Consider the following 72,089-nt stretch of genomic DNA (forward strand, 5'->3'; position numbering starts at 1 on the left):
AAGGAGAAGGTGAAGGTTGAACAAATGCGACACAAAGCAAAATGTTGATGATCATTCCAATAAAACAAAATCCCATCTGGCTACTCGAGTCAAAAACATAATTTTAGCATCTCAACGTCCAGACAGTTGGACTGGAGTCACGTGTTCGTGTGATCATTATGACCAGTTCTTCAAACATGATCGTACTTCGCTCCCTGTCCAGTTCCTGTGATTGAAATAATTACGTTTTGTTGGCGTCCCCTGCTCCTGGACATGTTCAAAGGAGTCCAGTTCCAAGTTAGAATACGACTCAATAAACCCAACAAACTGACCAGCACACAATTCAGTGATCTAGTTTGTAACATTTCTTTCTTGGAGTTATGTTAGCCTACATGTATTTTTCAAAGATTTACAATCAATAGAGAACGATATTTGTATCTATGAACGTAGTAATGGCGTGACAGATTCAAAAAGACATTTTTAAGAAAAGTACATTTGGTGTATTTTATTATATAGCTTCTATTAACTGTCTATGTCCGTTTGGTACAAATTGTGTACACGTTATTTCTAGGATCAAGTGGAAACTTTGTACTAAGTTTGTACAGTACTTAATTGCCCCAAACAAAACATGTATCAATAAAACATTGACCAGTTATTTTATCACTTAGTCGTAATTCATTAATCTAGTTGTATATAAAGACAGCACTACCCAAGCGGAAAAAAGTTTTGTGTAGAGAAATAGATCGTTGCCTTAAAATGTGAAACATACTATAGATAACTACTACTACATAACTACTACTACATAACTACTAATAGATAACTACTACTACATAACTACTACTACATAACTACTAATAGATAACTACTACTACATAACTACTACTACATAACTACTAATAGATAACTACTACTACATAACTACTACTAACTACATAACTACTAATAGATAACTACTACTACATAACTACAGAAACCTTCAATTTTCCAAACCACTTATCTCAGTTTCTAGCGTGTCGGCCCTACACTAAAGAGACTTGAGCCTTCAATTTCCCAAACCACTTATCTCAGTGTGTCGGCCCTACACTAAAGAGACTTGAGCCTTCAATTTCCCAAACCACTTATCTCAGTGTGTCGGCCCTACACTAAAGAGACTTGAGCCTTCAATTTCCCAAACCACTTATCTCAGTGTGTCGGCCCTACACTAAAGAGACTTGAGCCTTCAATTTCCCAAACCACTTATCTCAGTGTGTCGGCCCTACACTAAAGAGACTTGAGCCTTCAATTTCCCAAACCACTTATCTCAGTGTGTCGGCCCTACACTAAAGAGACTTGAGCCTTCAATTTCCCAAACCACTTATCTCAGTGTGTCGGCCCTACACTAAAGAGACTTGAGCCTTCAATTTCCCAAACCACTTATCTCAGTGTGTCGGCCCTACACTAAAGAGACTTGAGCCTTCAATTTCCCAAACCACTTATCTCAGTGTGTCGGCCCTACACTAAAGAGACTTGAGCCTTCAATTTCCCAAACCACTTATCTCAGTGTGTCGGCCCTACACTAAAGAGACTTGAGCCTTCAATTTCCCAAACCACTTATCTCAGTGTGTCGGCCCTACACTAAAGAGACTTGAGCCTTCAATTTCCCAAACCACTTATCTCAGTGTGTCGGCCCTACACTAAAGAGACTTGAGCCTTCAATTTCCCAAACCACTTATCTCAGTGTGTCGGCCCTACACTAAAGAGACTTGAGCCTTCAATTTCCCAAACCACTTATCTCAGTGTGTCGGCCCTACACTAAAGAGACTTGAGCCTTCAATTTCCCAAACCACTTATCTCAGTGTGTCGGCCCTACACTAAAGAGACTTGAGCCTTCAATTTCCCAAACCACTTATCTCAGTGTGTCGGCCCTACACTAAAGAGACTTGAGCCTTCAATTTCCCAAACCACTTATCTCAGTGTGTCGGCCCTACACTAAAGAGACTTGAGCCTTCAATTTCCCAAACCACTTATCTCAGTGTGTCGGCCCTACACTAAAGAGACTTGAGCCTTCAATTTCCCAAACCACTTATCTCAGTGTGTCGGCCCTACACTAAAGAGACTTGAGCCTTCAATTTCCCAAACCACTTATCTCAGTGTGTCGGCCTACACTAAAGAGACTTGAGCCTTCAATTTCCCAAACCACTTATCTCAGTGTGTCGGCCCTACACTAAAGAGACTTGAGCCTTCAATTTCCCAAACCACTTATCTCAGTGTGTCGGCCCTACACTAAATAGACTTGAGCCTTCAATTTCCCAAACCACTTATCTCAGTGTGTCGGCCCTACACTAAAGAGACTTGAGCCTTCAATTTCCCAAACCACTTATCTCAGTGTGTCGGCCCTACACTAAAGAGACTTGAGCCTTCAATTTCCCAAACCACTTATCTCAGTGTGTCGGCCCTACACTAAAGAGACTTGAGCCTTCAATTTCCCAAACCACTTATCTCAGTGTGTCGGCCCTACAGACTTGAGCCTTCAAGTTAGAATTCAAGTCGAGCCATCACATGGACACTCCCAGACTCTCACACTCCCAGACTCTCACACTCCCAGACTCTCAGATACCTCTCCTTGACCAACTGGTCCACACAAGTGATAGGACCAAAGTGTATTGACAATGCTAAAAGCATGAAATTGCGCTAAATAAAACAATAGGTATAAATACTTCCAATCGCACAGATTTGTTCTTGTTAGTCTAGATCTATTTCAAATAAATGGCAAGATTGATTTCAAGAAATTGAGACATTTTACTAAGCGTTTACATAAGCTTTGTTTTTGAAGCTATTTATATTCTATTTCCACTCTGTGAAGAACTGAACGATTTAACTTGGCTACTGTTTAATGCTCACCAATATCTAGCTCAGGGTATCTGCTTACAGTGAAACGTTACAATGACACTTTGTAAAAGGATTACCGTATTTTCGCGCTTATAACCCGCGGGTTCTACAAGTTCTACTCACGAAAGGCAGCTGTGTGGGGTCTACAAAGGTTCAGGGTTTACAAACTGTATTTAACTCATAAACATAACGGAAAGTATGGATATACCGGCGGGTCTTTATACTTTCTATAGTTGGCTTTGTGGTTGTGAAATGTACATTGGAGAGCGTTATGAGCATCTTGTTATAAGACTCATGAAAACAAATCGTAGACCTACCAGTGTGGCAGTGAATCTTGATGTACCAGTCATCAGTTCTGACTAGTGTATGGCCATGTCACGCTTTGCACTTGCGGGATATATAAGGGTATGCTTTGTGCCAGTTTGCTTTTACTTATCTTTTATACTGTGTGCGGGGTATACGCATGTGCGGGTTATATGTGTGCGGGATATACGTGTATGAGGGGTATACGCATGTGCGGGGTATACCCATATGCGGGGTATACGCGTGTGCGGGGTATACGCGTGTGCGGCTTGTGGGGAACAGTTATGGACACTTAAATGAATAACAATGATTTTACAAGACCATCTTTTATTGTTACTTTTATTATATGGACACCTAGATCTAAGACTAAATCTAGATTTTTGATTAAGAGTCTATATCTAGATCTACTTCTAGGTCTAGAATTTAGATGTAATCCATATTAGATTTACTTACAAATATAAGAGCACAGCTCCAGATAATCTTTCAGTAAACTTTCAATCACGTTTCTCCCTTAAAAGCTACGGTCTGCGGGCTTTTTCAGTGCACGGCCCACTCCCCATTGATCTTAGACAGACAACATGCTACACTACTTTCAAGAAGAGCATTAAGACCTACTTGTTTAGATTAGTTTGTCATTTTAGCTCTTGTGTTTGTGTTTGTAATGTTATTAAAGCGCCTTGAGCCTACATTTTGTTTGTTAACAGCACTTTATAAATAGATTATTATTATTATTAAAGCAACTATAAATAAACAGCTCAATTATCGGTACACTACGGCTGACTACGCCATGTTTTTTTTAATTGAATAACTCCATTGATAGGCATTTAACTCTAGACTTAGAAGACGATGCGCAAAATTCTCCTGAACATTCATTTATTAAAATTCTTGAATCAAAGAAGCATTACATTCGGAAAAGCCAGAAAGCGATAGTCTTTTCAAGAACGCGATGTCCTTTGAAATCCAATGTGGGGATCTAGATTAAGGTCTAGCTTTACAGCAAAATTTAAATTTATTTATTTTTTATTTGAAAAATTATATCTGTCAAACAAAGGTTTTCCCTATGTGGCTAACGAGCTAGTCATTCTTATCTCAGCGATTATACATCAACTGCAAAATTTCTAGTAAAATCGTTAAAACCGTTTTTGAGATCAGTGTCCATGCATTTTCCAGGTTCCTGGTTCCATGAAGTTGTGACTTGAATAGAAGCTTTGTAAAAAAAAATAAAAATTCGCGCTTTCGTGTGCGAATAAAAAGGACAGAGGATAAACAGGGGAATGACCCTTTTCTGATGGATTGAGAATTACTTGTGCGAATTAATATAGGCTATATCACAAAACAACTAGATCTAATAACTCCAGTAAGTAGACTGTACAACTTAATAAAGTCTGTTATAAAATAGTTTGAAATAAAATCATGAATAAATTAATACTCTGTCAAACTTCCGAATAGTGTAAGATCAGCAGAAGTGGCAGCCTCCATTAGAGCACTACTGTTTGATGTAGAGAGTTCCTAAACATCTACAAAAAAATGTGAAGGCAAAAAAAAAAAATGAGGACATTTCAGCGGTAGAGATCTGAGATCTATTTCTACTTGTGAAGACACATAATAAAAGTTTTAAATAAATAACGTCGGGTATCTTTGAGTTAATAGTGTAGAGGTTGTTCAATACGTCAGCGTAGAGCATTCTATCTCGCTCAGATCCTGTGCCCACTTCACAGATATGTTCCCACTCAATCAAATATTGACGACCGAGTCTTGCAAGATGTCCTCTCTAAAGAGAACGTCCATTTCGGACTTTGTCTACACTATACAATTAGTGCTCCAATTCAAAGACATGTGCAGCCCTGGACACAGCAGCACAATTTTGTTTTTTTTACTTTTCCATGGACTAGATATGTGGCTTTGCCTCTTAGGACTTTCTGCGATACTTAGGATTCTATTTCGTAAAGCTAAGTGGTTCCCAGTGGCGTCCATTAGAAGACATTCATATACTGTAGGCAACTAAGGAATTCATTAAGAGTGATATTTCAAACAGTGGCGTATCTCGAAGTTTTAGTTGTTTTGTTTTTTTTAAGAATTCGAAATTTTGTTGTAAGGAATTTCGCTTTGATTGGAGCTTTACATTGAGGACAGACAAACTATAAATAGCAAGTCTTTAGGTGTCTCCGCTGTACAAGTGTTCACAAGCTGGGTTTTTAAAAGCTAGACGAGAGTTTTAGAAAATTTGTTTGCACTACAGAGTCCAATTTTCTTAGCTCTTCAGTTTATAGTAGAAAGATAAATTCATAATAAAGAATTACACATTAACTCTATGACAAAGACAGAACTGAAATTTAAAAAATAAATAAATTGGCAACTGAATAGCGGTGTAATGTACTAGTTTAGAGAGTAGGTTAGTTTTGTTAGATAAATATATTGTGTATAGTTTTAGCGACGGTAAAAGTAATGACGTAGTAAGACAGACTAATGACGTGGTAGACTTAGGCGAACGAGAGACCAACATGGCGTTTTTAGAAGTAGGCTGTGTTTTGAATAGTAGTTGAGTAGTAGTTAGATATAGCGACGTTTTAGAAAGACTGGACGGATTTCCCAGTGGTTAAAAAAGTCTCATTTTATGGAACTGAATGTTGTTATCAAGTCTATCTATTTTGTAATGTTCTGTGGCTAATGTTAAAGTAATAATTGATACATAGTCGAAGTCAGATTAGATTAGCCCACAACATTATTTTGGCGACCCCGAGGCGGTACTACAGAAGAGTGTGTACGAAGTCAGATTAGATTAGCCCACAACATTATTTTGGTGACCCCGAGGCGGTAATACAGAAGAGTGTGTACGAAGTCAGATTAGATTAGCCCACAACATTATTTTGGCGACCCCGAGGCGGTACTACAGAAGAGTGTGTACGAAGTCAGATTAGATTAGCCCACATTATTTTGGTGACCCCGAGGCGGTAATACAGAAGAGTGTGTACGAAGTCAGATTAGATTAGCCCACAACATTATTTTGGTGACCCCGAGGCGGTAATACAGAAGAGTGTGTACGAAGTCAGATTAGATTAGCCCACAACATTATTTTGGCGACCCCGAGGCGGTAATACAGAAGAGTGTGTACGAAGTCAGATTAGATTAGCCCACAACATTATTTTGGTGACCCCGAGGCGGTAATATAGAAGAGTGTGTACGAAGTCAGATTAGATTAGCCCACAACATTATTTTGGTGACCCCGAGGCGGTAATACAGAAGAGTGTGTACGAAGTCAGATTAGATTAGCCCACAACATTATTTTGGTGACCCCGAGGCGGTAATACAGAAGAGTGTGTACGAAGTCAGATTAGATTAGCCCACAACATTATTTTGGTGACCCCGAGGCGGTAATACAGAAGAGTGTGTACGAAGTCAGATTAGATTAGCCCACAACATTATTTTGGTGACCCCGAGGCGGTAATACAGAAGAGTGTATACGAAGTCAGATTAGATTAGCCCACAACATTATTTTGGTGACCCCGAGGCGCAGGGGCGTAACTAGGGATTTGGGGGCCCGGGGGGATTGACCTCTTTGGGGGCCCCTTGCATTTTGACATTCGACATATGTCATGAGATAATGTACGCAAAAATATATAAGCCCCAAATCAAATTGGTTCAGTATATCAGTAAACTTAACAAAAAGTAATCATCAAGACTCTTTTAATGAATAATACCGTTGTTTATTAGTTAAATAATGCACAAGTGACAAATCTAAATTGATATCGCTTCACGTCGTGCATTCTGTGCAGCAAAGACATCTATAACATCAACTACATCGATACTTTCTAGTATTTGTGACTTCACTGACATTAAAACCATGATAATCCTTTCTTGCGTCATTGTGCTCCTGAGATACTTTTTGATGAGCTTGAGCTTTGAGAATGATCTCTCACATGACGTAATGTCGTAATGGAAGTGGCCTGAGTTAGCGGTATTCGGAGGAGGTTGCAAAGTCTGAGCACACGTAATTCCCATATGAAGCCTGTTTCCTCAATATGTCTATTGGTGATTGTATTACTGTTTGTTGATGAAAAGTGCTCGTGCATCAATGACATCATTGAAAAAGCTATTTTCCATTTATTTCATCATACAAACAGGAAAAGTAGCACAGTTTGTCACAAGCGTGTCTTCAAACAGGTGTCTTGGTTCAAGAAGAAACCCAGAGGTATCCATTTTCTTTCCAGCCTTTGGAATCTGCCCTTCATCTCCATATGAAATCTGTCCAGCACTTCTGTCACAACACGTTTGAATTGCAGTTGTGTTGACAGTCCTACATTAGAACTCAACTTCCCATCAAGTCTTTTCTTTCATATGGTTGTTTTGATTACAGGGAATCCATAGTATTCACTACCTTCTTTTGCTTTTTCGATGGATTGGGTTTTTGTCAGTTTCTCATCATTTTGCAGAAAGCATGGAAGGGTACTAATTTCTTTAGCAGATTCCCGTATATGCAGTCCAGACTTTTGTAGTTTCTTCCGAACTATATTAATTGGGCACAGGAGCTTTGACCAGAATTCCAGATAGGCAAAAAATTCTTAATCTTCCACTGCATGAAGAAGATTCTGTGCTAATATTATATGGCATTACGTCATTGTTGATTGTTTATGTTTTGTGCGAAAGCAAAAGGATTCAGGGTATACAAAAGTGGAAAAGATCCATATCTCGTTATGCTCGAGTATAGAAATACTCCGATAAGTGGACTGCCGGATTCACCATCACAACTGCTGACGAGTAGAAGAGTCAGGGAATCATTCCAACTGATCACAAACTATTGAAACCATTGGTAGCTGAAAATGCAGAGACATTACTCAACGAACGACAGATGAAAAGCTAAGTGAAATACGATGCAAAAGCAAGACTACCTAAAGATTATTCTGTCGGAGAGTTCGTCTAGATCAAACATGGCAGAAAGCAGTTGTCATAAAAACATTCAGCACCCAGATCTTACATCATAAAGACAAACAATGGAAAAACATACAGAAGAAATCAACGCTTTTTAAATAAGAGTTTCGATGAAGACATCTCTGGGTACTATGATACCGATGAGGACAATGAACTGCAAACTGTTGCAACAAACGAAACAGACAGTTATAGACCAACGTCTAGAGAACTTGTTCAGTCAAGACAACCAGAAGTGGACGAATTGTTAAAGTTCCTAGTAGACAGTGCCGGTCGCAGTGGGCGCCGCGCTTTCATAGGACCCGCGCTAATTCCAAGTGTACATTATTAAATTAAACAATTATAACGTATATAAAATAACAGGGTTTTCGCGACCTCCTGATTTTTCAGGGCCTCCAGGAAATCTCATAAAAAGGCAAAATATACGATAAAGTCCTGAACTTTTTTTGAATTTATTCAAATCTCCTAAAGAATAGACGAAATAGACGTTTTGGGGTGCCAATAAATAAAAAGTGGCATTGCGAGCTTTCATTTGATAAAAATTTATTGCAAAGACGAAAGTAGGCCTATTTTCTAATTTAAAAAAAATAATTTTGACATTATGCTTATCCCTACCCAGACTAGGCCCCGCGCGATCCGTTTCGCATAGGGCCCCGCAAATGCTAGGGCCGGCCCTGCTAGTAGATATCACTATTAAGAACTTTAAAAGGAAGGGTGTGATAATAACTTCAATAGGAAGGATGTATTAATATTATATGATATTACGTCATTATTTTTTGTTTATGTTTTGTGCGAAAGCAAAAGGACTAGATCATAAGATGTAAATAAAAAGAGAGAGTTTCCATTGGATTGAGGAAAGATGAATAAAGGGGTAATAACTCGAGTGTGAAGTTTAATTCTGAAATTATTGACGCCAAACCCGAAAAATGGACAATTTTAGCATTGTTAAGAATAACTTTTAGTTATACTCGATTCTGTAAATTTTGCTTCAAGGTTAATTAGTGTAGCCATATAATACTCGCCATTTAGATCTATTATTAGTAAAGGTAACAAGATACCTGGAATTCGCTGTATATCATGCAGTTTTATTCGTGGCAACAAATTATAAAACGAAGGTCCGTACCTCTTCACAAAAACTGATCTCTGCGGCAAAAATATTTTTAAAATATCTAGGTTTAGTATTTGTGATAAATTTAATCCATAAATGTTGATTAAAAAAAGACACCCGTTGACACTATTTGTCAATCAAATATATTAATTTATGTATTTACAAATAAATTTCGGACACCCATTTGGGGGCCCCCCCTAGGTGGGGGCCCGGGGGGATTTTAAAATTCTCCCCCCCATCCCCCCCCCCTTAGTTACGCCACTGCCGAGGCGGTAATACAGAAGAGTGTGTACGAAGTCAGATTAGATTAGCCCACAACATTATTTTGGTGACCCCGAGGCGGTAATACAGAAGAGTGTGTACGAAGATCAACTGCTACGCTAGAGGTATTTTTTGTTCAAAAAAGAATTCCTTTCCAGGAGGTTTTCAAACGAAAACTTATCAGTGATCTAAAGTTTAGTTCAATGATGATGTCAATAAATGATGCACAATTAGATCTAGATCTATGTACATCTTGTCTATCAATAACACACAAAAAAATGACATCAACTGAAAAGAATAGCCTTGCATTTAAAATTTAGTTATAGAGCACAGAGCTATACATGTTATTTTGCTATTTTTTTATGCAGGTTGTGATCTAGAGATCTATTTATGTCGCCAGCACTGCAAATGTTCTTTGAAGAGGGTGCCATTTTAAAAACACCCGGATATTATTCTGTATTTTAGAATTATAAGCTGGTGCATTCGTTAAAAAAAAGTACACAAAGAATTTTAGAACTATTTGTTTTTTAGTTGGCAACATTGAGGGTCGAGTTAGCGACCTTGACATTGCTTAGTTGAACTTGAAAATCTCCAATTCTAATATCTGAGAGTTGTAGTTGTGTCTGCCCCTAATTAATATGTGTCAATAATGAAATTAAAAGTGAATCAACTAATCTATTTAAAAGCTAAACATAACAATATAATGTACTTATAGTTGTATACATTCATATGTTTACAGAATTATTATGTTGACCTTCTTAAATCGTAGAACGACTATGGTTCATCTCGTAGAACGACTGTGGTTCATCTCCTAGAACGACTATGGTTCATCTCGAAGAAAGACTATGGTTCATCTCGTAGAACGACTATGGTTCATCTCGTAGAAAGACTATGGTTCATCTCGTAGAACGACTATGGTTCATCTCGTAGAAAGACTATGGTTCATCTCGTAGAAAGACTATGGTTCATCTCGTAGAATGACTATGGTTCATCTCGTAGCACAACTGTGGTTCATATCGTAGAATGACTATGGTTCATCTCGTAGTATGACTATGGTTCATCTCGTAGAACAACTATGGTTCATCTCGTAGAAAGACTATGGTTCATCTCGTAGAATGACTATGGTTCATCTCGTAGAAAGACTATGGTTCATCTCGTAGAATGACTATGGTTCATCTCGTAGAAAGACTATGGTTCATCTCGTAGAATGACTATGGTTCATCTCGTAGAATGACTATGGTTCATCTCGTAGAATGACTATGGTTCATCTCGTAGAATGACTATGGTTCATCTCGTAGTACGACTGTGGTTCATCTCGTTTAATGTCTATGGTTCATCTCGTAGTACGACTATGGTTCATCTCGTAGAACGACTGTGGTTCATCTCGTAGAATAACTATGGTTCATCTCGTAGAACGACTGTGGTTCATCTCGTTTAAAGACTATGGCTCATCTCGTAGAACGACTATAGTTCATTTCGTAGAAAGACTATGGTTCATCTCGTAGAACGACTATGGCTCATCTCGTAGAACGACTATGGTTCATCTCGTAGAACGACTATGGCTCATCTCGTAGAACGACTATGGTTCATCTCGTAGAACGACTATGGTTCATTTCGTAGAAAGACTATGGTTCATCTCGTAGAATAACTATGGTTCAACTCGTAGAAAGACTATGGTTCATCTCGTTTAATGACTATTGTTTATCTCGTAGTACGACTATAGTTCATCTCGTAGAACGACTATGGTTCATTTCGTAGAAAGACTATGGTTCATCTCGTAGAACGACTATAGTTCATCTCGTAGTAAGACTATGGTTCATCTCGTTTAACGACTATGGTTCATCTCGTTGAAAGACAATGGTTCATCTCGTAGAATGACTATGGTTCATCTCGTAGACTGACTATGGCTCATCTCGTAGAATGACTATGGTTCATCTCGTAGAATGACTATGGTTCATCTCGTAGCACAACTGTGGTTCATATCGTAGAATGACTATGGTTCATCTCGTAGTATGACTATGGTTCATCTCGTAGAACAACTATGGTTCATCTCGTAGAAAGACTATGGTTCATCTCGTAGAATGACTATGGTTCATCTCGTAGAAAGACTATGGTTCATCTCGTAGAATGACTATGGTTCATCTCGTAGAAAGACTATGGTTCATCTCGTAGAATGACTATGGTTCATCTCGTAGAATGACTATGGTTCATCTCGTAGAATGACTATGGTTCATCTCGTAGAATGACTATGGTTCATCTCGTAGTACGACTGTGGTTCATCTCGTTTAATGTCTATGGTTCATCTCGTAGTACGACTATGGTTCATCTCGTAGAACGACTGTGGTTCATCTCGTAGAATAACTATGGTTCATCTCGTAGAACGACTGTGGTTCATCTCGTTTAAAGACTATGGCTCATCTCGTAGAACGACTATAGTTCATTTCGTAGAAAGACTATGGTTCATCTCGTAGAACGACTATGGCTCATCTCGTAGAACGACTATGGTTCATCTCGTAGAACGACTATGGCTCATCTCGTAGAACGACTATGGTTCATCTCGTAGAACGACTATGGTTCATTTCGTAGAAAGACTATGGTTCATCTCGTAGAATAACTATGGTTCAACTCGTAGAAAGACTATGGTTCATCTCGTTTAATGACTATTGTTTATCTCGTAGTACGACTATAGTTCATCTCGTAGAACGACTATGGTTCATTTCGTAGAAAGACTATGGTTCATCTCGTAGAACGACTATAGTTCATCTCGTAGTAAGACTATGGTTCATCTCGTTTAACGACTATGGTTCATCTCGTTGAAAGACAATGGTTCATCTCGTAGAATGACTATGGTTCATCTCGTAGACTGACTATGGCTCATCTCGTAGAATGACTATGGTTCATCTCGTAGAATGACTATGGTTCGTCTTGTAGAAAGACTATGGTTCATCTCGTAGAACGACTATGGTTCATCTCGTAGAATGACTATTGTTCGTCTCGTAGAAAGACTCTGGTTCATCTCGTTTAACGAATATGGTTCATCTCGTAGAATGACTATGGTTCATCTCGTAGAATGACTATGGCTCATCTCGTAGAATGACTATGGTTCATCTCGTAGAACGACTATGGTTCATCTCGTAGAATGACTTTGGTTCGTCTCGTAGAAAGACTATGGTTCATCTCGTTTAACAAATATGGTTCATCTCGTTTAACGAATATGGTTCATCTCGTAGAATGACTATGGTTCATCTCGTAGAATGAATATGGTTCATCTCGTAGAATGACTATGGTTCATATCGTAGAACAACTATGGTTCATCTTGTAGAACGACTATGGTTCATCTTGTAGAACGACTATGGTTCATCTCGTAGAAAGACTATGGTTCATCTCGTAGAATGACTATGGTTCATCTCGTAGAATGACTATGGTTCATCTCGTAGAATGACTATGGGTCATATAGTAGAAAGACTATGGTTCATCTCGTAGAATGACTATGGTTCATCTCGTTTAACGACTATGGTTCATCTCGTAGAATGACTATGGTTCATCTCGTAGAATGACTATGGTGCATCTCGTAGAAAGACTATGGTTCATCTCGTAGAACGACTGTGGTTCATCTCGTAGAAAGACTATGGTTCATCTCGTTTAACGACTATGGTTCATCTCGTTTAACGACTATGGTTCATCTCGTAGAATGACTATGGTTCATCTCGTAGAATAACTATGGTTCATCTCGTAGAATGACTATGGTTCATCTCGTAGAATAACTATGGTTCATCTCGTAGAACGACTATGGTTCATCTCGTAGAAAGACTATGGTTCATCTCGTAGAAAGACTATGGTTCATCTCATAGAAAGACTATGGTTCATCTCGTTTAACGACTATGGTTCTTCTCGTAGAAAGACTGTGGTTCATCTCGTAGAAAGACTGTGGTTCATCTCGTAGAAAGACTATGGTTCATCTCTTTTAACGACTATGGTTCATCTCGTAGAACACTTTTTAATTTGACCGTGAAGCCGAATTCTTGAGAGACATTCCCTTCCGTTAGTTAGCAGGTTAAGTTTGCATTCGGTTTAGTGATAGACTAGCCAGACATTTTTAGTTTGGCACCCTTCTCTTAAGTGCATGAAATGTTTATAATATTTGTATAAATCTATCTACGTCCATAGAAATAAATGTATCAGTTACTGGCCTCTAGATCTCCTCTTTCAATCTTGATAAATGCAATGACCACAATTCTTTGTTCTAAATTTTAAATTCATCTACCCAATATGAAGAACCAGAATAAAGTAAGGATGTCTGTTACTCAACTTTGAGTCTTATGAAAAATATATTACACTCTGGATATAAAATTATTATTTTTCCCCACATCTACATTTCCTTAGCAGTAAATGCATTTTACGAGACTATACATAAGTAAGACAGAAAGAGCTCTCCAGTTCAGAGAAACACATCTAGTCAGACTAATGTATTAGTCCATTCCGAAATGACTTTTCCCATCAGCCGTCCCATCTAAGTAGAAATTTCTGGAGAGGCCCAACCAAGCTTAAAGTTTAGGTAGAAACGTCTCTTGGAGGGAGGCAATATAATTTGATTAGACCATGGGCTTAGATAAACAAGTCCCTATAGATTGCGCTGGTGCCAGGCCAATAGACAAAAATACTACATAAAGTCTGTATATCGGAATATCTTGGTTTTTTTTTTTTATAACGTTCCAGCAGGAGTAAAAAAAATATAACATGGTCAGATTTCCCTGAAGAGTCTGTAAGAGTCTCTTTGTGGCCACTGATGGGTGCCGCTGATCACTGAACTAGAGCCGCCGAGAAAAGGTTCTCAAATTGCTCCTATATTGTGCTTTTCTTGTGGCGTTTATGAGTAGGAGTTGGGGGGGGGCAGGGAGGAAAAGCGAAAGACGTTTCAGATTGACTGTCAGAAGTTTCAGATTGACTGTCAGAAGTTTCACATTGTACGACCAGTCACGTTTCCAAAATTCAATCACAGCGTCGGAGAAAATGAGTCCACAAAAAAAGAGAGAAGGGTGGTGGGGGATGGTGAAAAAAACTCCCAGGGGTCTATATTGGACATTAAGAGTGATTGAAAGTTTGGACAAAACTGGACAGCCAATCGATAGTACGGACTGGGCAGTTAACAGAAACCGAGTAATAGAAAAGCCGCGCAAACCGGATGTTTGTAGAGCTGAGATGTGTGGGAAATATTTTTTTTTAAGAAGATTGTTCTGTCGCGCTAGTTGGTTACCTTTCAATGAAATACTTGTGGTACAGCAACATAAACAACAACAGCAACAGATAAGCACAGAGGGGAACAATGTCACGTGACTATATCTACAAAGTCTGGACACATAATATACATCTTGACTCGCAGTGGACTAATCATTAAAACAATAATTTAAATAAGTTGTTATTGTAGAATTGATTCAAACATTCCGTGAAATAAAAAGAAAATAGCAATAGAAAAATTATGCGTTGAATCTTGTATGTCTCTTAATTTTGTTTTCGAGACATTATTAACGTTAATTACTTGCAATGTTCATGTTGTAAAAAAATTTTTTTTAATTCTTACTGTTTAAATTTTGATTGAATATTTATTTTCAAAAAAATAATTTCAAAAGTCAAATGTCAATACTACACTGAGGTGTGTCTACTGGCTTAAAGTAAGTTGTCGAGGAACACAACTAATGAACAAATAAAATAATAAGATCAATATCAAGATGTTTTTTTTTTACAAAAATACAAAGCTTAACTAAGGGAAAGAACTACGCATTTACAACTATCTCTCCATAATACCATGATCATAGATATAAATAAATATAAACTGGCCGATTAAAGAGATTTATGAAACGAAAATTTGTAACTTACAATTTTGTGTACTTTATTATACAGCATTTATGAGCAGTATAAAAGTTAAGTATTCATATCTATTTCAGCGCAACCTATATAAGTATTACAATATTTTCACTAGTGTTTTTTTTATTAATCTCTCAGCGTGAAGATCAAGCAGTTTTTCATAATTCGGAAATCCGAATACAATAGATATACATGTTTTCAAGTTACATGAAGTTACTTCCTTTTTCCAGTCTATATTTATTTATGTCTATGACCATGATATAAAGGTTACTTCCCGTATTCGAAATCAAACAAAATAATTAATTACTAATAATTAATAGGGTTTGTTGGACTAGTCCGTTTCGTTTCTTTGATTAAAAAGTATTGGGCCGGAAGTGGCTTTTTTCCTTATATATCTTTGCATTTTTCAGTTCTCTCTTTAAATTAAACTGACATTATTATGCTATAATTTTAAGTGTGCCTGATAGAGAAAAAAATTCTGCTCAAAAATACGGGTAGTTGGGATATAACCCGATAGAGGCTATAAAAAGAAAAGACCTGAAACTAGCGCTTAAAACTACACATTTACAGTACTTTATTTGATGAGTATTTTACCCAAGATCTGTGGGTGTTTTTTTAGGCCTAGCTTATTTCATGTACCCGGCATTTTCCGATACACAATTTCATACACAAAATAATTGTTGAAAAAAATTGTAGTGATTTTAAACTTTAAATGATTACTTTAAAAGGTGTTACTCTAATCAATTTTGAATATTATTTTGTTATGAATGTCACTGTCTATTTTGTGTCTGTTCTAGTTTCTTAAATTTTTCTTGTGTAAAGGGGTCGTTTTTCTCCTAATGGGTATACCTGGATTGTCCAAGCAGCCTTTGTAAAATATAGGTCCTAAATAATGCTTTGTTCATAAGCGAAAAATCACATGGCTGCATTATGATGAATGAACGTGTTAGTTCAATATATTTTATATTACTAGGTAACTAGAAATAACTGTATAAATAGACGTAAGTTTCATTTTTTTTCTGTTAGACAAAGTCATATGGCAAGTTTTCTAAAAAGGAATAATAATAGAATCATACAGTAAAAATAATCACTAAGTTTTTTTAAAAATAGTTTTGAAAGTCTAACTGATAAGATTACAAAGAGAGTTTGTGTTTTTGCAGATGTACACAAGCTACACTATGAGTCAGTCCATCTCTTCTAATTGTTTAGAAATGAGTGTAAAAATGTAGGCTTCGATATTTTTGCCTGAAGTTAAGAAATTACAAACTTCAAACAAATAATATATTGCCTCTTCCATAAAACTTTGCATTTAAAAAATAAATTTATCCAATGCTCGAAATCCTGCTTGTATACTTAGGCCCTATTTAAATCGATCCGGTATCAATGTATTAAGTAGCAATAACCCCGTAAAAAAATTAAATGAAAGAAGATTGAGATATACATATATTTTTGTGACGGTACGCACCGGTACTGGGTACCGGCACCTTTTTTCAATGTCGGGAAAAATGATTACTTTTCTTGTAATTCAACGTTAATTTATTATTAGTTGAAATTTAGGCAATCTATCACTGAGTACCGGGGCCTCTTTTTTATTTTTACAAAAAAAAGCACTTTATATACTTTCAGCCGACATGCCGTATTATTAACAACACCTATAAGTGAACTTCTCAATCATCTAGAGTCTTAGACAGTCATAATTTTAGACTAGATTTAAGTAGAGTTTAGACCTAGATCTAGTAGGACTATTACTATAAAAAAAAATTAAAATAATCAGTCATTATAGACATCTTTCGCAATTTTATTATTAGGTCTAGGCATTGAAAAGTAAATCTATTAATAAACTATAATAGATCTAAGTCTAAGTACTAACTTATTAAATAATAAATATTGTATAGATCTAGATTGACTAGATTATAGTCTAGTAGATTTAGTATAGAGTATAGTAAACGTATTTCAGTATTATTAAATCTATATCATATGTCTATATCTAATAATTAAAAAACTTTAGTCTTTATTAATATCTAGACATTTTTCTAATAAAAACTGACTATACGCTAGTATAGGCATAGCATAGGCTAAACTAGGCAATCTAGTCTCAAGATAGAATCTATACTATTACTAGATCTATTCGATTTTTATATATAGATCTAGATTAGAATTAGATTATAGATCTAAATATACTAATGGAGAGATGATATGCGGTGTTAGCCGTGACCCGTGTATGTCGAAGGCGCCGTGTTAGCTAATAGCGTTGCGCAAGAAACAAACCTGGGTTTTTCTAAACTGTAATACTTGGTATGTAATAGTAAAACAGCACCTACCTAAATAAATCGTAACTAGAAATCAAAAACCTATATTTATTGTAGTATATATAGGTCTGTGGTTGCATTTTATATAGCCTTCGTAACTTCTTCTATAGAGAAATGACTTTTGTAATTTCTTTTACTGAAAATTGGGCTATTCGCGTCTGACACATATATAATTTTTATGTTCAGCAACAAACCTTATTGACTAATTGGTTAATTTTTATTAATTCATGTTAAGTACAATAAATAATTGTTTAAAATTTAAACTTACATACAGAGAAGGAACGCGGGAGAATTAACGTGTTTAATTATCTAAGCGGACGAAACCCTACATATTTAGACTAATATGTGAATACTGAAGGATTACCTCTCCTTGTTAGTATCAAAAAAAATAATTAATTACCTGCATATTAACTAATTTGTTTATTTTTACCAAGCTTATATCAACTCACTCTGCCTGACTGCATGGTAAAAGCTTTTTTTCATGATATTCCTTCCACACTCAGTCTTGGATCAAGCTGAAACAGGTCCTTCTCCCAAATACCACTATCCTTCCACTGGTCCATCTCCCAAATACCACTATCCTTTCACTGGTCCTTCTCCCAAATACTACCATACCTCCACTGGTCCTTCTCCCTAAATACCACTATCCTTCCACTGGTCCATCTCCCAAATACCACTATCCTTTCACTGGTCCTTCTCCCAAATACTACCATACCTCCACTGGTCCTTCTCCCAAATACCACTATCCTTCCACTGGTCCATCTCCCAAATACCACTATCCTTTCACTGGTCCTTCTCCCAAATACTACCATACCTCCACTGGTCCTTCTCCCTAAATACCACTATCCTTTCACTGGTCCTTCTCCCAAATACTACTATCCTTCCATTCGTCCATCTCCCAAATACCACTACCCTTCCACTGGTCCTTCTCCCTAAATACCACTATCCTTCCACTGGTCCATCTCCCAAATACCACTATCCTTCCACTGGTCCTTCTCCCAAGTACTACCATACCTCCACTGGTCCTTCTCCACAACTACTACCATACCTCCACTGGTCCTTCTCCCCAAGTACTACCATACCTCCACTGGTCCTTCTCCCCAAGTACTACCATACCTCCACTGGTCCTTCTCCCCAAGTACTACCATACCTCCACTGGTCCTTCTCCCCAAGTACTACCATACCTCCACTGGTCCTTCTCCCCAAGTACTATCATACCTCCACTGGTCCTTCTCCCCAAGTACTACCATACCTCCACTGGTCCTTCTCCCAAGTACTACCATACCTCCACTGGTCCTTCTCCCCAAGTACTACCATACCTCCACTGGTCCTTCTCCCCAAGTACTACCATACCTCCACTGGTCCTTCTCCCCAAGTACTACCATACCTCCACTGGTCCTTCTCCCAAATACTACCATACCTCCACTGGTCCTTCTCCCCAAGTACTACCATACCTCCACTGGTCCTTCTCCCCAAGTACTACCATACCTCCACTGGTCCTTCTCCCCAAGTACTACCATACCTCCACTGGTCCTTCTCCCCAAGTACTACCATACCTCCACTGGTCCTTCTCCCCAAGTACTACCATACCTCCACTGGTCCTTCTCCCCAAGTACTACCATACCTCCACTGGTCCTTCTCCCCAAGTACTACCATACCTCCACTGGTCGACAAAAGTGATCGGACCACAACGCACTGAGCATGCTGAAAGTTACTCTGAACAAATACAATTCATAACAAAGTTACAAAGAGTGGAAACACACACTCAAAATCAGCCGCCGAAGTGGTCCACCTGGAGTCTTCGCCAGGATTCGAACACGGGACTTCCGGTTCCAAGTGCTTTACACCTAGCCACAGCATCTCCATATATTCATTTAGCGTACACTTATATTTTTAAAAATAATAATTATTAACCTTATCCATACATTCAAAATTAATAACATGTGACATGTAATAAAGAGAAACTAAAAAAGATTTATTCTTCTTACAAAATTAGATACATTGGCAACACGAAAAAAAATATTTCTTGACCTACTTCAGGTAGTGAGCTAGCTAGAAATGACATGACAGACTTGGACAAGACTGTCCCCTCGCAAAAAAAAAATTAATTAATATCTCCATTGCCAATTTACTTTCGGAAAAGAAAAAAAGTAGCCGTTGCATCGGAACTTTGAATGATCTAAAATATCACGATGTCCCATTTTTATTTTCTAGTTTCTAAGATCTAAACGGGACGGACTCACAGACAAACCACACAAAACTAATAGCGACTTTTCCCCTTTGCGGGTGCCGCTAAAAATTATTTCCACTAGCACAAATGTACCCATGTAAGTCTTGATCTAGTAGAAGCGGAGATATTTGGGCAGTGGGGTGCCTACAATCTACACAGTGGACTTGGTAGTTCTTAAAAAAAAACTCTCAAATAATCTGTTTTTATTTCTTTGTTTCGTCCCGTGTCCTGGTAACATGAAAATCCGCTATTAGTTTTGTCTGTCAAGTTTTGATTTAAAAAGTAACACATATTCCTCTTTTTGGGCAAAAAAATAATTTATCTTCCCTAATATTTTCTGATCATGTGTAAATATCCTTGATTGTGCGCGCTTGGTTTGTAGGTTTGTTCAAGACATTATCTACAATATGTTTCTTTTAGATATTCTAATAAAAAAAAATTAAATGTTTTCCATTTTACATCTTTTCTCATTCTGCTACGAACATTAATTGTAAAGTTAATAGCAGCTCTGAGGAAAGAGTTAATTGAATTTTATATACATTACAATCTCGTGATTGTCGTGTGAGAGAGTTAAGTTCAATTAGAGACATAGAGTTCAATAAGAGATACAGAGTTCAATTAGAGACATAGGTTTTATCGAAAGACAAAACAAAATAAATGATTTGAAATTGCTACATTCTATTCTCCAAAAGCCCCCCCCCCCCCCATGCTTTTACATTTATGTCAGAGTTACGCTCGTCTCTCGGCTGGTGGTGGTAGTGTAGTGTGGGGTGGGGTTCCAGAAGAAAGTGTCCCCCCAGGAGAGGGGGCTGGGCGTGCATCTCTTTTGTCCTTATTGAGACAGGCTAATCCGAGTTGGAGTTTTTCAAAATGGCGCCTTGCCAATTTCCTGCAGCAGCTGAAACATCGTCTGAAATCTTCCAATAATTGAAAGAAAGCCTTACACGCCACATCCCTGGAGGATAATGCGAGGGCGCCATTTTCCCGGCCTGCTCTGGCCAACTGTTTAGTTATGCAGTGGTTTTATGAACTGTTTCCGGTGCATACTAATGGCCTCTTATTTATCACGTCATCTCCTCTTCATTTTAGAGGTGAAGAGTGGGCAGTCCTGGGCTCGGAAAGTCTGGTGAAGGTTAATGGGCTGACCTCGAAATGTCCTTCCGACAAGATGATCAGGATTTTGTTTTTAAAGATTTTTGTTTCTATTTCGTTTTTTTTTAAATTTGTTTACGATCAGCAGCCATTAATTCTACAAGATGTGTGATAGAAAGTTAGATTGTTGTTTTGTTTGTTAATTGATAACAATGTACACAACGTAGGGTGAGAAACAAAAATATTTGGAAAGGTTTCTAAATGTACGTAATATGTCATTATCTTCTTCGAAGGAACGTCCGTAATTTATAAGATAAGGGGCTCACACTGCTCTATACATCATCATACGGTTTGATGACAATTACTTTTTAAAAGTGGGCGTTGACCAATAAGAAATGATCTATCATTGTGTGAGCTGTCATTAATGGATTTCAATGGAAAACCAAGTAAATAGGCTGAAATATTCAAGGCCTCAAAACACTAAGGTCCACAACTGGATATTTGTCCAGAAGTACCTATTTGCTTTTTTTTTTTTTTAGAGAACAAATATTCAAGAAAATAAACAATGCTCAAAGTGTTAAGAATTTTTCATTCTTCAAAATCGACACTAGCAGCTGGGAAAAAAAGTAGCCATGGATAGATCCACATGGAGAGAGAACATAAACGAAGGGTCTCGGATTGCAGATGCCATACACAACGGAAGCAGAAAGAAGGGTGAAAATGCGCCTGGAAATTACATATGCCCAACCTGCGACCGCAGCTGTGTGTATCAAGGATTGGCCCCTTTAGTCACACAAGAAGTTGCAAAGGGAAAAGATCGTCTCTCGAGACGTAAAATGCCACAGAAGTAGGCCTACTTAAAAGCAGACACATTAGTTACATTGTTACAAAACTATATGCAATCGTTACAATATTTTCATAGCAAAACATTTCTACTTGAACGTTGTATCTCTATCCATGAACAGTGTTATATTTCAGAGAGATTCATCTTTAGTCGGCTTGACCTAGACATACTTTGCTCATTTATAAATATGCAAATTCGTGTATTTGCCAACTCATTTATTGGCTAGTTTTGTTCACGTCTGCATTGGTTCGAATCCCTTCATCGATTGCGTTCAATAAAATCTATTCAAAGAAGAAAGTTTATTAATGCAGCGTTCGAAATATGTTTGAATAATATACTACCATTTAGTTTAGAACTGAAACACACACACACACACACACACATATAAATAGATAAGGAGAAAGAGAGAAAGTGATAGGGGGGAGGAGACGTTTGTGCGCATGATCAAACGGTCTTACAATTTGTGTTAGAGCTATGTGTTCATTGTAGCATCTTCAAAAGTTGTTTGTTTATCTGTACCATGTGACATCTCAGTGAGTTTCTGGGCAGTGCATGTGTTGTACTTAGCGCTCCCACAGTCCGTGTTTTTCAGCCTTCCTAATGGTGCAGACTTTCTGGACACAGCTCCACAGACAGCATCAGAACAAGTAGTCCTACAATTGAGACACCTATAGCACATGTAGCATTACCTTGTATTTTGAGCTGTGCTTGAAATCTATGCAGCTGCATTGAACTATTTCCAATGGTATTTTTAAATTAACTTTATTTAAATCCTCGACTGTTTCCAATCTTTCAGCGAGTTCATGACCTTCTGAGACTTATTATTTCAACAACTCTTTAGAGCACCACTGCTGACTAAGTTTAGTCTAATTTACCCCACTCCTCTTTTTGTAAAGAAATCATTTAGAAGTTAGAGAAAGCTATTGATAGATTTAAAGAGGAGACAATACAATCATTCAAAACGATATGATGTTAAAATAAGCCCCAATATTAAGAAAAGACATTTGATCGGTATACAATTTTCTTTAAGAATTCTAAAAGTCCTTTTAACCCCTTATGGTTTATAAATCGAAATATAACATTCGAAATCATTTCGTCCTTTCCCCTTCTGTAATAAACTATTTAAAACAAAAAAGCATAACACTCTTTAGGCTCAGAATGTCAATGCTCTTTCGTTATCAGTATTGACTTGTCCAAATTTTACTGAAATTCGTGTAATTTTCGGTTTTGTCTAGCAATTGAACTTTAAATATCTCTGACACATACAAAAAAAAACGTAATAAACCTTTGATGATCTCATGCACTCTAAGATCCTCATTATCTTCTAGCCCTGACTTCCTCTAGAATTAAACTAAAGTGTTCTCTAAGGCATATGTCATCTTCCTCACCCACGGCAGGACACCAGGCCAGCCAAAGTCGAAGGGAGGTAATCAAAGATTCGAAATGCGCACAAGATTGTCAAAATGGAAAGTGCATGCTCTTGCTTTAAGCAGTTTTGCTGAATATTAAATTACGCTATTGGAGTAATTTCAGAAGATAAGATAAGATACTCGTGGAAGGAATTATCAGGAGTTTGTACACAGATAAATAAGAGTGTCATTGATATTGTTGTAACTCCAGTGGCGGACTGATAAGGTTAATGTGTGTGGGACCTGCTGACACACACGACTCAGGCCAATCACACAGGTCAACGGCTGTCGATGGACAATGACAATACTGCTAGTACACGCAAAATATGACCCGTGTTATGGTGATGTGATCGAAAGCCCTCACGGACGAGGGACAGTGTGTAAAAAAGGAAAGTTGAGTCTAGAAACGAAAGGCATAAGGACTGTGCAGTACCTTGAGAGTCCTCGAGCTAGAGAGACCTGTAGTGGATAGTTAGCTGTACGAGCTAGAGAGACCTGTAGTGGATAGTTAGCTGTACGAGCTAGAGAGACCTGTAGTGGATAGTTAGCTGTACGAGCTAGAGAGACCTGTAGTGGATAGTTAGGCAGTTCTGTTGTGTACAAGAAAGCATTTGAAGTTAATGTACCCAATTGTGCTGTATTGGCTGTTGATGTAGACCTATTTGTCATTAAACCGCCACATTGTTTATTGAAACTCTTGTTGTCAAGTTCCTGTGTTAGATGTGCTGTGTGTTTAGCAGTGTTTACAGAAGGCCTGGTAGAGAAGAGCGTAACAATATCCCAACGTATGCGACTGTCTGACAGCTTACTAGAACAAGTGTTTCAATTATTTGAGAGAGATTCTCGAAAACGGTTTTAATGAACGGGGCTTTAAATTGAACATTCATTAGTTATTAAGAGCAAAATAATCGATTAATAAGTTGAAGAAAGGAGGTATTAGATATTTTTTTTAGCAAAGACCATAATTTACTTTTTTTTTCTTTTTTACATTAGATCATGCTTACATTATGGTGGCGCGGTGGCTGAACGGTAAAGCGGTTGGCTTCCGAAACGGGGTCCCGGGTTCAAAACCAGGGTGAAGACTGGGATATTTTATTTCGCGATCTTTGGGCACCTCCCTCACTAATGGGTACCTGTCATTAGTTGGGGAAAAGTAAAGGCGGTTAGCCATTGCGCTGGCCATATGACACCCTCGTTATTCGTGGGCCACTGAAACAGATGAACTTTAAATCATCTACCCTAGTCTGAAAAGCGAATTTTTTTTTTAATACTTATTCTATACAATTCTATTATATAGCTTTAAAATATATAGCACAACAGTGTACTTATAAATGATACGATTGACATAAAGATAACTGAAAAGATGTTTCGGCGTCAATAGTTTATTACACACGCTATAAATGTAAGTGGAATATTATCAAGGATGATACAAATAGAAGCAAAGTAGTGCTACATTTATGGCACAGCTACGTAGCACTGTAGCACTTCTAAGTTATATATATATATATAGTTAGAGGAGCAATATTATTACATAAATACATAAAATGCACACAGACACACACTAGAAATTTATATAAAGGAACATTGTACTAAACGAATCTATTTGCACGGATACAAGATACTACACCGTAGCTGACATGGATCAACTCAATTATACTCATCGACTGGTGTCCATGGAAATGACCAGTGAATGAGCACCCAGCACGTTCTAAAACGCTTTCCCAAAGTGTCAAGTGGTCATCAACAGTGGGTCAACTCACGACCAATTGGCCCGGTCAGAAATATCCCTTCTTGACCACAATTGAAACGACTGAGCTAAAAGCCGTGACTAAAGACACTGACAGTTTTCTGCCAGAGACCAAAGATTGTGACCTGAGTTAGAACTACATGGTCTTGTAGTCACAGTTGTGGAACAAACTATAGATTTAGAACAGAAATGTTGGTACGCTATAAACTATAATAAGAGATTATTGGGGATTAGGGGACATTTGCATCTGAATTGAATATATACCCAATAATGCAGACACTCACACAAAGATTATAAACTAATAAAGATCTATATGTGGTAACTGTAAAGAACTTTGTTTTATATATATATATATATATATATATATATATATATATATATATATATATATATATATATATATATCATATATAAAGGATTACACATTTTCCCTAATTAGCTAGTTATATAATTGTAAATTGTATAATTGTAAATATATATAATAATTAAATAATTCATTTATTTTCACAATCATGGGAATGATTAAACACATAAATAAACAATGTAGTAGTCATTTTTGAAAAGGATCAAATGCCCCAGTGTAGCACGTGATTGTTTTCAAATTAAAACTAACTTTAGTGAATCATTTTTTTTTTTCCACCAGTTAACCTTTGAAACGAATTCAATAAAAAGGTAAACATTTTGAAAGTATGAAGTCCCTTTATAAATGTTCAAGAGGCTTGAGAGGCGGTACACCTTTGATTAAGTCTGAGGCTTTTTCCCCGATCATAATAGTAGGTGCATTTGTGTTGGCGGACACAAGCCACGGCATAATGGAAGCATCTACCACACGAAGTCCAGTTATACCTTTGACCCTGCAACATACAAACATATACAAATAGTGATGTGAAACAAACATCGTGACAAAAATAAAATCTAGTTCTTCAACTAGGCTTTTAAAAGTCAGGAAGTAACAGGACTGACAGAAATACATTCAGATATTCGAAGCCCCTTAGATAGACTTCAGTACATACTGTACACAGTTTTTACCAATATTTTTGAGCATACTCATTAGTATGTGTTGTCATTTCAACTGACGGAGAACTCAATGGAGAGAGGAGAATAGCCCAGAGAATAGAGGAGAATAACTCTGAGGAGTCAGGAGAATAACCCAGAGATGAGAGGAGAATAACCCAGAGGAGAGAGGAGAATGACTCAGAGGAGAGAGGAGAATGACTCAGAGGAGAGAGGAGAATGACTCAGAGAGAAAGAAGAATGATTCATATACCCAGAGAATAGAGGAGAATAACTCTGAGGAGTCAGGAGAATAACCCAGAGGAGAAAGGAGAATGACTCAGAGGAGAGAGGAGAATGACTCAGAGAGAAAGGAGAATGATTCATATACCCAGAGAATAGAGGAGAATAACTCTGAGGAGTCAGGAGAATAACCCAGAGATGAGAGGAGAATAACCTAGAGGAGAGAGGAGAATGACTCAGAGGAGAGAGGAGAATGACTCAGAGGAGAGAGGAGAATGACTCAGAGGAGAATGACTCAGAGGAGAGAGGAAAATGACTCAGAGGAGAGAGGAGAATGACTCAGAGGAGAGAGGAGAATGACTCAGAGGAGAAAGGAGAATGATTCATATACCCAGAGAATAGAGGAGACTAACTCTGAGGAGTCAGGAGAATAACCCAGAGATGAGAGGAGAGTAGCCCAGAGGAGAGAGGAGAATGACTCAGAGGAGAGAGGAGAATAACTCTGAGGAGTCAGGAGAATAACCCAGAGATGAGAGGAGAATGACTCAGAAGAGAGAGGAGAATAACACAGATTATTTTATGTCTCTGGTGCATAAGTGGTTCCTGTCCACATATTTTTTAAATTGATTTTTCGTCACATTCGGTTGTATATTTGGTAATCATAAATGGAAATGAGAACAGTTTAAAACAGTGATACTCAAAATACATCCAGCGGGCCCGATCCGGCCGGCGACGTAGTTTCATCCGGCCAGCCGAAACGTCGGTACAAGGCGTAGAAAATCCCCCCCCCCCTTTTTTTTTTCTTCGTGAAAAAAAAAGGTTGAAAAATGTAACTTTACCTACGTTAGGGCCCTGACATTTTCTCCGATGGATTGGTTCCAAGACATTATGCCGTATGAAATGGGAGAGCCGAAGCAGCATGGTGGAACATGGTAATAAGCCAACATATAGGTTTTGTTTTAAAACAACAACACCATATAAACGGATTATAAAAGCAAGGTGACGACATTTTTGGATTGAGCCGCGAATACAAGATTGTGAAACTACGCCTAGAGGTTGGAGGATCGTTGGCCATATTTAGCAAAAAGAAACAAGAAAATGAGTCATTGGTAAAGCTATCTATAAATGAAGCCAGTGTTAAAAAAGATAAACTTCCAATATCCCATTAATTAATCTAAGTACTAAATCCACAAGTTTCTAATAAAATTGTTTCAGGCCAATTTCATTTCGTTGTTGTACATTTTCGGTCATATGGCCGCGACACGAATGTCGGAAATTAAAATGGCCCACAGATGGAATTAAGTCACTGGTTGAAAGCTTCAAATATTCTTCATGAGGTTCAGAGAAGAGCTAACAAGTTATTGTGACTAGCTCTAGATCTAGACTAGAGTATTCTACATTGGTGTGCAGTCTAGGTCATCTCAAGTATAGCACAGTATTCTCAAGTGTTTCATATTAGCATCCAGTGTTCCTTGTCTTAACAATTATGTTCGTCATCTATTAGCCTCACCAATGATTATTATTATTTCTATTGTGAAGGAAATCAATAATCATTGCAGACAAATGCAATCACCTTAGTTCTGGGTCAACTACAGCTGTCGGATCTTTAGCTGGCCCCATCTTGCAAGTACCAACAGGATGGTAGATGGTCAATGCCCTGAATCTCAGCATGCAGGCCCAATATTCATCCGAGCCGTACTGGTGCTGCTTGCAGGAAGGCGGTGACGTTTTCTCGGTCAGTTCAGCCCCAATGTCTTTCATCGTCTTGGTCTCCACCAGTTTCCTGCAGTCTTTAATTCCTAGGAAATAACAAGAGGAAGCAACTCATGTAGACTCAGAATGTAAGAACAAGGGGAGGTAATTAAGTCAAGTAGGCTCAGAATGTAAGAATAAGGGGAGGCAATTAAGTTCTGTAGGCTCAGAATGTAGGAACAAGGGGAGGTAATTAAGTCCAGTAGGCTCAGAATGTAAGAATAAGGGGAGGCATATAAGTTCTGTAGGCTCAGAATGTAAGAATAAGGGGAGGCATATAAGTTCTGTAGGCTCAGAATGTAAGAATAAGGGGAGGCATATAAGTTCTGTAGGCTCAGAATGTAGGAACAAGGGGAGGCGATTAAGTCAAGTAGGCTCAGAATGTAAGAATAATGGGAGGCAATTAAGTTCTGTAGGCTCAGAATGTAAGAATAAGGGGAGGCGATTAAGTCAAGTAGGCTCAGAATGTAAGAATAATGGGAGGCAATTAAGTTCTGTAAGCTCAGAATGTAAGAATAAGGGGAGGCAATTAAGTCCTGTAGGCTCAGAATCGAACTTATCTTTTAAAGTTCTGGTTCGGGTTCGGTTCGGTCAGATCTAAAGTTCGGGTTCGGTTCGATGTTTTAAAATTAGGCAACAGCAAAACATGTGCACGCAATAATGCTCAGTTAATTTTATTTGGTAAAAAAGTGATGCCAAACCTAACTCAGCCAACGGGCCATTTTAATTTCCGACACTCGAGTCGCGGGCCACATAACAGAAATGATACGAAAATATTAGATAACAATAAAACACGTTTATTAGAAACACGTGAACATAGTACTTAGACTAATTCATGAGATGTGGGAAGTTTATCGGAAACCAACTTCTGCTGCATAGTTGTGTCACCTTGTCGTAGCACTACATCTAGAAGTTTGTCTGGGAACTGTGAGGCGAAACATTTCGTTCATTTCCACCTTCTCAATGATGAGTGGCAATGTCGTTTAGAAGGCGCTATGTTCACTTAAACATGCCAAATCAACCTTTTCTTTTTCTTGTCGTGTCTTATTGATTTCATTTAGATATGATGTGATGTCACTTGATAAAATCTAATAACTCTTGCTGCCAGCCCGCTATGACATCCAGCCATACTTCTGGTGCTATCACTTGTCACTCCCACTAATTTTTCCCAAAGAAGAGAAACATTCTCCATGATGTCTGAAACTTCTATGGACTTGTCTTTGCCAGTGGTGGTCCCGTGCACCCTACTTATAGCAACTTCTGTGATTTTAAAATTGCTTTTCGTACCACAAATACGTTGCAAGTGTTGAGCGCTATCAGATATGTCAGCGGCTCCATTACAAAATCTCATAATTTTAAATTGAGATTTCTATTGGTCGTGGGTTAAAGAGTGGCAGATTCAACAGCATTTTTCTTTTCATGACACATTCCTATGATAGTAAATCTATTTTCTACGCATTCGCCGTCGAAAAATGGCTTTAAAGTGTGAGCAACTCCTAACCACCGACTCATTTCACTTGTCCCTTCTCGTCTATCCTCTTCAGAGGTAACTTTGAGATGATAATCCGAGTGCCTTTATATTCGTTTATGTTTTTGATTTCATAATTCTGTTTAACATTTCGCTCTATGGAAACAGCCACCAACAGCTCTAAACAAATCAAATAAATTGGCTTATTTACATTCTGAGCCTACTTTTAGTTTCTTCAAATCTCCCATTTCATTAACGCACAAATATTAAACGGTACTGCACCCATCATGTTGATACCAAAGGAAGACAACACCAATTGACGCAGGAAAGATGTACACACAAGATGTCAAGGACACAGCCAGCTCAAGAAGACAGAAAAATATTCCGAGCTTTAAAAATATATGTCATATCATGTCGCTGAAAACATTTTTTTTTCTAAATAGAATATTGCAAAATCTTGATTCAGTTCGGTTAAGGTAAAGACAGTTCGCACCGATCAGTTTTAAAGGTCGGGTTCGGTTCGGTCGTTCGGTTCGAGTTTGGTTCGTTTCCCATCTCTAGTTTTAACTGTATCTCTAAAAAGTTCCCTATTCAGACCATGCGATCTATAGAGCAGATGATGTAAAGTTTATCTGTTTCTGTGGCCCACGGTTAACGAGGGTGTCATGGAGCCAGCACAACTATTGTCAGTTATCCATGAGAGCTGGATCGACTCAGAGGTGCCCAAGGATCCCCAAAGAACCTTCACCAGGTTTCGAACCCGGAACCCTCCATCCAGAAGACAAACGCTTTATCGCTAAGCCACCGCGCCTCCTGTATCAGTAAAGCATTACTGGAATTACAATTATACTATGTGCCTCCCCCTTGCCAAACGCAAGAGATACTCAATTAAGATGTTATAGGTATATTCCTGTGTGCATATCATTTGGTTTCCTCATTCCAGCACACTGCAATTGTATTAACTCTTTCTAAGACCAGCCTAGGCCGTTATAATGGGTTCAAAGACTATAATTCCCACACTAAAGACAACAAATTAAATAAATGTCTGGCTCCGAACCTCGGATCATTAGGTCTACATCGCCTTGTTTATCCAAGTAGTTGGCCTGGATGATGGGATAGTCAAAGGGATCACGTGACCTGAGGGTCAATGTCCCTCTACTCTCTGGCCTACACAAGGAAGGTAGACACTTGAAACCGTACTTGGCTTTATTCCGTTCCGACATTTCGGCCAGTACCTGAAAGAAAAAGAAACATCCAGAGAGTAGATTTAGATCTAAGTCAAGCCACTTAGAAATGTGTTAGGAAAGACATTAACATAGATTTATAAATATACTTTGCATCTGTTTATAGACCTTGTAACACGGTTAAAGTAACATGTCGGTTAAAGTAACATGTCGGTTAAAGTAACATGTCGGTTAAAGTAACATGTCGGTTAAAGTAACATGTCGTTGAAGGGAATTATAATCTTGAGGGCCACACGAAAAGAAACATCCCATTGCGTCTTAAGAAACATAATTCTAGGAGGCTCTATAGCTGGGTCACCAGTTGCTCTGGTACACTCACATGCATGGGACGGGAACGGATAATTTACTGATTGAGACTTAAGCAGTTCTGCTACTGTGGTTTGATTCGAGTTATGGCCCCCAGCAACTCTTGGATCGTGCAGTCCACACAATCTTCTGTGCTGATATATTGGAGAGGGGTCGACAATATAAGACAGGGTGTTCAGATGAGGTCTGGTGTATCCGAATTCAAGGTACTGAACTATTTATCAGCTGATATTGAAAAAAAAAATGTCTTAATTTCTATGCACTTTTTACAATTGCAGCATCAACTATCTAAGGCTTGTGCTTATTGTTATTATAGAATTGATAAAATTTTTCTCTTACTTTCAAATTCTCTGCCAGTCTTCATCATTTATTAGTCTTTCATGGGATCTGTCATATTCAACCCGTTCATATTTGTCCACATCAATTAGTCTTCTTTTTCTCAACTTTATTTAATTAATTTCAATTGTAAAACAGGTCTTATTAGTTTAAATGTAAAAAAAGAGATGATTGTGTAATTAACACAAGTATTAAACCAAAGTCTTTTCATTATCTTGTTTTATTTAATTTGATGTCTGAACATTAAACAACCACGCTCTTTATATATCTTTGCATTACATGTAAGCGAATGTCTGTATTCTAAACTACATTTTGAGCTGATACAACTCTTCAACATAATAAACAGTCCAGAGATGTACTTGATAGATAAAATAAAAATAAAAATGTACACATTACTTCATCGGAGTAGCCATATCCATCCGCAGTTGTTGGCGGAAGGATACTGAAGAAATGGATCTGAAGGTCAGGCCAATCTTTCTCTTGGAATTCTTTGGTTGTACTTTTAAAAGCCAAAACTTCCAGTTGAAACGGGGAACCAAGAAATCCTGAAAATATCAGACGACATTAATTTATTGACTTTAATTAAAAGTTTTAACTCAACAGGAAAGTACGCTCTCGACATAAAGTGCTCACTATACATAGAAAGAGCTAAGCAATAGTCCCTTGTGACATTCTTCAGGGATCGTCAGAATACACTCTTTGCAAGCCTGAAAAAAAATATTACTAGACAAGTCCTGACCTTGAACCATCAGAAAGTTAAATTGAGGAAGGTCAAGAAGTACATGGCACGGAGACCTTGATGCCTATGTCACGGAGACCTTGATGCCAAGCAGATGTGCAAGAAGTGGAGAAGGATGACTCGCCCTGAACCGAGTCGCCTGGAGGAAGTTGGTTGGTGGCCTATGCCAGCAGACGGGTGTTGTCGAACTCTTACTTTTGTTTCTTCTGACACCAGTAGGTTGTTTACCTTCACTCTGACACCATATGTTGAAGACGGTCGTTGACTTGTAGCACCAAACTGCTGGTAGACAACTAAACCACTGTAGGCGTACTAGATCTAATTGTATAAACCTTGAAATAACTTGAATAACGTCTTTAGTGGACACTACTAACAATAAATTGTATTACAGTATAAACCTTGAAATAACTTGAATAACGTCTTTAGTGGACACTACTAACAATAAATTGTATTACAGTATAAACCTTGAAATAACTTGAATAACGTCTTTAGTGGACACTACTAACAATAAATTGTATTACAGTATAAACCTTGAAATAACTTGAATAACGTCTTTAGTGGACACTACTAACAATAAATTGTATTACAGTATAAACCTTGAAATAACTTGAATAACGTCTTTAGTGGACACTACTAACAATAAATTGTATTACAGTATAAACCTTGAAATAACTTGAATAACGTCTTTAGTGGACACTACTAACAATAAATTGTATTACAGTATAAACCTTGAAATAACTTGAATAACGTCTCTAGTGGACACTACTAACAATAAATTGTATTACAGTATAAACCTTGAAATAACTTGAATAACGTCTCTAGTGGACACTACTAACAATAAATTGTATTACAGTATAAACCTTGAAATAACTTGAATAACGTCTTTAGTGGACACTACTAACAATAAATTGTATTACAGTATAAACCTTGAAATAACTTGAATAACGTCTTTAGTGGACACTACTAACAATAAATTGTATTACAGTATAAACCTTGAAATAACTTGAATAACGTCTTTAGTGGACACTACTAACAATAAATTGTATTACAGTATAAACCTTGAAATAACTTGAATAACGTCTTTAGTGGACACTACTAACAATAAATTGTATTACAGTATAAACCTTGAAATAACTTGAATAACGTCTTTAGTGGACACTACTAACAATAAATTGTATTACAGTATAAACCTTGAAATAACTTGAATAACGTCTTTAGTGGACACTACTAACAATAAATTGTATTACAGTATAAACCTTGAAATAACTTGAATAACGTCTTTAGTGGACACTACTAACAATAAATTGTATTACAGTATAAACCTTGAAATAACTTGAATAACGTCTCTAGTGGACACTACTAACAATAAATTGTATTACAGTATAAACCTTGAAATAACTTGAATAACGTCTCTAGTGGACACTACTAACAATAAATTGTATTACAGTATAAACCTTGAAATAACTTGAATAACGTCTTTAGTGGACACTACTAACAATAAATTGTATTACAGTATAAACCTTGAAATAACTTGAATAACGTCTTTAGTGGACACTACTAACAATAAATTGTATTACAGTATAAACCTTGAAATAACTTGAATAACGTCTTTAGTGGACACTACTAACAATAAATTGTATTACAGTATAAACCTTGAAATAACTTGAATAACGTCTTTAGTGGACACTACTAACAATAAATTGTATTACAGTATAAACCTTGAAATAACTTGAATAACGTCTTTAGTGGACACTACTAACAATAAATTGTATTACAGTATAAACCTTGAAATAACTTGAATAACGTCTTTAGTGGACACTACTAACAATAAATTGTATTACAGTATAAACCTTGAAATAACTTGAATAACGTCTTTAGTGGACACTACTAACAATAAATTGTATTACAGTATAAACCTTGAAATAACTTGAATAACGTCTTTAGTGGACACTACTAACAATAAATTGTATTACAGTATAAACCTTGAAATAACTTGAATAACGTCTTTAGTGGACACTACTAACAATAAATTGTATTACAGTATAAACCTTGAAATAACTTGAATAACGTCTTTAGTGGACACTACTAACAATAAATTGTATTACAGTATAAACCTTGAAATAACTTGAATAACGTCTTTAGTGGACACTACTAACAATAAATTGTATTACAGTATAAACCTTGAAATAACTTGAATAACGTCTTTAGTGGACACTACTAACAATAAATTGTATTACAGTATAAACCTTGAAATAACTTGAATAACGTCTTTAGTGGACACTACTAACAATAAATTGTATTACAGTATAAACCTTGAAATAACTTGAATAACGTCTTTAGTGGACACTACTAACAATAAATTGTATTACAGTATAAACCTTGAAATAACTTGAATAACGTCTTTAGTGGACACTACTAACAATAAATTGTATTACAGTATAAACCTTGAAATAACTTGAATAACGTCTTTAGTGGACACTACTAACAATAAATTGTATTACAGTATAAACCTTGAAATAACTTGAATAACGTCTTTAGTGGACACTACTAACAATAAATTGTATTACAGTATAAACCTTGAAATAACTTGAATAACGTCTTTAGTGGACACTACTAACAATAAATTGTATTACAGTATAAACCTTGAAATAACTTGAATAACGTCTTTAGTGGACACTACTAACAATAAATTGTATTACAGTATAAACCTTGAAATAACTTGAATAACGTCTTTAGTGGACACTACTAACAATAAATTGTATTACAGTATAAACCTTGAAATAACTTGAATAACGTCTTTAGTGGACACTACTAACAATAAATTGTATTACAGTATAAACCTTGAAATAACTTGAATAACGTCTTTAGTGGACACTACTAACAATAAATTGTATTACAGTATAAACCTTGAAATAACTTGAATAACGTCTTTAGTGGACACTACTAACAATAAATTGTATTACAGTATAAACCTTGAAATAACTTGAATAACGTCTTTAGTGGACACTACTAACAATAAATTGTATTACAGTATAAACCTTGAAATAACTTGAATAACGTCTTTAGTGGACACTACTAACAATAAATTGTATTACAGTATAAACCTTGAAATAACTTGAATAACGTCTTTAGTGGACACTACTAACAATAAATTGTATTACAGTATAAACCTTGAAATAACTTGAATAACGTCTTTAGTGGACACTACTAACAATAAATTGTATTACAGTATAAACCTTGAAATAACTTGAATAACGTCTTTAGTGGACACTACTAACAATAAATTGTATTACAGTATAAACCTTGAAATAACTTGAATAACGTCTTTAGTGGACACTACTAACAATAAATTGTATTACAGTATAAACCTTGAAATAACTTGAATAACGTCTTTAGTGGACACTACTAACAATAAATTGTATTACAGTATAAACCTTGAAATAACTTGAATAACGTCTTTAGTGGACACTACTAACAATAAATTGTATTACAGTATAAACCTTGAAATAACTTGAATAACGTCTTTAGTGGACACTACTAACAATAAATTGTATTACAGTATAAACCTTGAAATAACTTGAATAACGTCTTTAGTGGACACTACTAACAATAAATTGTATTACAGTATAAACCTTGAAATAACTTGAATAACGTCTTTAGTGGACACTACTAACAATAAATTGTATTACAGTATAAACCTTGAAATAACTTGAATAACGTCTTTAGTGGACACTACTAACAATAAATTGTATTACAGTATAAACCTTGAAATAACTTGAATAACGTCTTTAGTGGACACTACTAACAATAAATTGTATTACAGTATAAACCTTGAAATAACTTGAATAACGTCTTTAGTGGACACTACTAACAATAAATTGTATTACAGTATAAACCTTGAAATAACTTGAATAACGTCTTTAGTGGACACTACTAACAATAAATTGTATTACAGTATAAACCTTGAAATAACTTGAATAACGTCTTTAGTGGACACTACTAACAATAAATTGTATTACAGTATAAACCTTGAAATAACTTGAATAACGTCTTTAGTGGACACTACTAACAATAAATTGTATTACAGTATAAACCTTGAAATAACTTGAATAACGTCTTTAGTGGACACTACTAACAATAAATTGTATTACAGTATAAACCTTGAAATAACTTGAATAACGTCTTTAGTGGACACTACTAACAATAAATTGTATTACAGTATAAACCTTGAAATAACTTGAATAACGTCTTTAGTGGACACTACTAACAATAAATTGTATTACAGTATAAACCTTGAAATAACTTGAATAACGTCTTTAGTGGACACTACTAACAATAAATTGTATTACAGTATAAACCTTGAAATAACTTGAATAACGTCTTTAGTGGACACTACTAACAATAAATTGTATTACAGTATAAACCTTGAAATAACTTGAATAACGTCTTTAGTGGACACTACTAACAATAAATTGTATTACAGTATAAACCTTGAAATAACTTGAATAACGTCTTTAGTGGACACTACTAACAATAAATTGTATTACAGTATAAACCTTGAAATAACTTGAATAACGTCTTTAGTGGACACTACTAACAATAAATTGTATTACAGTATAAACCTTGAAATAACTTGAATAACGTCTTTAGTGGACACTACTAACAATAAATTGTATTACAGTATAAACCTTGAAATAACTTGAATAACGTCTTTAGTGGACACTACTAACAATAAATTGTATTACAGTATAAACCTTGAAATAACTTGAATAACGTCTTTAGTGGACACTACTAACAATAAATTGTATTACAGTATAAACCTTGAAATAACTTGAATAACGTCTTTAGTGGACACTACTAACAATAAATTGTATTACAGTATAAACCTTGAAATAACTTGAATAACGTCTTTAGTGGACACTACTAACAATAAATTGTATTACAGTATAAACCTTGAAATAACTTGAATAACGTCTTTAGTGGACACTACTAACAATAAATTGTATTACAGTATAAACCTTGAAATAACTTGAATAACGTCTTTAGTGGACACTACTAACAATAAATTGTATTACAGTATAAACCTTGAAATAACTTGAATAACGTCTTTAGTGGACACTACTAACAATAAATTGTATTACAGTATAAACCTTGAAATAACTTGAATAACGTCTTTAGTGGACACTACTAACAATAAATTGTATTACAGTATAAACCAATCAACTTGAGATCAAATGAAATCAATGTAGTAGACTTAAGTCATAATATCCAATGGTATTCTGAACAATATCTAATTTACTACAATGACACGTCTTTTTACTATGGCAACATGGAGTCGTCTGTTCTAAGACCGCTGACGACAATGCCGTTTATCTTGCAGTATTCCCAACCAATCGCTGACCTCTTCACAGCGTCACCATTTAAGTCACTCTGTAATATCTATGTGTGTCACGTGTCACGTATGACTCCAGGAAGCACGAACGCAGCCTTCTACCAGTCTCATGTGTAATATTATAATACTACGTCAACACACAGTTAACGTTGACAGTCATATATTTTGTACCGTAGAATAGACGTTCTACTTCGTCTCTGGGTATTCAAAGTTATTTCATACACTCCATTCTATGACTAAATCAAACTGTGTCAATATGGCTACTTATACCAGTTAGTGCAAACACAGAGAGCATTTTAAAAAGGATTAAACTCATTCTGGTAATTTAATAATGTTTGTTTGTTTGTTTGCTTTACACATTATGGACGTCGCTTCAGATTTGAAGATAGTAACATTTATAGTTATTATTTTTTGTTATATATTATATTTATTAATACATAATTTCGCATATTGCATAAAATTAAAGAATCATCTTTTAATATTTTTTTTTAGAATTTATATTTACTTTGTAAATGATTTTTCAAACAATAAAATGTATTCACTTATAAAAATAGCAAGAAATGTTTCATCTTTTGGATAAATGGAATACTTTGCACACACAAAAAAAAAAGCCATTAAGTGTTATGTTAGGTAATCAGGTAAAATAAAGTCCCAATAATTTTCTCAATGCGTTTAAAATTCTTTTTTGATGAACTAAATGAATGTAGCAGTACATAAGTGCCTGCTATAATAATCTCATTGGATCGTGTAATAGCGCAGGATTGATTGGATGAGGAAATGTTGCATGTTTTAAATTATACAACAGATACAAACCTGAACCAAAGAAATAATATCTCAGATAAGACCACCAAGAACTAGACTCTTCCAGTGTTGCTGTGATAGGTTCCTTGACCTTGATGCCGATATCAAACCACAAATGATCCTGAAGATTCTCTCCAACAGGCAGATCGGCAGCAACTGGAATCTGAAACAATGCAGAAGTCAAAGCGAGATAACTGCTGACATCAATATGTATTTTTTCATCATTGAAAATTGTAGAGTTATGTCCCTTAACATTTCCATATTACATGTATTTATTAATGGGGATATTCAAGTAAGATCGAGGACATTTGAACATGTGTCGAGAATTCTATAACTAGTCTAACTCTTCCTCTACCTAATGTAGAGCATTCCATTTGTCTTGACCTAGTATAAAATGTGTTAGTGCTCCATTACCTTCAGTGATTCCAGATGTTTCCGGGGTCCCACGCCTGACAAAAGTAAAATTTGAGGAGACCCGATGGCCCCTGCAGACAAGATGACCTCTCGCTTGGCGCCCACAGTATATTTTTTCCCGTCTTTGATCACCTCGACACCCACGGCTCTCTTCTTGTCATTGATAATAACCTGCATAATAAGATTATTAGACATGTTTACAAGATAATAAGTTATGATAAGACAAGACTGATGATAACAAAATAGAAAAACATAAACAAATACTAACACAACCCCCCCCCCCAAAAAAAAAAAGGTTGGGGGGGGGGACAACCTGAATTCCAGCTCATGGCTCACGCCTCCTCAAGCCAACATAATAACCACTCAGCTAATGAAGTGCTTATGACTATAGAAGAGTGTATAGTTATGTATTGTTTATTTCAACTTTACTTTAAAGAGGCGACTTATAAAGGGGACTAATTAAGCTTATGCCACCACTTCAGTCAAATACAATTTCTTTCTCATACCAGACAAAATAATTAATTACTAAAACTTAATTAGCTAATGGGTTAATTTTTAAAAATTTATTCTTGTGTTTTCAGGTAAAAGAAATAATTGTGCAAATATTTAGCTTGTTCCGAGATTGGGTACAAGAGAAAGTGAATGATGATAAGACAAGCTAAACTGTTTTAACATTGCTGAATGCACATATTTTGTGGATATGACTTCATCGAATAGTGATTAGTTTTCAGGACTGAACATTTAGGATTCTGATTTTTAGATCAACAGTGGTACCCCAACAAGTTCTTTAGAAAGACACGTAAAGAAAAGACTCGTCAAAAACAAAAAGACAAATTTAATATAAAAAAAGAAAACCACTAGAACTTGACCAATCATATTTTTGATACAAGCTAACAAGTTGAAAGGTCAAGACACCGAGTGATTTTCACGAGGTCTCATCACAGTGATGGTCTAGTCTAAAAAGTCTATTCACACTTGATGTATTTAGATCACAACAGGCACTACTCTCACACCACAGCCGTTGATTTCAAACTTAAATACGAGATCCAACAATTAAATTGTACAGTTGAGAACCTCTCATTTGTGTGAGTGACAGTAGAATGTATGTACCGTAAGAAGGTGGGTTCAGCCGAACCCTATAGCTACAAGGGTAGGGATTAAACTGGGCCCATTTAGCAGTTACAATGGGGGCCTGCATTGCCAATTGACAACGGGTCCAAATATTCAAAAGGCAAGGTTTATTAAGTGTGTAAGGCCAATGTGGTCACGTGGTAACAGATGAGTGTTAGGGGGGAGGAAAGTATGACTACATTTAAATCTAAATTTTATTTTTAGAAACTGTTTATATCACACACACACTGATATGCACACATACCACAAATGTTAACAAATTTCAACAAGGTAATTAAATTAACACAAGGACTCACATACTTTTCAATAGACACACAGACATTTCAACGGAAATTTCAACAGACACACAGACATTTCAGCAGAAATTTCAACAGAAACATTGACATTTCAAAAGAAACACAGACATTTCAACAGATACACAGTCATTTTAACAGACAGACTTTTCAACAGATAGAGTCAGACAGACATTTCAACAGAAATGCAGACATTTCAAAAGACACACGAACACTTCAAAAGAAACACAGTCACTTCAACAGACATTCAACAAACACACACACAAATTTCAAAAGTCAAACAGATATTTCAACAGACACACAGACATTTCAACAGACATTTAAAATAAAACACGGACATTTCAAAGTTTATACAGACATTTCAACAGATAGATAGAAAGATAGTTAGATAGAAATAGAAAGAGAGAGAGAGAGAGAGAGAGAGATGAAGTCTGTAATTTAACACTGTTTGAAAGGTAGATTATAACACAGAAGATGTAACAGCTAACACTTGTATTAAACCAAAACATTATTTGAAAATATTTTTTTTTCGGGAAAAATTTCACTTGAACACAGTGTGTTGTCTAACTAACTACAATCTAAACCAAATGACTGACATACTTGTTGCAAGCCAAATGTGCACCACCCCTTCGCCTTGTATGCCACCAGTTGTTTAAGGCTTTGTTTATGTGTAGGTCGGCATGTTTACAGGCCCTAAGTAGGTCAAGGTTGATGTCAATACTCCACTGGCAGGCTCAGCTCGCTGAAGTAAAGCCTATCAGTTTGTAATCTAAATGGAAATGTTCGAGTTGCAGTGACTTTATGACTGTGCTAGCAATAAGTGACCACTTTATGAGGCCATTTCATGTATAGGGGAACTGCAACTCGATGTTTTAAACATGTTTACTTGTAACGACCCCTGTAACCAAAATGTGTGTCCCCCCCCCACCCCCCACACACACACCATTAGCTAGCTTGAGAGTACGAAGGGAGCACTAGTTCTATCAGCGGCGGCGCAAGACTTTTGCCTGCATCCTGAGCTTCAGAATGTCATGTTCCTAGCGTCTATAACACATCGTGTCTCCTACGAAGAAGAAGGCAGTTCAAATAGTAATAAAACTTGATCGTACACTGAAATCTAACATGGTTATAAAGACAGTCTGTGTGGAGACACAAACTCAAAATCGGCCCCCGAAGTGGTCCACCCAAGCAGGTAAAAAGCAGGTTTCAATATTTTCAGAAAAGAAAACAGAATAAAATTCTATCAAAGGCAAATGACAGAGAAGATGGACAAAGAGGGTTGACGGATCTTGTGCGATGCCCCAGTGGTTCACAGACCAAAGGATATGTGAAGTTAGATGTGAACCTGGCCTAACTAATGTCTTACTGTATTATTGCGAATAACGCAGAGCAAAGAAATGACAGGGTAGCGCAGAGTTTGATTCTATCAGCGGCTTTAGAAATACGAGATTTAGACAAACAAATCAGGCTGTTTCAGGGTTCGTTAACACCTATCGTATGGCTTGTAAAGGGGTCTCTGAACTAAAACAGTTTGAGGATCTCTGTCCTAATTGCACAGAAACTGATGACGCGACAGTTTTAGGGAAATGACCTTGGCGAATTATCTGTAAACAAGAGTTCTAAAAAGAGCTAAAGATTTGGCGCTTCCAAGAAGATGGCATTATGTCATATGAAGAATACGCCATGAATTCATGATAGAGTCTTGACTATTCTTGACATGTATTTATTAAGTCATATATAGCTGAGTGAATTGATTTCGTTAGTAGACATATATGGCAGGGTTAATGTGGTATTAATAGAGATTCAAGAGTGTTCACGACTTTGTTAAAAAGTTATTGAGTTCAAACCATTTTAAAACAGATCATGGGCGTAGCCAGGGGGGGGGGGTTCTTGGGGTTCAACCCCCCCCCCCCGAAATGAAATCCCCCCCTTGGGGGGGGGGGGGGTAGTCGGAATTTAGTGACTGATTTTTTGCTTTGATTTTGTTTATTTTAGGTGAGATTTTAATATTAAACCATCACTTGCCCTAGCACAACCAAAGGGGTTTTTAGTTTAAAACCCCCTACCAGGGGGGTTTGAGTTTAAAAACCCCTATCAGGGGGGTTCGAGTTTAAAAACCCCTACCAGGGGGTTCGAGTTTAAAACCCCTACCAGAGCGGTTCGAGTTTAAAAACCCCTACTAGGGGTTTTGAGTTTAAAACCCCCTACCAGGGGTTTTGAGTTTTAAACCCCCTACCTGGGGTTTTTGCAGTTAACTCCCCCTCTTCTATGAAACAAAACAAAAAAAAAAAACAAACGAAAATCACCTAATTCCAAGAGCACAGTTAAGGAAGATTTTGATTTTAAAACCCCGTCTAAAATTTACGATAAACCCCCTCTTTAATATAAAAAAAAAAGCTAATTACGCACTCAAAATGTTTTTAATAATAAAAAAAAGCAAATTATACACTAAAAATGTTATGAGTGTAGTCTATGGGGTTTTGAGTTTAAACTCCCCTCCAGTGGAGTTTGAAGCTAAAAAGTACCTCTTCAATATAAATAAAAGAAAATTACTCACTCTAAAATCTATGAGCGTAGTCAAAGGAGTTTTGAGTTTAACCCCCCCCCCCCCCCCGCCATCTTCAGTGTAAGAAAAAAAAGCAAATTACGCACTCAAAATGCTATGAGCGTTGCCGAAATGGGTTTTGAGTTTAAACCCCCATTCAGAGGGGTTTGGTGCTAAAAATACATCTTCAATATAAAAAAAAAAAGCAAATTACACACTAAAATTATTTGAGCGTAGCCAAGCCAATCGGGGGTTTTGAGTTTCTTCTACAGATGGCTTTTTTTTTTAAAGTTTAAAACTCCTCTAGATGGTTTTGAGTCTAAGATCCCCCTACAGAGCATTTTGAGGTGGAAAACCCCAACAGAAGATTTTGACGATAAAACTTCTCTTTTTGATATAAAATCTAAAGCAAACTACAGTCACTTAATTCCAAGAGCGTATTTAAGAGAGGTTACACATTTTTACCAGTGGCAGGGCTCCATTAATAAACTGCAGTGAATAGTCATCTACCGAAATCGAAAAACACTAAATATAGCTCAACAAAGATGGCTAAGACAGATTTCAGGAGTCAGTTATAGAGATCGGATCTAAATCAAGGAAATCCTATGCCGAAAGGGAGTCGACCCCTTAGTAAGATTGTGAGAGAACGACGCATGAGGTTTGCGGGACATGTTCTCCGACAAAATCAATTACGCATAAGAAGAGTTGCAATGATATCCTAGTACAACTTGACGCCACTCATTCATGGAGGTCCTCATGGTAGGTGGGAATTTAGGAAATTTAGGCACCGGATATTTAGGCACCGCGTATTTACGGATATTTAGGCACCGGAAATTTAGGCACCCGGAAATTTAGGCACCCGGATATTTAGGCACCAGGAAATTTAGGCACCGGATAATTAGGCACTTTTTGACAAGGAGGAAAATTAGGCACCGGATAATTAGGCACTCTTTAATTAGCGACCTTAATTTTGAAAGTAGTTTTTTAACGTATATGTTATCCTTAGGCTATGGGCTATTGGTGACGTTATCAAAAAATAGCAACTATAACGATTCTAACTGAATTTTAATGATATAAAAGAAAAACTGACAAAACGAGGAAAAAAATGACAATCGTGAGAATGTGTGGAAAAAATGACTGCGGATTAATAGTCATTATAAAATATAGACCTCACAGGATTCAGGGAAGGGGAGGTAGAGTTGATTCTCTTCTCATTGCTTCCTGACCTTAGCCCTTCCCCCTCTACGCACTCCCACTAAAGGAGAGGATTTGTGGCAGGTAGATGTTGAACTAGGTCGAGAAAATGACGCAATGAGTCTAAAGGCTACACACTGGAGTACAGGGCAGGGTACAGCATTGAACATAACTGCTAAAATGGAAGTCTGGAGAAAATTGTCTTCTTATAGTGGGAATGGAAATGAGCAGGGTGGATTTGCGCGCGTTACTTATAGGAATTAAATATGTTGATAAACTAAAGAAGTATTCATATTTTATAATAGCATTAATATCTATTATCAACACTCCTTCTTTTATATTGTTAATGGGTAACCCCTTTAAGAAGATCTATTGTGGGAGTGTATAGGTGTGTTACGTCCTTCAAATGTGGTCATTAACTTTTATTGAATTAATATGTATATTTATGTAATATAATATTTATATAAATAGCAATGGAAATCGCAAAACGGCTAGAAATTACGATAAAATATAATGTTTTGAAAATTAAAAAAAAAGTTTATGGAGAAGACAGATGAGTTAAAAATTTAAATATCATTTTTTTTTTTGGAATGTTGGTCTCTTATTAATACTTATTCTGCTTATAGAAGATTGTTGATGTTCCAATTTAACCCCGCCTTCTCTATCATAAACCAAATATATTTACTACAATTTTCGAGAAGGTATGATTCCTCCATTCCTTTTATGTTCAGTAGGCCTACCTTATACAATTATTTTTTTCTTCAGAATGAAAAAAAAACCGACAAAAAAGGTTTCATACACTCATTATTCAACACACACACACACACACATATTAAAAAAACAACAAAAAAAACACTCGTCTCCCTAACTTTCAAAACTGCCAATGAAATTTAACTATCTTTATTTCCCTTATATATATTATTATTTTTATTACTGTTCTTATTATTATGATGGTTTTAACAGAAATGTGTCTACTAAAGTTTTTGGAAGGCCTCTAAAATATAATCCCCATACTTCCATTTGAACACCTTTGTGTTTCCATACCCTTTAGTCCAGTGTGTAGCCTTCAGATTCACTACGTAACTTTTACGACTAAGTTTACATCTACCTGCGAGAAATCCTCTCATTTAAGTGAGAGTGTGTGCGCCCCCCCGCCCATCCCATTTTAAGAGTACGACCCCTCCCTTTTCCACAAGCAGAGGGCGATTGCGATTATATTTATCACCAACACTCCCCGACATAATAAAAATATTTTATAATACTTTTTAATCCTAAGTATTTACATTAGTAACAAAATATTTACACAATTTGCATAATCATCAATTAAAAAAACAACTCACCAGTCAACCTTAGGGGTTGGTGATGGACGGAAGCAATGAGCGGTGAATCCTCTCTACCTCCCCTCCCCTGAATGCTGTGATGTCTATATTATATAATGACTCAGGAGTCTTTTTTTTCCACACATTCTCATGATTGTCATTTTCCCCATTTTGTCAGCTTTTCTTTAGTTAGAATCGTTATGGTTGCTATTTTTTGATAACGTCACCGATAGCCCATAGCCTAAGGATAACATATACGTTAACATTTTAAAACTACTTTCAAAATTAAGGTCGCTAATTAAAGAGTGCCTAATTATCCGGTGCCTAATTTTCCGCCTTGTCAAAAAGTGCCTAATTATCCGGTGCCTAAATTTCCGGGTGCCTAATTATCCGGGTGCCTAAATTTCCGGGTGCCTAAATTTCCGGGTGCCTAAATTTCCGGTGCCTAAATATCCGGTGCCTAATTATCCGGTGCCTACATTTCCAGATACCGGTAGGTGGGAAGAGGCTTCAGACATTACCAGTGACAGATTTTTATTGAAACTGCTTGACGTCAAATGCTCCGAACGGCGTGGGAGGGTCTAAGTCAGTAAGAATAGCACATTAGGTTTTTGAAATAAAACTTTTTAATATCATTAAAATGGACTGTAGATACCTCAGAATATGCATTTTGTTGGTTTTCAATATCAAAAATAGTGCTTGGCGGCGGGGCTTCGCCCCGCGCTGGGGGAGCTCCTAGCGCTCCCCCAGACCCCTTTGCTATTAATGTCGTGGAATCTACAATTTTTTCACTAACTCATGGAAGAACCTATTCTAGGGCAAAATAAACGTCTTCCGAAAGAATGAAGGGTCAGAATGTAATAAAGATTATGTACACACACACACACACACACACACACATATAAATACATATAATTTTTTTTTCGCGGGGGGGGGAGAAAAAAATTCACCCCCCCAAACCCCCCCCCCCCCCCGAAAAAAAATCCTGGCTACGCCCATGAAACAGATATCTTACAACTTCTTTCATGTTAAGGGCGACAGATTTGTATATTTTATTTCTCAATCGTGGTTATCCGAAATACCGGATACAATTGTGTAGATACAAAGACTATTTAATCCAAGGGGAAACAACTCACACCTAACGCCAAACAAATGGTACAGGTCAGACTGAAGGCAACGTTTGCTTTGACATTGTGATCTGCGGTTTCCTGAAGCTTACTTTCATAGGAGATGCCAATAAGAGAAGTGTCCCTAGTACGGTGCTGTTGAGGAGAGATCAAGAGAGACTGCAAACACAAGGAGCACTAAGAAGCAATTCGCTGGTCTATACTATACAGATCTAGATAGAGTATCTACGCTGATAAGACACACCATACATTATGGATATCATACACATTTTTACGTTTCAGACATTCCTTCCATTATGTCGACCAAACCTAGTCTAGGTCTACTTGGACGGAAACGGGCAGGTTTCCAATTTGGGATCGTCGTTTGAGCACAAACCAAAATGACCAGGACGCCATCTGCAACAAGGGAGGCCAATCAACTTCTCTAGTTTTGTGACTGACTTTAGAAAGTTGCAAGTAGAAGAAATATACCGGGTCTCACTCCCGCTTGTAGAGTCGCTAAATACCACGTTTGAAATAAAAAGAAAATATTTAACACCATTCTATGAAGTGACCTTTATTTAAGAGTAGATTAAAAAAGAATGGTTCTTGCTAGACTTTAATGTCCCTGATGACTTTGTGGACAATCGACAATGCTCAGTATTATAGTCTACCGTTTACCATTGCCTGTGACCAGTGGTGTTTACCACTTACCATTGCCTGTGACCAGTGGTGTTTACCTTTTGGACATGTGAATGAACAGCGACGTGAAGGTTGGGACGGCGACCAATGTGGGGATGAAGAAATGCGCGGCTGGTGCTGTACCTCTGGTAGTTCTTGGCGTTCACCTGAGACGGAGATATACCTGTCAACATGTAAAGATGTTGATTAGCCGTAACCACTTAGCCACCGCACACCCTCCCCCCTCTCTCTCTCCTAGCCAACAAAAAAAGTAATACAGGAATCGACAGCAATCCAAGATAATTCAATGATTGCATGATGATTCAATGATTGCATGATGATTCAATGATTGCAAGATGATTCAATGATTGCAAGATGATTCAATGATTGCAAGATGATTCAATGATTGCAAGATGATTTGACTTGATACTAACAAGAACGTTATGTAGACCTCAAACTACAATCTAGACCCTAACCCCCAACATGAAGTGTCAGCCTACCATTCATTGTTTTCCCATTGTAGTCAATGTTCAACGGGTAACCAATCGCTTGTCCAGCTTCTAGGATCTTCTGGGCTATAGGATGGGACTTGATCCTATTAATAGGCCAAGGTCCGCCATGTCCGTGATACTCTAGAATAAAAAACAAATCAAATTACTTCCATCTAATTAATTTTGTAACTACCGATTTAACTTCCAAGTACTTTTATCTACCGATTTAACTTCCAAGTAGGCTACTTTTATCTACCGATTTAACTTCCAAGTACTTTTATCTACCGATTTAACTTCCAAGTACTTTTATCTACCGATTTAACTTCCAAGTACTTTTATCTACCGATTTAACTTCCAAGTACTTTTATCTACCGATTTAACTTCCAAGTACTTTTATCTACCGATTTAACTTCCAAGTACTTTAATCTACCGATTTATAAGCAATGCTTTTATATACTGAAATATTATTCTATTTTTATTGTCTTACCAAATAGTTTTTCTCTCTTATGTAGGTAAATATTGCAAGAATTAAAAAAAACGTACTACTATAATGAATTGATATAAAAAAAAAGGGTTTTACAGTACCCCTTTCCACCTTGCCATCCATGTCAAGCTCATTTGTTTCCATGGCCGAATGTTAACAAGGGTGTCATGTGGCCAGTACAACACCTAGCCGCCTTTACCTCACCATTAGAGTTGGTCGGACTCAAAGGTGTCTAAGGAATCCCAATGTTAAAAAATCCCAAAAATCCAGTCTTCATTTGGATTCGAACACTAAACAAATAGCGACACCCTCTCCCTTTGTTTCACTTACGTTGCTAGTTTATTTTTTTATTCTGTATTTTTTTTGTTGTCTATTTATGTAATATTAATGGCAAAGTCTTCGTTCCCGAAGATTACATATGAGTTCAGTGCTTCACATGACCATGCAAACCCAACAGCGACCGACATATATTGTCACAATTCATGCAGACAAAACCAGTGTTGGCCTGTTTGTATACTTCAATTTTCTTTAGACTTGTGTGCCAGTCTTTGGCAAGCGCTTTTCTTTTGGGCCTCAAATTCCCAATGTCTTTCAGAGTGTGCCATTGATTAAATAATAGAATATATTCTTGGATTCTTAATATGACTTGGGTGCCTGGTCATGAGGCATGCGCTCAGGACTGCCGTCACGATGGTCCAAGGATAAAACTCTACCCGACATCCCTTGCGGCTCTGCATTGGGTTGGGACTAGCGCTTACAAATGTTTCTGTTCAAGGAACGCCTGAAACAAAGTCCACAGGAAGTGATGACGTTTAGTTCTTTACCTGAATCTTGGAGTTCAGCAATTTGAATGTCTTCGGATTTCTTGAAGTATGGCAGGATATGTTGATAGTTCCACTCAGGTACACCTGTGTACTCGGCCCACCTGTCGTAGTCATGTCTGGAGGCACGGACGTACTGCATAGCGTTGATACTACTGGATCCCCCAAGAGCTCGACCTCGAGGCCAGAAAGAACGCTATGTACAAAAAGGACACAATAACAATGTCTTTGATTTTGTTTAGAGTTTAGAGTATAATTGTGTACGTACAGTATACATAAATGGAAGTAATAAGTGTACATATTATATTGGCACTCTATGCGTTAAGAGTTTAAAGTCAATTTGAGTGAGTGTTTTTATTTTTTAATTATATTATGGACATCAGGGCTGACCAAATAACTAACCCTCATATTTTGAAATCGCTCAAGAAATCAGATGCGAGATATTTATCTCTTAAAACGTTACATGACCCTGCTAAGGTAGAACTAGCTACATTAAAGATGACCCTGCTAAGGTAGACCTAGCTACATTAAAGATGACCCTGCTAAGGTAGAACTAGCTACAATAAAGATGACCCTGCTAAGATAGACCTAGCTACATTAAAGATGACCCTGCTAAGGTAGACCTAGCTACATTAAAGATGACCCTGCTAAGGTAGACCTAGCTACATTTAAGATTACCCTGCTAAGATAGACCTAGCTACATTAAAGATGACCCTGCTAAGGTAGACCTAGCTACAATATCGAAGAGCACATTGATACAACTGGTTAGCAGAGATAGCCTTGAGAAGTCATTAAGAAATCTGCCTTTTTTTTTCCCCCCCAAAGCTCAACATGACGTCAGTATTTATTAAAAAGTCTAACTACCAAATGTTACATCGATGACATGACGTGAATCAACGTGGACCAGGATAGAAATAATTGTTTTGGGCTGAACACTGAACCAGTTAAAATAAATAAAAATTCTTTTCTGCATTGCACGTGTTTTTTGAGGGGTGGGGTTGGCGGAGAGGAAAGTCTTTGTTTGAATACGTTATCTATCAATCCAATGGTGCTGGCTGAATGTATTCGAGAGACCAGATTACTTGAAGTGTTACTAGTAGAGTGGAGTGACCTTGTCAATCGAAGTCTCTAGGATTGAGTTAATCTGTGTTTAAATCTGTGTTTAAATGTTAGTACGCCATATTGAAAGAAACTGATGTATGATAGAAACTCTCAGCTTTGATCTTCAATTTCAAAAAGAGCATTGGAATTATCTTAATGCATTGTTGAATGTTTGACTATTTTAATGTTAGAAAAACTTTTCACTAAAATGACTAAACAGTATTTTATCTATTGCCTATACTTATATGAAGACTACGTACAAACTGGAACCTATTTGTCACACTTCAATTGATAGTTTTAGTGATTGTCCATTCCTATTTGAAGTACAAACCAAACAAGTGGCAAAATGTTCATCTAAGTTTTAAATTAAGAAATTAATTTGATACAGCCTGAGGTAAGTTTTCCATTCAAACATGCCATATACAAAATTATTTGTAGGCCTCATTCAGTTGTAGAGCGACTATGATCCATCTCGTACAGATTTTTTTTTCATGCGACTGTGAGAGCCTTTCCCATCCACAGATAACGCAGCTTTGGGTGGCATTCGCTTCTGTGGTAAAGAAAATCCAGCAATTTCTTATTTGGCACACTTTTTTTTCTAGAGCTTATTCCATTTCTTTTGGCTATTTTATTTAGCTTTATACTGAAATCTGTGAAACAGTCAATAAATGTTACATTTCAACTCGATAAGGAAGATTAAGCAAAAAAAATATACTAAAGATGAAACAGTAACCTGAACAGTCGAATGTATTCCTTGTTAACATTTTCATGGCAGGAAAAAAAAGCTAAATATCTCCACGTCCGATGCCTAAGGGGATCTTTAAAACAAGGATAAAATAACCATTGAAGAAGTGCTACGAAGAGCAGGGTGCCAGGACATTCGCAGCAGACGCCTTGGCTGGCTTGGCCACGTTCATAGAATACCACAAGTTCGACAACCACAAGACATTTTGTATGGTGATCTAACAGAAGGTAGGAGAGCCGTTGGTCGCCCACTTCTACGGTAAACGGATGAATGCAAATGCGACATGAAGCTCTTCAAAATCGACACAAAAGTGGCAATGGATAGATCCACATGGAGAGCGAGCATAAAGGAAGGATCTCGGTTTGCATATGCCAAACACAACAGTAGGGGAAAGAACTAGTCTTTGACTTCAAATTCGCTTAACTTAAGGAAAGTGTCATGTCCATCTCTAGTCCAAATAAATGTCCGTCACGTCTGTCACGGGCAGTATCGCTGGAAAAAAATGTCGAGTGAATTAAAACCAAGCCACTGCCACTTTATAAGCAGTTTTGTGAGGCTTGATAGCAACGCGTTACGGGCTGGATGTGGCCCTTAGGCCGAAGTTTGGTCACCACTGTTCTACTTTTTCTGTATTTATTTTTCAATTCACTTCTCCACTAGAACTAACAATGACTAAAAAGGCCCAATACCCCTGTCTTCATGCCCGTCAGCGTTCCATTCTGAGGCTCGGAGTAGTATTCCCAGTCGTTGACACTCCTCCAGTTAGCCGTGGCCAGCCCAGGGGTGTAGATGTTGTCTACCTCCCAGTCACTCTCACCAGCTTCTAACAGCAGGACCGTCTTGTCTGGGTCTTCAGATAGGCGGCTGGCCACCACACTCCCAGCGGAGCCTGACCCAACTGAGGAAGGAAACGAAAGACATCATTTATTTTCCGTCAAGCAAGTCTGATAAGAAATCATCCGTAGTCTCAACTTGTTCAACACATAAAACCGCGTCGTGTGGTCAGTTACAAAAATAGGTTACAATTGCGTTACGAAAGCAAAAATAATTTATGGTCATTGAGGATTCTGGTAAATGTACACTTGGATGTATAGAGTGTACACAATATCGAACAATGGATAAGTTTTATTTATGTCCAAATATTAGAATTGATCAATCTTTTAGCACTGCAGAATCAAAATTTGAAGCTCTATTGCTTGTAGCACACTGTAACGCTTTCTACCTCTTTGGCAACAATGATCTCTCTCGGTGCTGCCAACTAAGTACATCTCAGGAAAATATTTTGTTTCAAATCTTTCTCAAACTAGCTTTCTCATTCTTCTTTTGTTTTCTGTAGAGAAACTATTCTACCTGATACCATTTCTCCCTATCGCCTTGTCGTTTTGTCTTTCTGACTTTAGTGTTTGAAAGGTGTACAGTGATCTCTACAAGCCATAACAAAGAGCAGTTTACTCTAATATATAAGATAAGGTAAGAATGCCTGTATATTTATTTATCTATCGATAATCTACTCGACCTATAACTTACTGTAATTTTGTCATATAAAGGGTAATAATCTTACATTGTGACCCACAACACGATTAGTACGAGAACCATTATTGACTAACTACATTGAGTCAAGATATGGCTAAATGTAGGCTTTAGTCTTCTGTCATTTCGCTATAAGTCTAAATTAAGCGGACATTGTGACCCAACAAAGTTCTTAGAAAATAGGTTAAAGAACTGGAAGTAAAGGGAGAGAGTATGGTGGTAATAAACTGACAAGGACACACGGGACATATTGGATAAAGGTTTGGGCTAGCACACTGAAGGGTATAACATGGACAAAGGTTTGGGCTAGCACGCTGAAGGGTATAACATGGACAAAGGTTTGGGCGAGCACACTGAAGGGTATAACATGGACAAAGGTTTGGGCTAGCAGGCTGAAGGGTATAACATGGACAAAGGTTTGGGCTAGCAGGCTGAAGGGTATAACATGGACAAAGGTTTGGGCTAGCACGCTGAAGGGTATAACATGGACAAAGGTTTAGGCGAGCACGCTGAAGGGTATAACATGGACAAAGGTTTGGGCGAGCACACTGAAGGGTATAACATGGACAAAGGTTTGGGCTAGCAGGCTGAAGGGTATAACATGGACAAAGGTTTGGGCTAGCAGGCTGAAGGGTATAACATGGACAAAGGTTTGGGCTAGCACACTGAAGGGTATAACATGGACAAAGGTTTAGGCGAGCACGCTGAAGGGTATAACATGGACAAAGGTTTGGGCTAGCAGGCTGAAGGGTATAACATGGACAAAGGTTTGGGCGAGCAGGCTGAAGGGTTTAACATGGACAAAGGTTTGGGCGAGCAGGCTGAAGGGTTTAACATGGACAAAGGTTTGGGCGAGCAGGCTGAAGGGTTTAACATGGACAAAGGTTTGGGCGAGCAGGCTGAAGGGTTTAACATGGACAAATGTTTGGGCGAGCAGGCTGAAGGGTATAACATGGACAAAGGTTTGGGCGAGCACGCTGAAGGGTATAACATGGACAAAGGTTTGGGCGAGCAGGCTGAAGGGTTTAACATGGACAAATGTTTGGGCGAGCAGGCTGAAGGGTTTAACATGGACAAAGGTTTGGGCGAGCACGCTGAAGGGTATAACATGGACAAAGGTTTGGGCGAGCAGGCTGAAGGGTTTAACATGGACAAATGTTTGGGCGAGCAGGCTGAAGGGTATAACATGGACAAAGGTTTGGGCGAGCAGGCTGAAGGGTTTAACATGGACAAAGGTTTGGGCGAGCAGGCTGAAGGGTTTGTCCTTGTATAAGAGGCTGTGATCTTCTCCGGGAGAGGGTTCAAAAACATGTTTGTCGTTGTGTAAGAGGCTGTGATCTTGTCCGGGAGAGGGTTCAAAAAGATGTTTGTCGTTGTATAAGAGGCTGTGATCTTGTCCGGGAGAGGGTTCAAAAACATGTTTGTCGATGTGTATGAGGCTGTGATCTTGTCCGGGAGAGGTTTCAAAAAGATGTTTGTCGTTGTGTAAGAGGCTGTGATCTTGTCCGGGAGAGGGTTTAAAAACATGTTTGTCGTTGTGTAAGAGGCTGTGATCTTGTCCGGGAGAGGGTTCAAAAAGATGTTTGTCGATGTGTAAGAGGCTGTCATCTTGTCCGGGAGAGGGTTCAAAAAGATGTTTGTCGTTGTATAAGAGGCTGTGATCTTGTCCGGGAGAGGGTTTAAAAACATGTTTGTCATTGTATAAGAGGCTTTGATCTTGTCCGGGAGAGGGTTCAAAAACATGTTTGTCGATGTGTAAGAGGCTGTGATCTTGTCCGGGAGAGGGTTCAAAAAGATGTTTTGTCGTTGTGCTGATCACATCTACTCTCCTATGTGCCTGTTGATGATAGAATCCTGCAGGCCCAGTGGGTGTGTTTACGTTATAGAGCCTGGCATCAACGTCAAGAATGTTACGATACAGAATTAAGTTTTTAATGGGAGAAAGCCATGCAGACAACTGGCTCGAATTCCCGGCCCGAGAACAACAGGGTGTAAAGAGTTAACGGATCCTTGAGTTGTGTGATGTGTTAGTAGCAATGAACATAACAGCCGAATCTTGCATACAACGATTTCATTAAGAATCAAACAAAACAACATTAAAACTTGTACCGACCAATCCATTGACAGTGTACCGTCTAATTTACATCTTAATTCAACAACTAGTTTAGTCTTGTTTAAACTGTATATGTACGAAATGTACGTGGAAATAAATGAATTGAAGACAATGAAGTTGGAGTTGACACTTTAAGCCAAAAGCTATTACATTGAATGACCTTTCAAATCTTGTATTATTATATATTGGTATAACACGTTTTTATATAACGTAAGCTTTCTCGCTGTGTTCAAAGTTTTTTTATTAGACAAGTTGTTGGATGTGAAACCTGGCAGAAATTGTACTGGGGCTTTTAGCCGCTAAGAAAACAAAAACGTTTCTCATGTCTTTTTGGATCCTTTGAGATCCGAACTCAAGTCTCTCCTTAAAAAGGTATAAAAATAAAGATCTGTTTTTATGCCAGTTACCCCCATGTCCTTACAATAAAAATAAGCTGACAAAACAAAAAGAAGATGAAAAAAAAAAAAGGAAGAAGAACTATGCTGAGTTAATTCAACTATCTGCCTAAATTGAAAAAAAAAAGACTAAAATGTGGCTCAACAAAAATTGCAAAGACGAATTTCACAGGTTAGTTACACTGATTGGCTGTCAAACCACAGGTTAGTTACACTGATTGGCTGTCAAACAAGGAAATCCTATGCCGAACTGGGACTTCTCCACATAATGAGGTTGTAAGTTGTGACAGAGCGTCGCATGAGGTTTAAGGGACATGTTCTGCGACAAAATGAATTACGCATACCAATGAGTTGTGAGGACATGGAGGCCAATACGAGGAAAGCGCAAACCGGGACATCCTAGGACAACTTGGTGCCACACTTTATGTAGGACCTCAAAGCATTGGCCGCCTAATGCACCGAAAGGCTTGGCTAGGATCTAAGTTTATGTAAGTTTGACAAATCGATCTGTTATTATTTCATTCTAGGACTAAATGAATGATGCAACAGTTAGCAAATAAATGAATAAATAAATAAAAACATATACAAGCTCCATTAATTAGTTCGAAAACTCCAAAAAAAGTATATCGCGTGTCTCGTAGTCCCAGCTGCGACCTACATATTTTGCCTCATTCAGAGCGGACATAACTGTTGTCCGCCCGTGGTCGATTTAGGTTCTTCTTTCGCCGTCTAATAAGCCTTAGTTAATGTGCTGTAAATTAATGCACTTTATGTCTAATAATACATGAATATAAAGAAATTTAGCACCTTTGTAACAACATTTGTGTTTTTTAAATTTTGTTTTTTAAATAAATACTGAGCTTCTAGTTCTAAAATATTTCCAGAATTTGATATTATTGCTGAAATACTTGTAGGATACAAAGTTTCAAACCTTCACTTACCGACAATGTAATCATAACTTTCATTAAACCTGTTGGTCAGTGCCAAAGTTGACGGCCCATTAATGCGGTCAATAACTAGAAACTTGAACAACACAGCTGTAGCTGCCACTGCCAAAAAGGAAATCAATTTCTCGGTCATCTTGTAAGACGACCACTGTCTCCAGTATTCTACGTCTGGTTTAAAGTTCTTCCTATTTGTCTCCCTTATAAATGAATCAATCGACCCCAGAGATAAGGTGAATAGCTCTGTTGTTTTCAAACAAGTTTATGAAAAATAAAGACAAAGTCAACAGATTGATACCAATGCTAATCCCTGACTACGAGTGAAAGTATAAAGCCAAACAAGTGTCTGTGAAGGTACGATTAAAAGAGGTATGTTGCTCAACGCATTCTGAGACAGCAACACAATCAAATAACCAGTGGTTCTCAAAAACTAACGAGCTACCAAACAAGTGTCTAATCATGATCCGGGAATGTGTTTTTTCGCGTAACGTGGAACCGATGCATCAAAACATACAAAATTTAATTAGCTCATTTACAAGCAGGCTGAGAAGAACTACTTATAACTGCGGATATTCCTCCGATCACAGGATGAGAATCTCACTTACATGCTGTGAATTACCTTGACCTAAATAAGACCTGAAAGTACATGCAGTGCGTAAGAACTTGGGTGTATTGTTGGTCAGAGGTGTATCACTTGTTAATGTACACAAGGAGACTAGTAAGCGTGGTTCTCGGAGGTAATATTGCACACAATGGTAGGGTTGGGCCTGCCCAATGACCTTACCAACATTAAGTTTTAATGTTAGGTACCTATATAGAACTTGTTGGATTTATGGTTGGTGTCTTACAATGCAATTAAGAAAATCTGTTGTTTTGTTTTGTTTATTTTTTTTTGTGTGTGACTATATTCTCAAGTTAAGATGTAATACATTTCAAGATAGTTTGAGACCTGCCATGATGGTTTGAAACTCCTCTTGATAAGTTGCATAGAAGTCGCCGAGAAATGTTTTCTTCACCATCAGCCTCACAGTTCACTCCGTGGGAAAGAAATAATAAGGTCGCCCCCAAGCAGGCTGCTTCATTGACTGGACAGGTCTTTTAGGTCTGGCCTTAGAAAGACTAGGACAATATCCACGAGAGAGAGTACCCTACTCTGCCTCGACGTGGCTCTCGCGTGGAAGCAAATCGCTGGAGGAAGTGATGAGGGTAATAGCCACACAATACTCCTGTTAGAGTCCAAGGGAGTGCAAGAACTTTCCCATTGATCAGTGCAGAGTTGTAAGAGAGCTTCTACGAACCGTTACATCAATGGCGAGTCCTGCATGGTTAGCTTTGTAAATTATAGCAAAATGACGGGGTTCCCGGTGTTCTCAGCCTTCCGCCATGTACCCGACACATTGGAAATAGCAGTGTTTAATATAGACATTGACTTGAACCTCTTACTGACAAAGCGGTTTGTTCAACCAGGCTTGCCAGACTAGAGTTCGAAGAGGCTTCAGTTCAACTTTTTTAACAATCAAAAGGCTACTCCTATAACTAGGACAGGAGGTCAACCCATTGCCCCATTCCTTTCACGTGCTCCGAGGGAATTGTGTCAGCAGGTCGCCGTCACTTCTGGGGTTTCAGATCAGATCTTATAAGTAAGTCTGCTTAGAAATCTTCTAGTACACAAAAGATCAGAACATTATCTTTTTATGACCAATAATGGTGATACTACCTTGCGATAATTACATCTTGAAAACATCTACACATTATATAGTTTCAAGCAAAGATAGAAGCTGATGTAATGACCCGATTCAATTTTTTTTTAAATCCAATTAATCAAGATTTAATTTAGCCTCTTTTCTGCTGTCTGGAAGCGAAAAACAAAGAGAGAAAACGAAATGTCCCCTATATAAAGCTATTTTCATTATGTTGGGGTCCTACAGAATACAGCCATCACAGTTCCACTCAGGTCTATTCTTCAATGCTAGTTGTCGTCTGGGTCACACCATATTTAAAACCTGGCTTCGAAAACATTCTGATCCCTTGCGCTTCAAACTTTATCATTGGAGTTGACATCAGTGTACATCAGTGTACAGAATTCTTCTCTGTCTTCTGTTTTACATACAGACCTGTAAGGAGGCATGTTCATGCAAAAAACATTCAAAGAACTTTGTAACAAATCATATTTTTCTCAGAACGGGCACTTTTTGTTTGTTACAGAAATGAAAGCAGTGATAAAAGTACAAAGGGACATAACTCTTTACGATTATACATTTGAAAGAAACCAACTTTATTACCTTTCTTTGTGTATATTTTTGTTTTTTTGTTTTTGAAAAATAAAAGTTACAAAGTTTTTATATCAATTTCTGTAAGATAGACACTTACATCTTACATAACCCACTTATGTACTATTATGTGTTTATCTTTCTTTTTTTTTTTTTTAGAAATGATGCTTACAGTACCCTAAAAACTTGCAATATATGAAGCAGATGAATTTCCATTTGGTTAGTGGAATCAAAGCATCCTATCTCATCTTAACTTATCTTAAAGGTCATCTGTTATGTGGCTTACGGTTGCGTGGGTGTCATGTGGCCAGCACAACTCCAACCGCCTTTGCTTTTCCCCAACTAATATCAGGTCTCCATTAAAATTGGTTGGCTTTACCGCTCAGTCTTTCCACCACCAGACATTGTATAATATTAATAATAATAATAATATAATAATTTAAGGAAAACTGAAACAGAAAAACATAGAAAATATGGGCACCTAGTCTTGCAGCTAAAGCGTTTGTGGAGGTTATCCAAAATAACAATATACCCTATCGTTGTATCAACCGAAGAGATAATAACAACCGAATTTTGTTTCCCTTTAACGAGACTCAGGTATGGCATCGCATTGAATGACTACTCGTTTGTTTCTTACATAATAATAATAATAATAATAATAATATTTCAGCCTACCTAGGTCGCCAAGTTGCAAAGTTAATACACCAACACCTCGCTTTGACGTACAATTTCATTGGTAAGGACACTCCTCCTTATTATAAATACTCTCCACAAGATGTTCTCGAGTCTACTGAACATCTGCTGTACTGGGATAGGCCTATTTTGTCCGACAATACGGTAGATTTCAATCGCTAGTTCATCGATAAAAAAGAAAAAACCGCTACCGTTATCGATATCGCCGTACCACTGTCTCATAATTTAAGAAAAACTGAGATAGAAAAACAAAGAAAATATGGGAACCTAGGCTTGGAGATTAAGCGTCTATGGAAATTGTCCAAAATAACAACATACCCCATTGTTATATCAACCGAGGGGATAATAACAACTGACCTCACAGACACCTTCAAGGCCCTTAACATTCCTAGGAACATCCTCGTTGCCTGTCAGAGGGCGGTACTGCTGCAGACCTGACACATCACCAGAAAATTCCTCAGTGGAAACTGTTAGACTACGATGAATTTTGTTTCTCTTTAGCGAAACTCGACCCTGGCAGCGCCAGAGAATGACTACTCGTTCATTTCTAACATAATAATAATAATAATAATAATAATAAAAATAATAATAAAATGTAAAAACCTTGAAAAAGACATTCGACTTTAATGAAAATGTGAGTATGCTTGTGGAGAGACACGCGCGCAGAAGTGGCAGTAGAGAACCAAGGAAGGCGAGATAGAAAGAGAGTATGAGAAAGAAAGAGAGTATGAGAAAAAAAGGTGGAAATAAGAGAAAGTGAGAATTTTAAGGTGAGAATGTTTTCTTTAAAAAGGGGATAGAAAGAGAGAACTTTAAGGAAATATTGGGGAGTCAAGGACACAGAGTACTCCCTTTTGGAACGCATAAACTATGGTTAAAAGGAAGAAAGAGGGAGAGTCATAGAGAGAGACAAAGAGAAAAAGAGAGATAGAGAGTGAGACTTTCACTTTTGTTTAATTAGCTAAAACTTAAATATACATTCCAATTTTATTTTATGTTAGTTTGTTTATTATTCTTTTTTTTCCTTTGTCGGGTTCCAAAAATATCTCAGAAGGTTAACTTCTTGTTTTGCATTTGTTTTAACTGTCTTGACACCATCATTCTCTATGAGTCAGATGTGTTTCCATGACGTTTCAATAGCATTTGTTTCAAGAGACTTCTGTACTTTGTGTTCAGGGTATAGTAGACAAGAGTGTTGGTTGTGCAACAGATCGTGCCAAAGAGATAGGAGATCTCCCAGAAAAGTGTGTCCAGATTTTGGTAGGCCCCGAGATTCATTCCTGGGAGAATATGATGTACAGCGATGGTCACGAACCTTGGAATATTACAGGCCGAGAGGTTGATGGCCATGAAGAGGACCACCTTGACCAAGCGTCTTTCTTTGTTGGACAGCACCTCAGTCTTGCCTTCTTTTGACGCCTTCAAGGAGTCATTTCCGTGACCTGTTTCCGACTGCTGGCGAATTTTCGATGACGCTTTGAGGGAATAAATCATCCATACAGTACATATGATGAGAATCAACTGAGAAATGACGGACAAACTTATTCCCGCAATCATGTCTGAGAGAATCTCCCACATAGCCGAATCTTTGTTGAAGATAACAGTGAAGACACAACGACCGGACACCCAGGTGTCATTGCCCACAAACTGTGGTGGAGACTGTTCCACCCACTCGAGTTTAGCGTAGATGAAGACAGGCAGGTGAACTCCGACATGGGTCACGCAGATGGCCAGAAGGACAGCTACACACCTGGACCTAGTGAACATCTGACGCACAGTGAATGGGTAAACCACACAGAAGCACCTCTCAACAGAGATGACTGTAGTAATCCAGCAGGAAATCAAGTAAGCCACATATCTTGACCAGCTGAAGAAGTAGCCACCGAAAAGCCAAGGATCTAAAGGGCTGGACTCATAGATGAGCTTGACCATATAGGAGAGTGATGAGGCAAGCTGCAGTGCTGTTACTGCCAGGTCTGTTAAAGACAGAGTTAAAAGGCCAATACTCATGCTGTCTTTAAGTCCAAGCTTAACGAAAATCACAACATTGACTATGTTTGACATGACACCAGCCACAGAAAATATGCCGTGGACAGTTACAGTGAGTGACAAGTCCAGGTATTCCATCAGCTCATCAGAAATGTACCAAGACTTGGTCTCTTCTATCCACCGAGATTGTTGATCTAAGGTTAGTTCTTTCCCCTCACTGCTCATCTTCAGTAATTTTCAGAAAAACTTTTTTAGCCACTGCAGATCATTCCAGTCGTTCATTTCTTTCTATCTTGTGTTCGCTGGTCCTATAAGTCAAATAAAAGCAACATATTTAGGTCTACTTATTAAAACATGTTACAGTCACGACTCAAAGAGTTAGGGGCACAAGACGTGAGAGAGAAAGAGAGAGAGAGAAGGAGAGAGATATTAGGTAACACTAAGGGAATTAGAATATGCACCATGAGAGACATAGAAACATAGAGGAGAGTGAGAGAGAGAGAGAGAGAGAGAGAGAGAAGGAACAAAAGACATAAATTCTTCGCAACAAACTCAGCGATATATTGTCTTATTATAACTTGTCCTAATAAGTTAACAACTGATTACATTTTGCACCTTCAGCCTGCTATTTCTCTCATTCTTCGTTTCCACCCCCCCTCTCTCTCTCACACACAAACGTTTCTTTTTACATAGCTCATATCAGCTTACTCTGTCCGTATGTCTGTCTGGTAAAAAAGTTTGAACACGTTATTTCTCCCACACTAATTTTCGTATCAAGAGCAAATTTTGCAGTTATTTCTTCTACCTGACAAGAATCAATAAAAATATGTATTTAGTATTGAACAAGGGAAATAAATTGTACTTCACATATAGGGGATTAAGCCCTGAGTTTAAATTCAAGTCGAACATTTTTTGTGCATTTAAAATCGATCACGTTAATATTAGTACATTTACACCCCCCCCCCCCCAGGCCTCTTTTTTTTTCCCATCAGGTCCAAACATGTGACAGGATCAAAGCGTAGTGAGAAAGCTAAAATCATAAGATTGCGCTTAACAAAAACAAATGGTAAAAATATTCGTAATCGCAAAAATTTATTAGCGGCCCCCGAAAGGGGAAAAGACGCTATTAGTTTTGTGCGAAATGTCTGTCCGTCTGTCCGTCTGTCCGTCCGTCCCGTTTAGATCTCGTAAACTAGAAGAGATATTGAAAATCCGACTTCACAATATTTTAGACCATTCAAAGTTCTGATGCAACGGCTACTTTTTTTTTCCTGAAAGCGAAAATTCTAATTTTTTAAATCAATTATGCATGCAGTTTTTTTTTATTAGAAAAAGCTAATTAGTATGCATTATATGTTAGACCTAATTTAAGACGAATAGTAATCTTAAAAATATCATTTTCGTAAACCTTTTTTTTCTATATAGGGGATTTTTCTTTTTTTTTTTTTTTTTTTTGAAGATTCGAATATGAGTTTGAGCCTTTTCAAAACAATTAACTTATTTAGTTGGAACCGAGGGTCCCGGGTTCGAATCCTGGTGAAGACTGGGATTTTCAACTTCTGAGTCTACCCAGCTCTAATGGGTACCTGCCATTAGTTGGGGAAAAGCAAAGGCGGTTGGTTGTTGTGCTGGCTACATGACACCCTCGTTAACCGTATGCCACAAAAACAGATGAACTTTACATCATCTGCCCTATAGACCACAAACTAGTTAGGCCAGGTTCACATCTAACTTTACATTCACTTTCACGTATCCTTTTATCTGCGGGACGGTTGGGGCACTACACAAGATCTGTTAACCTTCTTTCTCCATTCTTATCTCTCATTTGTCTTTGATATAATTTCATTCGGATGTTCTTTCTGAAAATATTGAAGCCTACCTGGGTGGACCACTGGTCATGCGGTTTGCGCGCTTCACTGTCGTTTGGATTTATCGACGATCGAAGGTTCAAACCCTGCCTGCTCCCATCCCCCGTCGTCCAGTGGGAGGTTTGGACTAGGAAGGATTATCAGAATTATGTAAAACATTTTACTTTGGGGGCCGATTTTGAGTTTGTGTTTCCACACAAACTGTCTTTTGTAACCTTGTTATTGTTTGTCTTGTCTAGATCTGTTACAAATGTAATCCCATAACTGATCCAAACGAACTGATACAATTCCACTCCACATAAACTTTGTTGTTTTTTTTAAATTATTTTATGCGTTTTTTTTTTCTTTGCCACTGGATTTGGGAACTAACTTTGAATTAATATAGACGCACCCAAACCCCCATGTTGAATAAACATTAAATGTAGAGTTGTCAGATGTGGAAATCAAGACGCAGTTTATGCCAGATAAATTCCACTTTTGTGAACCCTCCAAAATATAAATGAGGAAGAAGGAGGTAGATGTCATTGCTAAAGCCCATGGAACAATGTATTTATTTTAATATGTGTTTATAAATTCATTAGATCTATTATCTTTTAAATACAAACACAAAGCATTACGTTAGTAAGTGTACATTATATCTAACGTCGGGACAAATATGTCAATACTTCCATCTCCATGTTCTTTCCTAGCGCAGTGTGTACTCAGAGTGTAAGTCTTGGTTCAAAACCTTATGATAGCTAAAATTTTCATGTAAATAGAAGAATAATTAACTCTTAATAAGAAAAAACTTTCGGAGTACATATTAATTAAACTGGGCTCGCTATTAAGAACGAATGAGATATGCAAATAAGAGTTGGTCTAACTAGGCTAATTAATCAATAGCTCTGTCTTCCTGTCACGTAGTTCTTCAAGTTTGTTTTATTTTACCAACAAGATGTACCGTAGGCAAAGTAAATAAATCATTAAAACTATTTTAGTTTCTTAGCATTGGCATCACGAGGCTCGAACTAATAAGCATTTTTTAAAATTTGTTTGTCTCTTTGTAATTAAAATAGTAATTTTGATTACGCTTGTATGTATCTAAGGTAGGTTGCTTTAAACAGACAGTCTACTGCCAGACACACTTCTACTTTAGTTAGCGCCTTAGGGGCGTGCCAAAAAGGTAAAAAACAAACTAACAAAAAAACAACTAAAATGTGTCGTCTTTACGTGCAGAGTCCAGGTCATCTCATTTCTGTATTGACTTAAGACTCAAGATCGAATGAAACAAATTCTCAAAGATTCTTAAAACTCGATTGAACAAATGTTTTTGTTTCCACATCTGTGTGTGTGTATGTGTGCGTGCGTGTATATGCGTAAATATCTGTATTTTGTAACCCGAAAGATTTTGTTCTCTTACCTAGAGCAATCTGTGTTTTATGTTTAAATGATACACACACACGCACACAGACATGAGGTACTGTAATGACAGCTTTTATTTTCACATCAAATGTTCACTCAGTACTAATCAGTGTCAGTACTGTATAAATATTTGTATATCTTTAGGTTTGAAGTGCGGACTATAACATAATTCGTATTTTTTTTTCATATTAATAAGTACAATTATTGAGTTTCCTGGGGACTTTCTTGAGTATGTTTTTATGAGTTTGAACATGATGAGTTCGTAAATAAAAATAACTAGATATCAAGTTTTAAAAATATCACATCTATATTTATTGGTTTAGTGAGTAATTAAATTATTTCAAACGCGATTTAAATCAGAATCTTTATAACTCTTTCACTCCTAGATGTGCTAATGAATATTAGACAGAATATTACTTAATGTAGGTTCTGAGATCACAGTACATAACTATTTAGGCTCACGGTACATAACTATTTAGGCTCACGGTACATAACTATTTAGGCTCACGGTACATAACTATTTAGGCTCACGGTACATAACTATTTAGGCTCACGGTACATAACTATTTAGGCTCACAGTACATAACTATTTAGGCTCAAGGTACATAACTATTTAGGCTCACGGGTACATAACTTTATATATCCATTTTTACCAAAAATGCATCTTTTTACTTCCCTTGTTTTAGCCTATTGATAGAACTGAAGTACACTTAGACATAAGAAAGTGTAGAGCGTGAATGTGAGAGGAATATATCTGTGCTGTTGTGTATATCTCTTACACTCATTGTAGCCGGCCCGAAAGGTGAAAAGCCGGTGTTAATTTTGTATAGTCTGTCTGTCCATGCGTCCGTCACGTTTGGATCTAAAAACGTAGAAAAAAATTACAAAAAAAACGTTTTCATGATATTTTGAAGCTTGCAAAGTTCTGGTGCAACTTCTTTTCTTTTGAGAACGAACCGTTTTTATTTTTTAAATAAAATTTTTATCGTATTTTTTTCAAAATTATATATTTAACCATTTTTTAGTTTTCATAAAAATAAACCATTTTACCTGCATTGCTTTCAATTGCATTAGAGAGGACAGAGAGCGAAGGAGAGAGAGAGGGAGAGAGAAAAAGAGAAGAGGAGAAGGAGAGAAGGAGAGAAAGAGTGAGAGAAAGATCTGGCTTTACAATTCAACGTAAGTTCCTAGAAATATCGAGCTAAAGTATATTACATGGGAGCTTAAAATGCTGGCCGTATTATTGGGAGTTAAAATAAAATAGGAAAGTTCCTGCTGAAATAAACAATATATAGTCTGGGAACAAATTAACCAGCGTAGCCGCTGAGCGATGCTACTTTTAGTTCTATACATCTGTACTTCCTCTATTTTTGAGCCTGATACTCATCTGAGAGTTGACAAGATTTGAACAGTTCTACACGTTTTATACAATATTTTTTACGTTTTTTTTCAGATATTCCACCAGAATTCAAGATTCTTACATCCTAGTCCAAAACTCCCCAAAAACGACCATGGATAGCAGCGGGCCTCAAACCCGGGACCAACAAGACGACAGTCCAAAGCGCACGACAATACGCATAATAAATAAATACCTACACATTATTGTAGCCATATTCCCTAAAATAAAGCGTCTGGAAGCAAAGTAAACTTGTCAACAACAATATAATCTAACAATAAAACTTGTGCTCTACCTGAGGTAGATTGACTGAAGTCCTGGGAGAGACCATCTATAGGCAAAGTTCACATCTTCAATTTTCTTTTCTCAAGGCAACACGTTTTGGTGCTTGTAATATTGTAGTGCTCGTACACTGGCCACAAAGCTACACACAGTACGTTTTTATCAACGAAACAATGGATAGTGGTTTGATTATAGAAACTAGAGTTCAGATTAGATGAAAAGGTTTTTATAGGAGGTAAAAGTCAATCACAGGTAAATAGTTTTAAAATGTGTATACATTGTTCTATTGTTGAATACTATCCTGCACACGGTGAAATGATTTTAAGCTTGACTGCATTTAATAAGAGAAACACACACACACACTTACATTCACTGACAGGCCAACGACTTCTGAATGCTGTTTATTCACTTATTTCCAGAATATAAAAAGAATTAGAGGATCAACTCCATCATTGATGAAAGACTCTCTAGCACATCATGATGTCAATAAAGATTTTTATCTTGTCATATTTTACACTACTTATTTTTAATAGTTTCTCAATTTTTCTTTCAATAAACAAGCCGACAGCAGCTTAGAGAAAAGTTTCTTAGATATGAATATAATTAACTATAATAGAGATAGACTATTTTGACAAGATACACCTATCTTATTCATACTACAAGAGAGATAGTGGGCGGGTCTGGGTTTTGGTAGGCTGCACATAAGCATAAAAATGTGAGATGACCCTCATGCGGGCGGGATCGTAGGAAGGAGAATGCTAAGTCTAAATTAAAAAAAAACATAACTTTCAAACTGGTCAAGTAGAATAGAGACCAAACATACCATACCATTAGGGAGCCACTGCGCTATGACCCAAGCCCATGACTGCCAAAATTTACAATTTCAGTATATGTAATTTATTTATGAAGACGCTCTTTTTATGTTAAGATCACAAAATAGACCGACACCATTTTTTTAAAAGCAGGACAGTTTGCCAACTCTAAAATTTAAGGGAAAGATTCTCCTCTATTTTATCAATGTTCCCATACAATTTTCCATTTTTCATATATGGTTTTAAAAGATAATTTATCAATTCTTCTACCTCTTTTCATTTTTGAAAAAAAATATATAAGATGTTTTAAAAATTCCGAGTAGCCAAACTCTAGACAATCTTGTGCATTATCAAATCAATGAACTTCTTAGTAGCCACTGAGCAATAAATAGTACGTCCAATGTAGTACAATCATAAGGATAAGTTAATGTTGGAGTTAACTAGCCTCCGGCTTATCAGGAATAGATGGCCGACTATATACGTGCACCCCTCTAGATTCTAGTAGCCAAATTTTAGCCAATTTAAAACAATAATAATTTCCTAGAGGTAGCAATTCAACAAGTTGTGCTTCCGCTGAAGTACAGCTGTAAGGATAAACTATTATTGTAACAAACTAGAATAAGAATAAGCTAATCAGGTGTTGATGGCTGACCACGTACGCTTTTCTTATAGGCTTGCAATTTGTTGTGCTATCAAAAGTGTGAACTATTCTGTGGCACGTAAGTCGTGACAATTTGTTTTCACTTGCACATAATTAGAGATAGTATTATATTTAGTGAAGGCCTAGAATAGGATACATTTTTTTTTCTGCCTTGGAGTTGAAATCCTTGCTGACTTTCTTTCGATAGGATCAATGTGAAAGTTTCTTTGAAGAAGAATAAAGAGTGCGGTCATATTGGTAAATGTATTTACGTCTTGCGGAGTTGAGGTCAGTTTTAGTGCTCGATAAAATAGCAGGTTAAACACGTCCACCAGTTTGCGATTGAAGAGTATATAAGAAAGCTTTAAATAATAATAATAATAATAGTTTAATTTATAGAGCGCTGTTAACAAGGTAGGTTCAAAGCGCTATGATAACATTACAAACATAAACACGAGAGCTAAAATGACAAACTAATCTAAAGAAGTTTTGAACAGATGTCTTAATGATCTTCTTGAATGTTGTGTAGCATGTTGTCTGTCTGAGATCACTGGGGAGTGAGTTCCACACCTTTGGTCCGTTTACTGAAAAAGCCCGCAAACCGTAACTTTGGAGAGAAAAACGTGGCATTACTAGAAGTTTTGAGTCCATGGAGCGCAGTGCTCTCTGAGAGACATATGGAGTGATCAGTTCACTAAGGGCATTTCTTTATTGTAGATGCACTGATGACAAAGTGTGCCCACCTTGTAGTCAAATCTTGCTTTCACAGGAAGCCAATGGAGTGTGCGCAAGTGAACAAAAGCAGAATCTAGTCTTGTTTTCCTATGAACTATTCGTGTGGTGTTGTTCTGAATTCGCTGCAGCTTGGCTACCTTGTCTTCGGGTCTACCTGCTAGCACGGCGTTGAATTAGTCAAGTCGGGAGAGTATGGATGCTACAGCTAGCTTTTTTGTTGGCTCCGTCGTCAAATTCGGTCGGATATGACCTACTCTTTGCAGCTGAAGATAAAGGCCCTTGCAGAGATGACATGTGTGGTTAGAACGGTATACCATCATATGCCATCGTCCTAGTCAAAACGTTGATTTGAATGAACGGAAAATAAAAATACAAGCAGCAGCATCGTGAATGACTGCAGTTGCTGGGTATGTTGGTGATGATACTGAGACACGTATCGGTATGTTGGTGATGATACTCAGACACGTATCGGTATGTTGGTGATGATACTCAGACACGTATCGGTATGTTGGTGATGATACTCAGACACGTATCGGTATGTTGGTGATGATACTCAGACACGTATCGGTATGTTGATGATGATACTCAGACACGTATCGGTATGTTGGTGATGATACTCAGACACGTATCGGTATGTTGATGATGATACTCAGACACGTATCGGTATGTTGGTGATGATACTCAGACACGTATCGGTATGTTGATGATGATACTCAGACACGTATCGGTATGTTGATGATGATACTCAGACACGTATCGGTATGTTGGTGATGATACTCAGACACGTATCGGTATGTTGATGATGATACTCAGACACGTATCGGTATGTTGATGATGATACTGAGACACGTATCGGTATGTTGGTGATGATACTCAGACACGTATCGGTATGTTGATGATGATACTGAGACACGTATCGGTATGTTGGTGATGATACTCAGACACGTATCGGTATGTTGGTGATGATACTCAGACACGTATCGGTATGTTGGTGATGATACTGAGACACGTATCGGTATGTTGATGATGATACTCAGACACGTATCGGTATGTTGGTGATGATACTCAGACACGTATCGGTATGTTGGTGATGATACTCAGACACGTATCCGTATGTTGGTGATGATACTCAGACACGTATCGGTATGTTGGTGATGATACTGAGACACGTATCGGTATGTTGATGATGATACTCAGACACGTATCGGTATGTTGATGATGATACTCAGACACGTATCGGTATGTTGGTGATGATACTCAGACACGTATCGGTATGTTGATGATGATACTCAGACACGTATCGGTATGTTGGTGATGATACTCAGACACGTATCGGTATGTTGGTGATGATACTCAGACACGTATCGGTATGTTGATGATGATACTCAGACACGTATCGGTATGTTGATGATGATACTCAGACACGTATCGGTATGTTGGTGATGATACTCAGACACGTATCGGTATGTTGATGATGATACTCAGACACGTATCGGTATGTTGATGATGATACTGAGACACGTATCGGTATGTTGGTGATGATACTCAGACACGTATCGGTATGTTGATGATGATACTGAGACACGTATCGGTATGTTGGTGATGATACTCAGACACGTATCGGTATGTTGGTGATGATACTCAGACACGTATCGGTATGTTGGTGATGATACTGAGACACGTATCGGTATGTTGATGATGATACTCAGACACGTATCGGTATGTTGGTGATGATACTGAGACACGTATCGGTATGTTGGTGATGATACTCAGACACGTATCGGTATGTTGGTGATGATACTGAGACACGTATCGGTATGTTAGTGATGATACTGAGACACGTATCGGTATGTTGGTGATGATACTCAGACACGTATCGGTTTGTTGATGGCGCTTGTATTGGAACAAAAATTTACTGGTTTCGTTCCTGTCGTTCAGAGAAACACACTGTCAGTGTCTAACGTCATTGTCAGCGAATACACGGTCTAGACATGGTCAAATTACTTGGCCAAGGCTATTAAAGCTGCACCGTGATGGCTAGAAATCAGAACTGTGTTCAGGTAAGGATTTGTGAAAAATATCTTAAAGCAGCATTTGTCCGTATGCGTCTCACAGATTTAACCTTGTTTTCAATAACCCTATTTAACGTTTCAGATGTTTGTAATGCTGTTGATGTCATGAAGAAGACTTTCTATTTTCCGCAACAGTTTTATTTTTACCTGTTAGTGTGAGACACGAGGGAGTGAGAAATAAGCACCCAGTCAAATTTTTATCTTATCTTATATAATACAGACGTTACTTCAAAAAAAGAAGATGATTACGTCCTACGCGTCATGCATTTAGTCATGCATATTAACCAATGACTTAAATTCTGCCAAGTCACTGGTTTTCCCGGCTAGCTCAGGCAACCCATTCCATGCTCTAATAGCACTAGGGAAGAAGGAGTATTTGTACAAATTTGTCCTAGCATATGGGATGAGGAATGTGCCTTTATCTTTGTGTCTTTCAGAGTATTTTATTAAATTTTGTTTTTGTATTTGAAGATTATGGTTCAGTGTTTTGTGTATGATTGCTACTTTACTTTTGAGCCTTCTGTCCTGAAGGCTTTCTAAATTTAGTGATTTTACTAAAGGTGTTACTCTAGTCAAGTGATAATATTCATTTGTTATGAATCTCACTGCTCTATTTTGTGTCTGTTCCAGTTTCTTAATGTTTTCTTGAGTTGAGGGGTCCCGAACGGAGGATGCATATTCTATTATTGGCCTAACCAATGTTAAATAACATTTTAGTTTTATGTTCTTATTTGATTTATAGAAATTTCTTTTAATAAACCCTATTGCTTTGTTTGATTTTTTTATAGTTTCATCAATATGTGGATTCCATGACAGTTTTTCATTTATTATAACACCTAGGTATTTTGCGTTTTTAGTCTGTGTTACTGGTTTGCCATGAATAAGATAAGTGAAATTAATTAGTTTTAGTTTTTTTGTTACTCTTAACAACTGACATTTTTCTGGGTGGAAAGACATGCTCCAATTTGATTCCCATTTCTGTAATTCATCTAATTCTCTCTGTAAAATATCTGTGTCTTGTGTTGTTTTTATTGTTATATATATTATGCAATCGTCTGCAAATAATCTGACTTTTGTTCCTGAAGTAATGCAATTTTGTAATAAAATTTTGAGATGATTTGTTTGGCGGATGTTAATTGCAATTCGTTGTTATCAATTTTTGTTAGATCGACCGAAGGGAGGCATGGGCCGAAACTTAACAACGCGTACAATAAATAGTTTGTTCAAATGTTTAATATGTTATTTAATTTGAAACAAATATTTGCAGTTCACTATGTATCGTATATGGAGGGGGAGGGGGAACCAATTACTTTCTTTAATTTATTCCGTATCAAGAAAATGGAAGCTACTATTTTGAACCGTAGATGGCAACTTGCACCCCCCCCCCCCTGGAAAAAATCCTACGGGCGCCCATAGCTACTATACATACGCCAAGGTTCCAGTTAGTACCCAAGGAACATTTATGCCAAGTTTTGTCAAGATTGGTCAAACGGTTTAGATTTTTTTTATTATGGACATTCATACACCCATACAAACATACACTTTACTTTCTGCATTATAGTATAGATTTACAAAACAATGTTCACTCCCATTCTCACCTAAAAGTCTTATTTTTATCCACAGTATAATAAACTGATGCAACAGAACGATCCTAGGTATCACGTTCAAAGACCGCATCACAAACCAAGAGTTTAGAGACAGAGTTACTGCAGCGACTGGACCCCACGATGACCTGCTAACTATCGAAAAAAAAGCAAGTTAAAAATCTATGGCTATATTACAAGATCCTTGGGGCTCGCTAAGACGTTCCTTCATGGAACAGTACCAAGAAAAAAAGAAGAAGAGGCAGACAAAGAAATCGATGGGAGGACAACATAAAAGAATGGACTGGCAAACCATTGAAAGAGCTTCTAACTAAGGCAAAAGATACAGAGGATAGGAGAAAAACGGTTGACGAATCTTAGATGGTGCTCAACGGCCCAACAGACTAAGGAATGGCTAAAAAGGTAAAAAAAAATAATAAGCTTTAAAATCATCGGATTACAAAGACAGTTTGTGTGGAAACACAAACTCAAAATCGGCCCCCGAAGTGGTCCAGCCAGGCAGGTAAAAAGGCAGGTTTCAATATTTTCAGAAAGAACATCAGAAAGAAATTCTATCAAAGACAAATGACAGAGAAGAATTGAGAAAGAAGGTTGACAGATCTTGTGTAGTGCCCCAGCGGTCCATCAGACAAAAGGATAGGTGAAAGTGAATGTAAAGTTAGATGTGAACCTGGCCTTACTAATGTCTTATAATGAATATCTAATTGACATAATTTTTTTGAAAAGGGTCAATCTTTTATTCAAATCCTCAAGAAAAAAAACATTTCCGTAAAAAAATATATAATTTTTCTTTAGTTAATTGATCAGCACT

General features: G+C 37.2%; 4 protein-coding genes across 6 annotated transcripts in view; 2 read left to right on the top strand and 2 right to left on the bottom strand.

The window, feature by feature from the left end:
• The first annotated feature begins 2,517 nt into the window (after nt 1-2,517).
• LOC129926845 (mucin-2-like) lies at nt 2,518-19,293 on the top strand. The gene is made up of 3 exons (XM_056033304.1): nt 2,518-2,602; nt 18,117-18,236; nt 18,617-19,293. The coding sequence occupies exons 1-3, from the start codon at nt 2,518-2,520 to the stop codon at nt 19,291-19,293; spliced, it is 882 nt and encodes a 293-aa protein (XP_055889279.1).
• A 5,257-nt stretch (nt 19,294-24,550) lies between these two features.
• On the bottom strand, nt 24,551-55,909 carry LOC106077470 (glucose dehydrogenase [FAD, quinone]-like). The gene is made up of 11 exons (XM_056032030.1): nt 55,514-55,909; nt 51,224-51,432; nt 48,692-48,884; nt 47,393-47,524; nt 46,952-47,076; nt 38,624-38,794; nt 38,222-38,372; nt 31,674-31,822; nt 30,449-30,626; nt 27,745-27,970; nt 24,551-25,789 (listed from the first exon to the last, which is right to left on the bottom strand). The coding sequence occupies exons 1-11, from the start codon at nt 55,650-55,652 to the stop codon at nt 25,636-25,638; spliced, it is 1,827 nt and encodes a 608-aa protein (XP_055888005.1). The 5' UTR covers nt 55,653-55,909; the 3' UTR covers nt 24,551-25,635.
• A 3,674-nt stretch (nt 55,910-59,583) lies between these two features.
• On the bottom strand, nt 59,584-60,693 carry LOC106077447 (uncharacterized). Its single transcript, XM_013238202.2, has one exon. It carries the CDS (start codon nt 60,691-60,693, stop codon nt 59,584-59,586), a length of 1,110 nt encoding a protein of 369 aa, XP_013093656.2.
• Nucleotides 60,694-66,873: 6,180 nt separating this feature from the next.
• LOC106077505 (uncharacterized) overlaps nt 66,874-72,089 on the top strand; it is a 10,672-nt gene continuing 5,456 nt past the window's right edge. The window contains exons 1-2 of one of the 3 annotated variants that reach the window (XM_056034166.1): nt 66,874-66,946; nt 71,298-71,680. The gene's annotated coding sequence lies outside the window, so the exon portion shown is untranslated. Of the gene's footprint in view, nt 66,947-66,986; nt 67,156-71,297; nt 71,681-72,089 lie in introns of those variants that run through there. The other 2 variants (XM_056034165.1, XM_056034164.1) reach the window with 2 other exon arrangements.

The sequence above is a fragment of the Biomphalaria glabrata genome, chromosome 6 (genome assembly GCF_947242115.1).
Source record: "Biomphalaria glabrata chromosome 6, xgBioGlab47.1, whole genome shotgun sequence".
NCBI classification, from domain to species: domain Eukaryota; kingdom Metazoa; phylum Mollusca; class Gastropoda; family Planorbidae; genus Biomphalaria; species Biomphalaria glabrata.

Bases quoted from the DNA above. Each gene is read 5' to 3' on its own strand.
- LOC129926845 (XM_056033304.1), top strand. From the start codon at position 2,518: ATGGACACTCCCAGACTCTCACACTCCCAGACTCTCACACTCCCAGAC. The intron at 2,603-18,116 runs GTGATAGGACCA...TTCCACACTCAG, and splicing joins TGACCAACTGGTCCACACAA to TCTTGGATCAAGCTGAAACA. The intron at 18,237-18,616 runs GTCCTTCTCCCT...CCTTCTCCCAAG, and splicing joins ATACTACCATACCTCCACTG to TACTACCATACCTCCACTGG.
- LOC106077470 (XM_056032030.1), bottom strand. From the start codon at position 55,652: ATGACCGAGAAATTGATTTCCTTTTTGGCAGTGGCAGCTACAGCTGTG. The intron at 38,795-46,951 runs GTAAACACCACT...CTTATTATGCAG, and splicing joins TTCATTCACATGTCCAAAAG to GTTATTATCAATGACAAGAA. The intron at 38,373-38,623 runs GTAATGGAGCAC...GCATTGTTTCAG, and splicing joins AACATCTGGAATCACTGAAG to ATTCCAGTTGCTGCCGATCT.
- LOC106077447 (XM_013238202.2), bottom strand. From the start codon at position 60,693: ATGAGCAGTGAGGGGAAAGAACTAACCTTAGATCAACAATCTCGGTGG.